This window comes from Gobius niger, assembly GCF_951799975.1.
Source record: "Gobius niger genome assembly, chromosome: 17".
NCBI classification, from domain to species: Eukaryota; Metazoa; Chordata; class Actinopteri; order Gobiiformes; family Gobiidae; genus Gobius; species Gobius niger.
Window position 1 is genome coordinate 26,841,237 of NC_136868.1, and position 71,274 is coordinate 26,912,510.

At 42.6% G+C, this 71,274-nt stretch overlaps 3 protein-coding genes across 3 annotated transcripts in view; 1 reads left to right on the plus strand and 2 right to left on the minus strand.

Annotated features, from left to right (window-relative positions):
* Positions 1-8,052: 8,052 nt before the first annotated feature.
* Positions 8,053-57,499, plus strand: hmcn1 (hemicentin 1). The gene is made up of 107 exons (XM_079575318.1): positions 8,053-8,629; positions 18,892-18,962; positions 19,529-19,687; positions 19,759-19,881; positions 21,026-21,197; positions 21,333-21,439; positions 23,518-23,638; positions 23,779-24,042; positions 24,120-24,264; positions 24,341-24,462; positions 25,567-25,836; positions 27,453-27,594; positions 27,664-27,791; positions 27,903-28,016; positions 28,086-28,244; positions 28,388-28,579; positions 28,654-28,749; positions 29,978-30,105; positions 30,185-30,329; positions 30,603-30,715; positions 31,361-31,520; positions 31,645-31,807; positions 32,574-32,701; positions 32,789-33,040; positions 33,187-33,282; positions 33,490-33,684; positions 33,754-33,884; positions 34,202-34,349; positions 34,782-34,908; positions 34,987-35,141; positions 35,209-35,487; positions 35,564-35,845; positions 36,487-36,595; positions 36,668-36,837; positions 37,029-37,183; positions 37,388-37,511; positions 37,626-37,727; positions 37,855-38,031; positions 38,179-38,330; positions 38,477-38,600; positions 39,369-39,544; positions 39,690-39,786; positions 39,891-40,013; positions 40,094-40,249; positions 40,362-40,643; positions 40,724-40,891; positions 41,019-41,132; positions 41,217-41,303; positions 41,370-41,561; positions 41,638-41,811; positions 41,888-42,001; positions 42,099-42,244; positions 42,320-42,470; positions 42,664-42,849; positions 42,916-43,029; positions 43,149-43,336; positions 43,413-43,509; positions 43,606-43,767; positions 43,843-43,956; positions 44,036-44,238; positions 44,318-44,399; positions 44,485-44,616; positions 44,714-44,863; positions 44,925-45,084; positions 45,192-45,316; positions 45,400-45,583; positions 45,682-45,779; positions 45,923-46,201; positions 46,587-46,783; positions 46,974-47,055; positions 47,125-47,261; positions 47,337-47,478; positions 47,574-47,718; positions 47,799-47,926; positions 48,011-48,167; positions 48,287-48,408; positions 48,480-48,644; positions 48,747-48,854; positions 48,930-49,067; positions 49,171-49,305; positions 49,460-49,729; positions 49,850-50,040; positions 50,130-50,343; positions 50,414-50,548; positions 50,628-50,818; positions 50,893-50,974; positions 51,054-51,323; positions 51,416-51,586; positions 51,667-51,837; positions 51,997-52,167; positions 52,238-52,408; positions 52,480-52,650; positions 52,727-52,897; positions 52,971-53,117; positions 53,187-53,324; positions 53,400-53,521; positions 53,663-53,900; positions 53,979-54,041; positions 54,136-54,255; positions 54,322-54,456; positions 54,532-54,645; positions 54,716-54,841; positions 54,915-55,043; positions 55,726-56,091; positions 56,209-56,328; positions 56,396-56,522; positions 56,588-57,499. Exons 1-107 carry the CDS (start codon positions 8,368-8,370, stop codon positions 56,952-56,954), a joined length of 16,863 nt encoding a protein of 5,620 aa, XP_079431444.1. The 5' UTR covers positions 8,053-8,367; the 3' UTR covers positions 56,955-57,499.
* A 2,194-nt stretch (positions 57,500-59,693) lies between these two features.
* Positions 59,694-61,365, minus strand: LOC306976987 (actin-related protein 2/3 complex subunit 5-like). The gene is made up of 4 exons (XM_079575136.1): positions 61,059-61,365; positions 60,396-60,488; positions 60,139-60,315; positions 59,694-59,905 (listed from the first exon to the last, which is right to left on the minus strand). The coding sequence occupies exons 1-4, from the start codon at positions 61,176-61,178 to the stop codon at positions 59,843-59,845; spliced, it is 453 nt and encodes a 150-aa protein (XP_079431262.1). The 5' UTR covers positions 61,179-61,365; the 3' UTR covers positions 59,694-59,842.
* A 6,599-nt stretch (positions 61,366-67,964) lies between these two features.
* Positions 67,965-71,274, minus strand: part of LOC306977086 (cytosolic phospholipase A2-like) — a 16,344-nt gene continuing 13,034 nt past the window's right edge. The window contains exons 17-19 of the mRNA XM_079575257.1: positions 71,049-71,238; positions 69,528-69,685; positions 67,965-68,650 (exon numbers count right to left, since the gene is read on the minus strand). Coding sequence (XP_079431383.1) covers positions 68,498-68,650; positions 69,528-69,685; positions 71,049-71,238 — 501 coding nt within the window. The 3' untranslated portion in view covers positions 67,965-68,497. The remainder of the gene's footprint in view (positions 68,651-69,527; positions 69,686-71,048; positions 71,239-71,274) is intronic.

Here is a 71,274-nt window from a genome sequence, read left to right on the forward strand (position 1 = left end):
GAGTAACGCTTTATGTCCTTCCCATTCATCAGTCCATCCAGTCACTCTGATCTTAACAGTTCATAAAACCTTTGAAAATGTTGTCTTTAGATCATTCCACACCCAGTCTTGATCAATGCTATACTTTTTTCACTGTTGTTTTCTTTCTTGTGATGATAAATAAGCAAAATGTAAAAGCATATATATGAAATAGAGGCTATGTTGATGATAATGTTACTGTTAGCTATGTTTAAAGTGGGATTAAAAAAATCTTACCCATACACTTCACTGACTAGGATCTGATCTGACATGTCTGTATTTTCCAATGTTGTTCACATTTCACTGAATTATTCAAGAACATGTACAAATGTAACTTTAAAGCCAACCCGGTCACTTACGGCTATAATGTTTGCCTCCAGATAGCAATGTGACGTCATCTAACAAGTAGTCAATATTGTAACATAACATTCCCATCTATCACTTTGTGACTGTCAAGCCACGCTGAGATGTTGGATACATAATACTATACTATTTCATATAAAACCATTGTGTACATGTAACTTATGATAGTCTTAAAATATATATATCTTACATTATTGTTATTGTTATTTCTAACATGAATAAATCAGATCAAATCCCTCTTTTAAGGCCACTGTGAATATTTTTGTTACAGCCCAAAGGTGTAAAGTACAGAGCGGTGTGAGTACGCATGTAAACAGTAACTCTCCTGTGATACGCTTCGTTGTGTCAGACCCATGGCACTTGGACTAACCAAAGCAGTAAAAAGGAGAAGCAGTCAAGGACAAGTCATGTGACTGACCTAAATTCCCCCACAGCTCTGTACAGTAAACGACGTCCTGTACAGAGCATATCATATCTTTAAATAGCACACATATACTGTGGCCTGACCCCAGAGGGGTTTATCTTAAAGCTTTTATGTTTAAATCCACCTTCCGGAAAGAGGAGCGGCTGAAGGACGAGAGACATTATTTTTATTTTCATTATGATATTCTGTGAAAACAGGAAGCTAGCACTGTAATCAGGGCTTACGAGCTATTGCATGGTCAAACAACAATATGGAAGGGTGAAGTTGTATAATATGTATTGCCCTAAGTCAAATGAATACAGCTTACGGAACAGTTAAATGTTCTGGAATACTTTTAATTGGAATTTATTTTACTTATTTTATTGATTAAGCTATGTATTTGAATTGTATTAAAAGCTGCAGCATTTTAAAAGCTGCAGCTTTTATTCAAACTTCATGACACAAGTATTCAAAATATAATTAATGTTTTGACTGGTACAGTATTTGCACATTTGTTGTTTTTCATGGCCCTTATTTGAGTCCAGACCCACCGTTTAGAAACCGCAGCAGTGATGCAAATGTTCCAATGCTATAAATTCTTTAAACAAGAAAGCTGTGAAAAATGCATTGCTGCTTCTAGCTGACAGATGTGAGGGAAAAGTCATGCTAGACCACACTCAGAAACTAAAGTTAGCTCTTGTATTATTCAATAAGTCCTGTATCCAGTCCCTGAGAATAAACATAGTCTGTCTCATCAAACTGAAAAACAACAACATTTCTGCAGTTGCATAATGGTCGCCACGGCAACCTCAGCGCGAGTGAAGAAAGTGAGTGGGAAGGGCATCACGCGGAGAGGCTGCCGCAGCGTGCTTTTGTTTTGATCTGTGCGCTGCGCCGCACTTTGAGGCATGCATGTGCGCTCATGCACGTACACTCACAGTTCTGGTACACTCCAGGAAGAACAGTCAAACAGGCTAAATTATGGGATGGTGGCGGAGGGGAGGAATGTGTTGAGCAACCAGTGTCAGAGGCCCAGGACGGGGGAGAAAGAGACATGCGTCTTACGGTTAGAATTAAAAGCTGATAAACAAGAGAGTCTGCAGTCCTGAAGCGAGTTATTCCTGATGAGACGCTGGAAGGCAGTAATGATAGAAAGGCAGTCCTTTCTCAATAGTGCATAAAGAAGCCTTTTGTTTCCTGCAACTTTGAGCCTTTGATCTCTTCAAATATTACATAGTTGATACCAAACAGAACAGAGCATCATTTAATGAGCTCCACTTCTCACATGTTTTTGAAACCAAAAATGATTACCTAATGCTACTTTAAGAAGGACATATAGGATGAGCTCCAGGTTTGAAAATGGCACTGCATCTACAGCTGAACCTGGCGCTTATGAGGAAACAAGACTGTGGACATGCTCAGAAAAAGCTCAGAACCTCAATTTCACTTTTTAAGTTTGGAAGCTTGTACTAGCACTAATTAAACTAAGGGATATGTTGGAACTTGAATGTGTTAAGGTTTATTGCAAACTGGTTTTAGACCGAATCTGGAGTAACTAAATGTCTCTTGAGAGTCAAATGTAACAAGTGAATTTCTCCATTGGGAGATCAATAAAGGATTGTCTTATCTTATCTTAAGTAAATGAGTAAATGTACTTGTGTATATAATCATTATTCAGTTTGAACATGTTTATTTCACCTTTAACAAACGTGGTATAAATAGTGTAAAACAAGAGCTCACCTTGTTGGCCCATAGTTCAGCAAGTTGCCTTTCGATTCTCCACCAGCATCATCTTTCTGTAGAACAGGCGCCATGCTGACCACTCATATGGCCGCTGGGTCACTACAAGGTCAAATACGCACATGTTCACTTTTTTTTTTTTCACATAAAAAGCTACATGATGCACCTTTACATATAAAAAAAACTCTCCAGTCTCTTTCCCAGGAAGTAGTTCACACATGCACCACATATCTTAAGTGCACACCATGCCATTTTTTACTCCTGTTTTACTTGGAATTATGTAGAGAAAACATCAGCAAAAACTCAGAAGTAAGCTAGTCACTGCAAAGTATGACCGGTGACCTTGGAAAAGAACATTTACCCCCCACCCTCGCGTTGGTTCATTTTCATTTCAAAGTGTCCAGTCACATATCGCATGCTTCTAGCGTCTGAGCGGGAAGGTCACTACAGGGCACGGAGAGAATGGGCATACTTGTACACAAACGCTGGTATTCGCGTGGTTACCCCATGTACAGTGCCCACTGGTTTATGAGCGACACAAAGGGCTGAATAGACATGGATTAGGCCAGGGTAAGTCCGCCTCCAATAGCCAGATGAGCTGTATACTCACCACCACAATAGCCGGAGTTTGCCTAGGTGAGAGAGACAAAATTAAAAGGGATTTTTTTCATCAATGCACCCACCCACTCCACTCCCCTCTGGAAGGGACAAGCGTGTCATGTGCTACTTGTTTGGGACACTGACTGTTTTATGTTGTGTGTTGTCATTCCTGCCTTATCAATGTGCACTCAGCAACTTATTTTGAGCCGTATCAGCGGGGCAAAACAAAGGCAAGGTAAAGCAGGGTCAAGTAGGTAAGAGGCTGCGGGATGAAGGTGTCTCCAAGTTTACAATCATGCGGGACGGACCTTTCCAGAAATGTCTGCAGGAGAGGTGGGGGGGGGGTCGTGTTGTAAGACTGTCCCAATGTCATGAGATCTGTATTGCTCGTTCAAATGACATGGACCTGGAAATATCGAGAATTTTACTTCACATTGAAATCCAGTTTAAAAATGTGTATTGCGCCAACACTGTTTTATTTTAATTTTTTTCGAACACACAAAACTTTGGGGAAGATCCGAGCCCAAAGACATCCCAGTGGACACACACGGGCGACATTCTAGGCAGGTAGCCAGAGCCCATTAGTCGCCAACTGCAAACTCATGGAGAGTAACAACACCCTGCTGCTGCGACTACTGCTATTACAACTCTATTACAATCACTACTACTAGTCTGAAATAACGTTACTTCGACTCGGTATCAAACCTGGACTTGAATCAAACCTTGCACTGTTTTTTGTCTGTTGTTTCATGTGTACTGTACTTTAATGTGTTTCATTGATGTCAGGTGACCTTGAGTAATGTATTCTTAATTTTATTAAGGATCTAAGAGAAACTTACCTGTCACCCAGAGGCACTGAGGATGAATCATTTGTTCACAATCTGTTCACTGAAAAATGTGCTTAATTGCTTTGGTAAAAAATGATGAGCTGTTTTTCAAGTATGTCAAAGTCGTCATTCAACTGTTTTATTCCAGCTATTACATCAGTACTATTTAAACATCCTGGATTTTCACTTCCTTTGTATGGAGCTATACCTAACACACTTGTTTATGTACCTATGGTGGTGTACTGCAGTTCCTGAAATGCTCCTGGACCGACTCCCTCCTCTTGCACCACCACACATTTTACCTATTACATCATCTTTACATACATTTTCAATGAAAGTCTAAAGTTACTCAGTGTTTTCATATAACCAGCTGAGTGTCTAAGCCTGATTTCATTACAAACTACTCAAATATAAACGCAATAACTATTAATGTGTTTCTCAAGCTCTTTCACCCTTGAGGGTCTTGCCCATTGCTGACATATAGGTATGTCTGAAAACCCTGTTTCATAAGTCAAATATGCTCTTCTGTCTAGACCTGTGCGTGTCTATTCAAATTAGTAGCATAGCCTGTCACCATTACAGAAATGACATCTCTGTTTTTTTGTCTAACTTAAATCTGGCACATTTTCCTACCATGGCTGCAATATGGACATCATGTCACCACATACTAACAAAAATAATACATTTACATGTCGTACAGTCACTATCCTCAATCATTTTTGCATCTGTAATGAAATGACTTGGTAATTTGTATTATATCAAGAATCAACCGGTTTTGTCCTTAAGCAACAAGCATAAGATTTTGTCTGTTGCGACAGTGTGAGCCAAGGATGTATCAGAATATGAAACGTGACTTTGAAACGGTTGCAACACCTGTGAAGTGAGTTCCAATGAAATGTCAAACTGTAATTTGAACAGGTAATCACCTTTGTGCAAAGCGAGAGATAACATCATCGACTGATACTGCTGAAGTTGAACCAAGCTCATTACCTAATTTTGGAATTTTGAAGAAAGGCCATGGGTTCTGAAGCTAAAGAAAATGAAAAGTTGTTCATGCTTATCATGCTTGCTGTACTATGTGACTAAGTTATGTCATCGATTGCGGGAATATTACGCCATAGATCTGGTTGAACAAGATAGTGAAATTATGAATGGTGGTGAAGTCACTAAGTATTACTGACATAACCAGATTGGTGCCATGTCAATTTGTTTGCACGTGTACGGAGTAAAGTCCTTTGTAGGAACAGGCACGCACACAAAAATGCTCAACATAATCCTGGGCTTTCAAACTAAAATGTTCACTGGGTTGTTTACTAAATGCTAATACACCACTGAGCTTAACATATATCAAATTACTGCACTAACCTGCCATTGTTTGGGCCCATAGTTGCTTGGCTTGGCTCCAGCCCTGCTTGACTCCTACATTTGAGCAAACAGAAGTAGTCATATTACTTATCTCATTATTTACAATTACAGTTCTTCAGAAAACATCATACAGGACAACATCAGGACAAAAAGACTTGTAATTTGTCAATGCAGTTACATGATGGAATATAGCCTCCAAAAATAGGCAGACAATAATCAAAATAACCTGAGAGTAAAGATAAAAGATTGAAAATGTGCTGAACAAGAGCGATTTTAAATAGACCAGGGAAGTGGGCCACATCTCTTTTGCTTCTTTGAAATCTTCTTTGAGGTGACACTCCTCTTGAAGTCCATACCAATACTGTTCAAAGTGTCAATCACCGTCCTATTTTACAGAACTGGATTTTCTTGAGAATTTCTGTGTGTGTGTGGGAGTAGACTGGCGTTTCAACACATCCTTCCACAAATCACTGTTGGATCAATGAGTCAGCTGCAGTTCATTGGCCCTAAACAGGATTGACAGTTGGTGTATAAACAGCTATTGTGCGTTTTGGCGCGAGGATTAACAGTATTCACTTTTATTTTCTCCTGTATGAGCTTGTTAGGATGTAGCTCGTTGTTTCAGCTACGAGGAGGCCTGGCTCTTCGAGTTGTGTAATCATCAGTGTGCGTGACTGTGCAAAAAAACTTTGTATTGCTGCGATTTGTTTGACATGCAAAATTGGCCTCAAGCTGTCCCATTGGAGTGTGCCTTGGTCACTGAGGTTCGGGCTCTGATTTGAATGTTTCCATTTATTTGCGCACTTGGAAAACCTACAGGCCTACAGAAGTACGTCAGTCAGATTTGCCTTTATTTTTAATACATTACACACGATGTTCTGTCGGCTCAACAAGATCACTTGAGTTAGGTCATTGAGATGCATAGGGTGTACCTCACATCCAAGGCAAAGGTGGAGGCAACCTTGTGTGGAGAACATAAACTGTGGAGGATTAGCTCCCTCTTGTGACACTTAACAGTCATCGCATACAATGACACTTAATTTGAAGTTATATTCGGGTTTAGACGGGGCAATAGGCCAACAACTAAAGTTACAGGCCCAGACAAACACCTATAGATAATTTAGGCATACCACCTACCAGAAATGCCAGTACAATAACAACACATTCACCATCTATGCTGTTTTCTATATAAATTTATCTCAAATACTCATATGCTACATTTAAATGGCAATGGTAAACGAACGGTGTCTTATCTTTTCCACCTATATTAGGCGCTCAGAGCGCTTTATGTCAAGGAACCACGAATTCACGCTCTTATACACCATGCCATGGATATGGAAACTGGAGGGTGGTGGGTAAAGTGTCTTGCTCAAGGACACAATGACAACGTGCACAGGCAGGAACCATGATTCAAACTGTCAACCTTGTGTATATTCCGTCTCATTACTTTATTACTAGCCTGACACATCACTTCACACAGTAATAGCAACTTGATATTCAATATTACTGCGTAAATAATATAGGCAAATCATTATTATTATTATTATTATTATTATTATTATTATTATTATTATTATTATTATTATTATTATTACTATCAAGCAACTTGCAATATCAGTCTATTTCTATGCTTGAAATGTACACTTTGAAGAAAAGTTATATCGTTAGAATGTACCGTAGGCCTTCTGCAGCACGTGCTTAATTAGTCCACGTATCCATTTGATTTAACCATCTCCTGGCTGTAGGATACAAGAGACACATTTCAGGTAACACATCAAAGATGCATAAAGCTTTCAAATATGCAAGGCTATATTCTCAAAAGAAATGAAAGTTGATGCCTTATTAGTTTACCATTTGTCAGTTTGCGAGTTTATGTGTCGTGTTAGCTCATTTTAGCCTACGCAGCAGCAGTGCAGCTGTAGGTCCAATGTAGCTTACTGCTACATATAGCATAGTCTATCAAAATCGACGCATACTTGTATTTCTGTAATACACTCACAAATATTTACATTTTTGACAGATTTTCATGGAGTCCTGAAGGTTCACATGACCTGTGAGTGGAAACGTTAGCGCGCTCCCGTCTTTTTCAAGGTTCCTTAACCTGTCAGTAGGTGGCAATGAAGAGCTTACTTGCAACTTTCCTTAAACATTTATTAAGAGGTTCTACCATATATAGTCTTTCTTTGAGAAGGGCAGTCAATCTTCAAAGAGACGGAGTGCAACAAACTTGCTCAAGTGCATGTGTAAATCTGCATGCACACTGCACTACTTCCTTTCTTCCAAAAAAAGTTGTTATGAAATGTTTTTTTTTTCTTTTGGTCAAAATACAATTTAAAAACCAAGGAGTTGTTATGAAGCCAGCAAGTTGCACATCAGAGAGAGCTGTTAGCTGTTGTCATTCATAAAGTGTTGTACTTTAAACAATAGTTTGGGCTAAATGTATCATCTATTTTTCTTTATAGGAATATAGACTTTTAAATAGGCTAGCTGTCTTGCAGTTCTGTGCCATATAAAATTCCAATTTGCCACATAACTTTTGTGCGTAAAATTGAATGTTCTTTTTTGTAGCCTAGTTTTACTGTGCCAAATTCATGCTTGCCAATAATGAAAGCAAGCAGAAATATCTTGATGGCCAAGCATCGACTCTGCAACTTACGTGACTGCTGAATGCATATCAGAGCGTGCAATTTCTCCCCAAAGCTGCGGTCCAATCAGCGCGCCGCCCTCCACAGAAGGCTGCAGTTTGCTCCTCGGAGGCTGTGCGCGTCCCCAGCTGAGAGGTGGTCTTTGTATGACAGAGCAGCTGAACAAGGCTGCCTGACTCTGCAGAAACTTGCTCACACCGGGACAGGGCTCAGAGTTGCGAAGATCTCCCGACTTGTCCAACCGAGGGGTCACCCGCTGAGACTGATCTGCCCGCTATAGGCGCCCGAAGCGTTCGCGTTCCTTGGTTAGTGCTCATGTTTCGCCAGCATTCATTTCGACTTTCATCTTGAACTTTGAAGTAACCGAGAACTTTGCGCCACTAGGAGAGGAAAGTTGTTAGTTGAAATGGGCACGGCGCTGGTGTGGCTGTGCGCGGCGGTGCTGTCAGTGCCACTCACCACGGGGCAGCAGGACGCAGCAACCGGACCGGCAAAAGAGGACACCCCAGAAGGAGCATCCACGCTGGCCTTTGTGTTTGACGTGACCGGCTCCATGTACGACGACCTGGTCCAAGTCATCGAGGGCGCGTCGAAGATTCTGGAGACGTCCCTGAACAGACCCAAGCGACCCCTGTACAACTTCGCCCTGGTGCCCTTCCACGACCCAGGTAATTACGCATTTACTTCTTCTCTTCCTCACCCTTTTCTTGATTATCCAACGGCCCTTGTTGTTACAAAAGCACACAAAAACGTGAGAAATGTGATAGTTTGCTCACAATCCGCCCTAATGCCCCTCACACCTCCAGGAGCGAGGCAGAGAGGCGCAGTGGAGGGCTGCAGCTCCGCGCACAGATGTTCTGCCTGGACGGTCACTATCATTAGCATTCCGTCAGCGTTACTGTGCTCAGCGCTGAGTCTTTGCAATGAACCATGATAATTATCATCATACACAGAGCCCTCTCTCATTGTGCCCTATGTTTGCATGATGTGTAGGTGAAATATTTCAGAAGAATCTATGGCTTTGTAGGTCAGGTATTGGGATACACTATGGAAAGATGGAAGAGGGAGAAACTAGCTTTTTGGAAAGGAAGAACTACGTCCATGGTCCTCAAGCAAAAAGATGAAAAACAAAATCAATGTCTATCAAAGGGTTATAAAAATGTCATCTTGAGATGCTATATGGTCAAAGTATGGAGTTAATGTGTGTAAGGTTTTGGTTTTGTCCGGTTAGGCCCATTTGAGTCGGCTCGATCATAAATTGGTGACAATAGAGAGATATGCTTAGAGATATGATTATTTATCATTATTTGATTAACTTTAATCTCCATAAGTAGCCTACACCAGTGGTTCTCAACTGGTGGGGCACCCTTAAGTGGGTCATGATATCATTCTCAGCCGGTAATGAGTCTTTCCCATTTCTTTCAATATTTATCTGAAAAGGCCTGAAAACTCAGTCTGTAACAATGGCTGGTGTGGAATTATTTTGATCATGATTTCACTGTTATAGGTTTAAGTAATGCTTAAATCAACTATAATCTGTGAGGAAAATATTATATTTCTCTTTATAGAACACATTTGGAACATTTTTGTGGTGGTATAAATAGTCATAATCAATAATTGGGTGGCAGTTGTCATCCCAGATCGACTGTGGGTCCCGTGGTATAAACGAGCTGAGAACCACTGGCCTGAACAATTTCAAGTTGTCTTCAATTTGCAGGACACTTGAGAACACTTAAAACAACCAAGGTAAGTTATGGTTCATTGTCTCCATTAGGAAATGTTTGCTCTGCTTTTAACCCACCTTTCAATTCCACTGGGGCAACTTGTCAGGAGCAGTGGTACAGCGCCTAAGGAATTGTCCAATCTTGAGTTTTGTATTTTACATTTTTGAAGTTGATGGGGAAACCGGCGCTCCCTGATGAAATCCATCAAGGCACAGTCCGCAAATTGAACCTGGGACCTTCTTGCTCCATGCGCTTTAGACTTGCTAAACTCTCCGTGCCACCATGATGTGCTTTGAAAATTGTACTGTACTTTGATTACTTTGTTGATGAAGTTGAAGCGTTGCAAACTGGACATCTGTTCCTGGAGATCACAGTGAAGACCTTGACCTGGACAGTGCTTTGGGAGGTAACGGGACAGATGCCTATTCCAGATGCTTGTTTTCATCTGCTCCAATCCTGCGAGTCTTACATTCTTTTGCAGTACAACCGAGCACCTCAGCCAAAAGATCTGTGCCTACAATAATAATTAGATTGGCTCAGGAAATATTCTTGTGTAAACTAGTGTAACAGATGATGAAGGAGATCGATGCTTTGGACGCTGTGAAGACTTGGACACGTCCTTTGTTTTTGCCTGTCGCCAGCGAGTGACGTCCGCTTGCTTCTTAAAATGTTTACGAGGATGTCAGAGTGTGTCCTCCCGAGGCCCTGGGGGATGCGCACAGAGGTGGAAGTACTTTAAAATATTGTAAAACTACTCAACGTGATAATTACAAAGTGAACTTGGTTAGAAAGTATTACGTATGTACTGACGTTGCACCAGCTCTAATGTCAGAGCCATTTCTTCATCATCTCATTACTACATCACTACTACTGCCAACCTGCCCTTTCTACCAAATTAGGACTAACAACTGCTAGCCTATAGCGAGTAATATTTATAAGATAGAAGAAGTATCAGATTGCTTCCGACAACTGCAAGCAGATTCAAATTGGACAGTGCGTGACAAGCAGCAGTGAATGAATATAATCCTACCCCATGCCTCTTCCTCCTTGCAAAATCCTGTCATGTTTTGATAAGTTTTTTATTTAGCGTTCCATACTTCCGCTCTTGACTGTCTTCCATCCAACGCAGTGCGATAACCCCGTCCCCCCTGTTTACTTTGGCCGCCTTTAAATCAGAGCTTCCCATTTATTTACACTGCAATCGGGCTCGGTAAACACCAGAGTGTGTGTCTTTGAGTGTGGAGCGAGAGTGTCGGGAGGAGGATGCCTATATGCTCCGGGGTCAAACTTGTGTGGGAAGATCAGTCAGGAAGCCTGAGTCCCCACAAACCCCCTCTGCTGCCCCCTTTCCCCTTCATACTGCGGCGGGACGAGCATGCACTTCACAAGCCGTTTTTACTGAGGCGCTGGGCTTGTCTGTTTAGAGCTCCAGTTAGAAAACACGCAAATAAAACGCTGCCTCCACGCTCATTAACGTTTCAGACAATGGTTACTTTGGTAAATAGTGGAATAGACAGTGGAGCAACACCCTTAACCATCTGCGAGCATCTCTCTTGGGCAGGATTTTGTGATGTGGGAAGATTTAATGGCGGATTCAGCGCCATAAAGTATATTTTACAACACCCTCTGGCTGAAATTGCGGTTGCCGCTCAAGACTTGGATGTCCCTAAACAAAGATTTTCTTTTCAGTTTCCAAAACAGGTTGTATTTGGACATTGCAGATGCTTTATGTCCATACTTAGCTGCAGTCAGGACGTCCCGGCGCTGGTCCTTGTAAAGCGCGCCCCGCTGCGAGAGGAGTGTTTGTGGATGTGTTCTGTACATGTTACGGTGAGTGTTTAATTGGCTGAGGGTGAGATGGGTCAGAGCCCATAGCCTCCGGGCGCCTCTTGGACTGGACTCCCCTGCACTTACAGTCAGCTACGGTCACATTTCCAACATTCAGAAAACACAAGGGATCCGTGTTAGTCCACGTCTTTAAAAGGAAAAAGGTAAGGTATTTGAGTGTGGACAATAAGGGTTTTGAGTTACAAACTGATGTTTTAGAGTCAATAAGAGTGTAGATAATGGCTCCTAGACAATTCAGGAATTGCCCCGATATTTCTTGCTGATGTTTAGTGGGCTGGCAGAAATCTTGGTGCATGGCAAATGTAAGGGCAAGAGTGGATCATTGGGTTCAAGAATCAATACAGCACACATTTCCAGTAGGGATCAGTTTGTTTGGACTTCTACTGTCCAAGCTCTCTTGAACGGGCCTGAGCCGCACTGAGCTAGGTACCCCTCCTGTAGTGAGGTCCCAAGTGATTTGGCTCAAGAACTAGTTTGAAATTCAACTTCTTTATAAATAGTCTTCACATAATGCTACCAACCAATTCATAGGCAATTTAATATTACCACCTGCATCAACTCGGGTGACTGTGTAACACTCCAATGAGCAGTGGGAAAATAATTTTGGGTAAACCTTGGCATTTGTGTTTTGCTTTTTGAACTTCTACTAGCCTTTTGTCCAACACCAAGGTTCACTCTAACAGTAACCAATGCCAGCCCAGACATCTTTGCGCTCTTATTCTCCACTTGTTGCTGGCACTTGCTGTCTTTCACTAGACCAAAAAGGCTTGCGCTGATGGTAGCCGATGACAGCATTGCTCCTATAGCCTATTCCCGTGAGTGATCAAAGACACGGAGCATGCATTTGCCATTTTCCCACTGTCCTCTTTTTCCTGCTCTCTTTGTGTCTAAAGCACTCCGCCTGACTGAGATTACAAGGAGCCCGCTTTTTAGCTGGACACAGTCAATAATGATGCTATTAGACAGGAATGCCAAAGCAAGAGAGGTGGAGCGGGGGAATTAGAGGAAGAGCGTGTGGCAAGGGCTACAATGTACTGTCTGCGCCGTTTTAAGTCCTAATAGTCCCACCCAGGGATATTAAAGTGTCCTGTAATCTGGAGCATTGTACGAGCAACGCCGAAACGTACCCCCGGGCGCTCCTTTGACTTACCTCCATTGTGGCTTTGTAATCATTTCTTTTTGGGTGATCCCTCTGTCATCAACAAATACCTCCAGGACTCTTCACAGTAACTCTGCTTGCAAATTTGTTTGTATTTAGAAGCTTTCGGGATTGGCCCAAAGGATGGAGCAGTAAGTTGACCTCTTATCACTTGAACCATTAAGGAAGGATTTGTCAAATGCTTATCCACTACAATGTGCCCTGAGTGGGAGTTTTCCTGCGGGCTGTGGATGTGTCTTGTGGCTGGTGTTGGATTCATGAGGTCTTCTCTTGACCTTAGGCCTTTTTCTGGCTCACTGTCTCGCACACACTGACCTCAGTGTCTGGACTGAGACAGGAGTAAGTGTTGTGAGCTTTCCTCGAAGTATGATTTACATGCCACAATAAATCAGAAAAATAGACTGAGGTTCTATCCTAACTATATATATATATTATAACTATACTACTTATTTTACATCCACAAGTGTCACTGTACCTGTATGTAATGAGCTAACGATGACAGTATTGATGAATGAATTATGACATCAATTTCCACTGAAGTTGCTCGTTAGAAGAATGTTTTAGTGCATGTCTGGGATGTGTTTTGGCGTCTCAGCCTCCCTGACATGTTTACTTGACCTATCCCTAACTCTTACCATGTGTCCACAACAGCACCAGTGCTCAGTCAGTGCGGTATTTGTGAGAGCGGTGCACCCCAGGCGAGTCAGGTGATTTTCATAATCACTGCCACTGCTCCGATCCGAAATGCTCCTACAGTGCGCGGCTTGTAACAGTGATTTGGGAATAGGATTTGCAAGAAGTCTCCAGTATAATTTTTCAGTAATCGTTGACCTAATTTATGCCTCTACAACATTTGGCAACTAAAGCGAGAATTTAAGTGGGCTCTTTCCAGTCCCACTGCCAACTCCACCAGCTGCAGACCTACAGTGCACACCATAATGTTTATTAGACCAGTCAGCAGGTTAGAGCTTTATTACCTTAAATCACAAACAGCCACCTCAGCAATTTTACTCCCGCCCACTTTACAAGGGCTTTCCTCAAAATGACTTAGTTAGTCAACAATTTCACATTGTTAAGTCTAAACTATTCATGTATTCATTGGCATCATTCTGTTATTATCCAGAGTGGGCAATTATTCTGATGTGAAATTGCTATTTGCTGCAATTAGCAAATCACAAAGACTTCAGTTATTTAAAAGGAACAATAACAATGAGAATGTTAATTTTTGATTTCTATTAAATTGCACACATGCATTTATAAAAGAATGCTCTGCTAGACCTTTTGGTTTGGTATTTTCCTCAAGAGTAGAGGAAGATAGAGTATGTCTTTAGGTAAAAAACTTTACAACAAGTGGAGAGCTTGACAAATTGTACGACCTCTTCCTCTTTACGTGTCTTCATGTTGTTGAAGCAGTTGATGACTTGACTTTGTGTCTCACCTTTGTGATCCATCAGGTCATAGAAGGAGCCATTAGATATGAACATTTCTTGCATCTCAGCGTTTGCACTGTGAAGGTGATTTTGTTGATTTATTACTGCCTGACCACAAGTCCTGTATTCATCACTCTGGAACGATTAGTGTCATCTTTTGGAAATATGCATCATGTAATTCTTTTCTTATGTGCGACTTCTTTACACTGGCATTTTGGAAAGTTTTCAGTCACGGAACATTTTACCTTTCAACACAAACTTGGATCAGTCTTTGTGTTTTCACACTGTAATGATTTATCCTTTTTTAAATCTGTTTCGTTTGTTTTGCTCAAGCTGTCAGTTGTCATACAAATCTAAGTATTATTTAGGAACAAGCACATGTCGGACGATTTAAACATGCTTCTTGTTGATTAAAGTGCTGCAGTAAAACTTTCTAGATCAATCAGTGAAATGCAGACTTGAGAAGAGAATTGTTTGCGTGTCGTGACTTACTTGAGCTCATGTTTCGAATCATGATCTCAGTCCAAAAAGATGACGGGATGCTCATAAGATATGTCTGTGATCACAATTTCTTAACAAAAGCCAGAGAGTATCAAAAGTGTGTTCTGTAATGTTTTCTGGCAGCTTGTTTTAAGATCGGAACCAAAAAGGAAACATTTAAATTCATTCAGAAGTGCGCCGTGATTGCTCACATGAGGTTTTGTTCAAAGGCGCCAGAGGAAGTTTGGAAATAGCCAACTGTGCATTGCTGTAAAAATGGATTAGAACTATCTCAGCTGAAGGTTTTTTCAAGACGACTCTAGACAACTTCTGGGAATGGAGTAGAACTGTGCGGAGGAAAAATGGTCAGATATTCACAATTAATGTTGATTTTATGAAGAAAGAAAGTACTTTCCAAAGTTCTGCAGCCTTTTTGTGGGTAATCATCCTTCTTGTTTGATGGATCACTTGCTTTGCGGACCAGGCCAAACACCAGATGATTTTCTTTCTAACTTTTTTCATATGCATTTCACTATTTTGTGCAGTACTACCATTTGGTGCAAACACATGACAATATTTACAAAGGAATGAGAAGCGATTTGCCATTGGACCCAACAGTTCTCCCCAGAAGTAAATGGAGCGTCGAAAGTATGTGGTAAAAAGCCCAAATCAATCTTTCTGCTTGTATGAGTCCTTGATAATGTTTATGACAACAGCAAAGTGATAATCGGCCACAGATGACAGGCTCTGTGGGTCTGTCCTCACTGCGGTTCACCACAAAAAAAGTATATTTTCAGATTCAGTTAGTCTAAAATGTTGCAGATGTTAAAAGCAGTAAAATGTCATTCTGGCCCCACACTGGTCAACTCTATTGTCAGCAGAAGGATTTATAGATGTCAGAATACAGATTTATAAGATGATAAAACATCCAATACCCAATGTTTTTTTTCATATACTATAACATTATGAAAACATTACCATAATATCCTTGTAATGCAAAGCAATGAAATAACTGCTAACATTGGTTTGAGGGCCGAGCAAAGTTGAAGTTTAGTGTTGTCATATGAATTGTTAAACCGTTCTGTAAGTGCATAGGCCTTTAGAGAATTGCCTATGTTGCTCATCCATTGATGCCCTCTGTTGGTGATCCGGCTTTCAATTTACTCCAGTTGTTTCAATTAGAGTCATGTGTGCGCTACTATTTCATGTGGCAGATACATGGCTGGTATGCAACGCTCTCTTAACCATCTGGGATGTATTAAAACAAGCGCATAGTGTTTGTTTGTCATTGGCTCTGAAGGCCCATTGAACTGTGCGACTCACTAATAGTGATGTGTGGTTTTGAGGTCAGCTTCACCAGCCGGGTGAGACAAAGAACTGAAGGTGGTCCATGCGCCGCTGTGGTAGAGGCCTGTGGTAGAGGCCTGTGGTGGAGGCCTGTGGTGGAGAATTGTGGTGGAGAATTGTGGTGAGGGAATGGAAATTTATTTGTATTGCTTTTTCAGTCACTCCATTTTCATTCACTCCATGCATGGTGGTGGTAAGCAACATGGCCATGTCTGCCCTTGGGGTCGATCAATAGAGATGCCACTGCAGACATTTGCAATAACCAACCACTCACACACATCTCACACAGGCTACCTGTTATTCCTTCACTCACGGTCTCCGATTCCAGGACAGACCAGGCCCATCCAAGCTTAGCGTCCGAGATCTGACATGATTGTGGTCGGGCCACCGCTATGCCACTCATTCAATGGCAGTATACCCAGAATACTATGGACTGCTAAGACACCTCTATTCAAAAGCCTCGACTTTCACAAGTGTGGAACAGAGCTTGACTTTGTCTTTTGACTTTTATGTTGAGAACATTTCTTTATAATTTATAAAAGCAGGGTTTGTCCTGTTTGATCTAAGGACAACATCATGACCCTCGATTGCTTGTTTCTTGTTTGCTTACTGTCAGAACATGTCTGTGTGACGCTTGAGATTAAACAGCCCCAGTCACAGACATAAACTAGACAAACCACTGGAGCGGTTTGAGTTTGGTTAGGCAGGAATTAGTGCCTCACAAAGCTGCACTTGTCTGAAATCTAAGAGATGACTCTACCATGTTATTCACCAAGCAATGGCTTGCCCCAAACAATGAGCTTACATAAAAATGAGTTCTTAGCATAGAATCGATGTTTATATCAGTTAAACTGAAATCATCACAAGATGTTTATGTGTTTTCAGATGATTGACGTCCTACAGTTTACTTTTCATTTACATTCTTGTTTGTAGCTTTGTTACTTCTCATAAAAGCCTAATTACTCAGACTAAACGTATACAAATAAATGATGTAATGTAGGATTGTGAATGTTTTTACTCAAAAAATTAAGAAACTACACTATACTACTATACTATACTTTTCTAAATTTCCTTTAATTACTCTGTTTATAATGGGTGTTTTTGCAAATCTTTAGAAATGATAAATATGCTAAAAAGCATCAGGTTTGATGAGTACATTTTTTAGTTTTTTTTAAATTATTTTTGTCTTGACTGTTCATGGATTGAAGGCTACCTTTCATCCATGGTCCTTACTTACTTACTTACTTACTTACTTACTTACTTACTTACTTACTTACTTACTTATCCTTACACCATTGTACCTAAACTCTGGCAGTGGGTCTTGCCGAAGCTGGGATTGTAGCAAACCTTCACACAGTTACAAAAAAAAACAGAAACATGCCGTAGACATGGTCCATATGGAAGCGTTTGCATGCATTCTCCCAGATCCTTTGTCACAGCGCTGACATGCGCAGCGCTGTTATTAACCTTCATAAACTGTAATTGTAAAGTAGGGGAATGCTCACGTCCGACCGTAGGAATGAAATATGTTGTTGGTCGTAGCTGCGTACAGTCTCCTAATATGAAAAACAGATTTTCTCAGGCTGTCAAAACGAATCATAGCTTTTTAGCAGTTCCAGCATAAAGCAGTTTTGTTTCATGCACCTCTGCTGAAATTTAAATTGATTGAGCCAGAAGACCATATTATGCGTAATCACACACTGTGGGATTTCTTCGGCAGATTTGTGCAAGTTAAATGAATGCGTGAATAATGCCCAGCAAATGACTTTAAGCCTTGGAGTCCGAGGAGGCAAAACGGCGATTGTATTTGGACAGTCGCCAGTTTGCACCCGCCCCATTAGACTCTCGGCGAGCATCTGAACGTGCGCGCGAAGCCCAGACGAATCCACTTTATGGAGCGTATACTGGAGGGACTGAAGCAACTGCTGTGTTTGTTTCTACCCAATTCACTTGTATCAACAACTGCACATTGGGGAAACAGGAGGTTCTTTCTATTGTGATGTGTGTTTGCGGAGGTCTCTTTCCACATTATTGCTTCCTTTCTGTTAAGAGCATTCTTGGAGTCTGAGTTCATTGTCTTGTACTGTATGTCGCCCGCTGGTTTTTGCATCAGTATTGATTGGTGTCGAGAGATTAAAACTGCTCTAGATTGTTGGATATCATTACATTGATCTTTTGGAGATTTGAACACACATTTTCAGCCTCTGGTGTACATTGTGCTTCAGCCTTTCCAGCTAGAGTATATAAATATAAAACTACACATTTAAAACATGCCCAGGAACATTAGGACACATATAATAATAACTGATGTCATTCGTCGTCAGTGCAAAAGCCTGATTAAGTGTTGTTGGAAGTTTAGCTGACACAGATCTGTGGATAAGGCGGCCTGGGGTTGTGCTTTGTAAGTGTAATGGTCTGTGGAGCACTAACAACAGCCATGGGGACTGCTGCTGCGCAACATGTCAGCTTTTCCATCTCTGAAAATCTGGCTCTGCATCTAGTATATTTCATTCCACTCAGAGCAGCCAGATTGGACATTTCTGTTAGTTAAGTGTTTTTGATCTGCACAAATGAGTCTTTTCTCCACAATGAGAGGCACATTAGCTCAAATCTGGGTCACGAGGAAATGGGCAAATGCCTTTTCACCTACTTTTGTGTTTTTAGGCATTGGCTCTGTGGCTGTCCCTAAATAAATGTCTTGAATCCGTGAACTCTGCTATTTGCTGATAAGGCAAGCCATTAATACACCACAATAGGTCAATGGTTTGCAACGTCAAAATGATCTTATCTTGCAATGGCAACAATGAAGCACGACTACAAGAGAGGCCATGGTGTCAAACACTGTCGCTGGTGCAGAGTCATTTCAGTGGACAGCTACTGAGGCTGGCAGCTCAAATTGACTCTGATGTTGCTTGTTTGTTTGTTTGTTTGTTTGCTTGCAGAGATCGGGCCAGTGACCATCACCACAGATCCTAAGAAGTTTCAGTATGAGCTCAGAGAGCTGTACGTTCAGGTGGGTTCACGTATTCACTAATACTTTTTGCAACCTATGGGACAAACAGATAATAAGGGGTAAGGGCTGAGGTTAACAGGGCGGATAAACACGAGCGACAAAGCAGTAATAAATCCATATATTGATATGTCTTTGACCTGCTTTTACAAAACACTGAGGTAATTCTTAATGCTGACTTGTTGCTTCACTCCATGGACATGTTTCCTCCCATCTTCTCTTTGTAGAGGTTTTGGCCAATAGCAATGGAACTACACCTCACAGGGAGAATTGACTTTTGGAATATTGTTATAGTATCAAATAGTTGTCTTGGGGCTGTGAAGGTCATACAGGAGACACACTTTTTAGACAGAAACAACTGGCCAAACTCAGCTTTTTCGCTCTGAGTCAGTCCGGTCCTACTGGTGCTCATACTGGTATGCAGGATATTGGTGTTTAGCTCCAGACAAATGAGTCAGACAGATCAAACCTGCTCCATGTGTTGGATTATGGACCATATTTAGCACTATTTGTTCTTCTTCGCCTTGTCTGAGAAAAGAGCATCTCAGTAACAGGCTTGCTCCGTCCAGGGTGGAGGGGACTGTCCTGAGATGAGCATTGGTGCCATTAAGATCGCACTGGAGATCTCTCTGCCCGGGTCCTTCATCTATGTGTTCACTGACGCTCGCTCCAAAGACTACAGGCTGACCCATGAGGTCCTGCAGCTCATTCAGCAGAAACAGTCACAGGTATCATATTCATTCATATCGTAATCGTTAGAATTTCAAATGCAGGCAGTGTTTGATGGTATTGTGTGTAGGTGGTGTTTGTGCTGACAGGAGACTGTGACGACAGAAGTCACATTGGATACAAAGCCTACGAGGAGATTGCCTCCACCAGCTCAGGGCAGGTCTTCCATCTGGACAAGAAACAGGTCAATGAGGTGAGAGCAACTTTAAAAACTGCACTTTCAAGCTCCATTTTTTTCCCCCATTTCATTTTTTACATCATGAAATAAAAACTTTGTGGCTTGGCATTAGCCACGGTTTTGAATTTTACCTCAACCCTTCATAAATTAACTGGCCTTAGAAGGTTTCACAATTTCTCTAGCCCATGTCCAAGTCTGGTCTCGAGATCAAAAGCACAGGAAAGGTTTAATTGATTGATGCATTGCAACAAATGTGTCCAAAAAATGTAGGTCATTGCTTTTAAATCAAAGCAAGCGTGCAATTCAACATACTGCTGTTTTATAAACTATGAATGTTTGGAAGGGACACAACATTTTTATTACTTGTTTCTTCAGAAATGTCTTACCTTCCTTTTTGCGCAATATTACACATTCCTTGAACTTACAAGTAATTTTTTTTATACATTGTTGCCAAATAAAATACACAAGTTCCTCCCATTGAAAGCAAATACCTAAATCTATCATTATTCTGGTGTGCAACCAATCTAAACAAAACAAGTGTCAAACTGGATTAATAATCCATATTCAAGTGCCCGGACATGATCAATCTATTGTGGAAATTGTTGCTTCCCACAGTGGCTATATATTTGGAATGACCACATCTTTTTTGGTTCCTCTCGTTCCACTTTAAGTACCCCATAGTTAGAAATGCCCAGGTCTCACACAGTAGCAGTGGGGCTCTCCGCCTGGGTCAAGAGGAAACAGGGGTCAGCTCACGTGGGGCATGCTCCCTGATGGAAGCTCTGCATGTGACGAGGAGAAGGCCTTGTGTACGGCAGCTGTGGTTCACTGTTATGTCTACGCCACTCCTGCAGTATGTGTGGGGAACAAGGCAGAGAAATGTCACCACCTTTTTAGAGATTTATTTAGAAAACAGTGGAAATTGAATCAATTTGATTTGTTTGATGTCAACACATTAATTAGTGTCTGTGCCTTTTGTTTGTCTTGTAATTTTGTTTTTTTATATTTGGTGAACCATGTCAGCTCATCCATACTGCTCTCGGATAAAAATGTTATGTATGAAATGTATAATAAATGTTAAAAACCACAAAATAAAGAACTTGCTGTAAATTCAGAGTAATGGAAACTTTTAAAAAATGTAATTCTTTCCTTTTTTTAGGTCTTGAAATGGGTAGAGGAAGCCGTGCAGTCGTCCAAAGTCCACCTGCTCTCCACAGACCACTACGCTGGGGTCAGCAACACATGGCAGATGCCCTTTGACCCCAGCCTCAAGGAAGTCACTGTTGCCCTGAGCGGACCGGCACCAAACATTGAAATAAAAAATCCACAGGGTAAGATCCAGGTTCCTAAATACTCTGCAACCAAAACTTTTACCAGACGTCTAATGTTTTCCCAATCCACTATGAGTGAAGCTGTGAATTGTGAATTGATTGTTAATGAAGTGATTGAATGTCTGTGACCCAAAGGGAGTGTAATCGGGCAGAAAGACGGCCTGAAGGAGCTCCTGAACATCCCCAACTCGGCTAAAGTGGTGAACATCAAGGACCCTCAGCCCGGAATGTGGTCTATCAAGGTGAACAATTCATTCCTTACCTGGAAGTGTGCGTGAAATTACTGGCTTCTCCCTAACAATCTCCAGAGCCGGCTTGTCTTTTAAAATGACTTACGGCGTGGTGTCCACAGTAACCTTGAAATGAGGTCACACCCCAGGAGGCAGCTGAGGCCCAAGGGAAGCCCAGGTTACTGCGGCAGTAAATTAGCGTAGATACAGTGATGTGTGATCAGTTGAACATGTGTTAAGGGAATGACTACAAAACTAGGCTTGTTCTGATCAACTAGATTAAAGAAATGCCTCGTCGGTGGAGAGATTTTTGACTGTGGAGCTTATGAATCAAAGTGAACTTTATTTTTTCTTTACTTAACTCTTAGTCATCACATCGAGATACTTTTGTCATTTCCTCTGGCTCTGAGTTCCTTCAGACATTCTGGTTCTTGTGGTCAGACCCAGCGTGCTTTTATTGTTGTTTGTCAAATGGATTTACTCTACTGAACTAAACTGTTCCTATCATGCTGCGTTGCTCTTAACCCACAGGTTCATTCATGCCAAGCACCGTCTTCTGTTTCCTCCGTAGACGTTTACAGCTCGCAAATGTAGCAAATGCAGTTTTCTTTGGAAGATTTATTGATTTAATTTAGCCACACAGCACAGCACTTGAGGCCCAATGTTGCATGAAAGGTTTGTCCAAGTGTGATGCTTCTGTGCACCCTTTATGAGTTTACATTATGGCTCCGTGCCTTCATTCAGAGCTACATTTTCAGACTGAAGCCATTGTGATTAATTTGACAAAAGTTGTTGAACAGACAAGTAAAACAAACTTTATCCTCCTATATCAAATAATTTACGTTACATGAAATATTGCTGGACGGCTTCACTGGTTGTTTTTCCCATTAGCAGCCGGTCCCACACAACCTGACTGACAAAAATATCCAGTGCTCATGTGTTGCCAGCGTCCCGGGACATTGGAAGAAATGTGGAGAAAAGCTTTAGTGATTTCTTCCTGCCATACTGCTTTTTTAGAAAGGATAGTATTAGTATCTGTGCTACCACAGGCCCTTTAATTACTTTTTTTTAGCTTCTATTTAACAAATAAGCTATGTTTTACACTCACATAGCAATTTTACGAAATACATAATAATTCCACTGTTTCCCTGTGGGGATGTTGGACCCTGTGAAGTTTTTAGCGCTTTTTTTACTCCCTGCAGCACTCTGCGTGCTTGAAATTGATTTCCTTTAATTCTGTAAAGTGTATTTATTTAATTGAAGTACCTAATAAATGTGACATTAACATTAGCATAATTTCTTGCTCCTGTGTTATGTTACTGGATGATGTTTACTGAAGGTTTATGTTTTCTAAACCTATAAGACTTCCAAAAGCTGGAAAAGGTCTGTCATAGATCAGTCAACCAGTGTGTACAATAGGATTGCTGTGAAATTAGCTAATTTTAATGAGAGGGACACTTGTTAGAGTGACCTTTGTTGGACCTACTTCTAATTAACCCTCATATACCACCAGCGGAAGCCTGGGAGCAGTTACAGGCTGCAGTTGGACGAAAGCTTCATAACATGAGCTTGTTTTGTTGGGGTTGTATGTTTCATGTAGCATTAGCACTTAGCCTGAGATCCTATTGTTATTGCATTGCTTTGTTGTTTTGGGTTGAACCTCCTTTAGGTTTTGCTTTGTCAAGACTCAAAGTCTTGGTGCGTTTCTTTCCAAATAGAGCTTTTTGAGACAAATGTCTCAATCTATGACACATCTAAACTGCTTTGTACTCTGAAGAGAGGAGTTTCCACTTCTTCACTAACCTGTGTTTGAGTGTAATTACTCTGTCTCTGTGTCTGTGACTCTTCAAAAGATAAAGAAGACAACTTGAGCTGTTAGCAGTTCTCTCATTACACCCTTGTTTGTTTAATTTAGATGTTAAAGCTAGACAGAGGGGTACTTTTTAAATGATAGCATGTGACCGTCTTGAACTTAAATGGGTAACAGTCAGACAAAGTGGATTTTGTTTGATAAAATGTTTTTGTTGTTTTACTCATGTTCACTGCAGTTTATAAGTAACAGGATTCTAAATGATGTGTCTTTCTTGCAGACATCCAGCGAGGGCAGACATTCAGTTCGCATCTCGGGCCTCAGCACCATCGACTTCAGAGCCGGGTTTTCCAGAAAGCCCACTCTGGACTTTAAAAAAACAGTCAGCCGACCCGTTCAAGGTCAGTTGGGTCGCAGCAGTAAAAACTTGTTTCAGAATGTGCCATGCCACACAGCTGTTGTGCATTTTCACCTTCACCTGTTGTCTTCACTTGCATCTCCAGGGAAACACTGTACACTGTATGTTTTGTCCATCTTCCAGGTATTCCCGCGCACATCCTCCTCAACACCACGGGCCTCTCTCCTCCCGCTCGGGCGGACAGGCTGGAGCTGCTGTCCATCACCGGGAGCGTCATCAAGACTGTCCCCATCCGCTACTTTCCTCATCGGGAACCGTACGGCCTCTACAACGTCACAGAGTTCATCCCTCCGAATGAAGCCTTTTTCCTCAGAGTGACCGGATACGACAAAGATGGATTTATATTTCAGAGAGTGTCAAGCGTTTCCTTTTCTAATATTGTGCCTGGTAAGTTTGTTCAGATTCAACACTCACTTAAGTCGACATTGGATCAACTACAAATACATATTGCGTTGTTTTCTTAGATGCTCCGAAAGTGTTTATGCCCACCACTACCCCGGGATACTACCTCCAAAACGGAGCCATCATCTGCGACGTCCAAAGTCTCCTCCCCTTTACAGTGCGTTTCAGTAGAGATGGGAGAAGACTTGGAGTAGACCAGCTCTACAGGTGAACAAGCCAGAAAATATGTTATGTGCAAATGCTATGAGAAGGTACTGTATTTTTGGCTTTTGTTTTATCTTAGCGAGTCCGTCAATGCGTCTTGGGAAATTGGCCAGGTTACGTTAAAAGATGAAGGATACTATGAGTGTGTTGCAGTCAGCAAGGCTGGAACAGGAAGAGCTCGCACCTTTTTAGACGTCTCCGGTAAGGTCCTTTTTATTGTTTTGATAAGTCAACAGAAAGGTTTCCCCTGAGCCTACTCAAAGCATGACCCAGACAGGTGATAACAGTGCGCTCTATTACTGTACTTAAGGTAGTTATGTTAATTAACACTATCCCGTGAGCCACCCTGCACGAGTCCGCGCTGTGAGGCAACGCAGTGAGTCAGGAATGCATGATGCAGGAGTTGGTGGTAAGCATTAATCTGTCAACAAGTGCAATTATGCTGTGATGGATCTACCTGAGAGCAGCAGGCATTTTAAACTAGCAAAGTCCTGAAAGTGCTACATATGTCTACTTATTCACAATACAGTGTAAAATGAGGTAAGACTAAAGTACAGTAGTGTTTAAAGGGCTAAAACTACATGCTCGAATGGAGTCCTGCTGCTAACCCCATGTAGCGACTCTGTTATATGATTTTTAATTGAACCTAATGAAAATCTGGCCCTGTGTCTTGCCATGAAGTCATGTAGACTCTTCTATGGTTGCTGTTCTCGATTGGCAATGCAACTGACCTTGTTCATGATGCAAGATGAGAGGAGAAACTTTGAATGTTGATGTAGATCAGTCAGGTCAGGTTATTTACCAAAATCTTTAATGCACTAAGCCTCCATTAATGTGAAAGAGGTTGTTCTTTTATTGAGAGAGTGAAAGATGAAAGACACCACTGTATGAAACAAGAGTGGTAGAAGCCAGACAGTGATCTGCTCTTGAGTTACATATGTTACTGTGTTCTCTGTCCAAAGGTGCAGTGGTGGTTTTGTCTGTTCAGCCACTACATATTTATTCTATTGAGCGAAACAAATCCTCCTCGCTCTCAGCGCCAGCCTTTATTACTGTGGGACAGTAATAAAGGTCAACTGCATTTTCCAGTTATACACACAAAGAGACACTCATAATACATGGTACACCGGCCAAAATTGTATTCCATTAATCCAAGTGAGCCCAGTTGGATTCCCCAGTATCCCCTGATATCTGAGCCAACCTTTAATAGCCTCCTCCCTCCTCCCTCCCCCCACAACCCACAGACTTTATTTAACTGGATTTTGGACACATTGACAACCTCTTTTCCATGTAACCCTTTTGCAGAGCCACCTCCAGCCATCACAGCGGAGGCTAACCTCACAGCGGCTCCTGGATCCCGGGCCGTCCTCACCTGTCATGTGGTCAGTACAGTGAGCTTTAACCTGACCTGGCTCAGAGGGGGTCAGGATTCCCGCCTGGACCCCCGAGCACATGTCCTGTCCAACCTGTCGCTGCAAGTGGACAGTGTGACTCCGGACCACACAGGCTTCTATGAATGCATCGCTGTCAATGAGGGAGGGCGAGCTGCAGAGAGAGTCTACCTCACAGTCCAAGGTGATTGAAGTAGGCGCATTCATTTTATTAGGGTATTAGAGTATAATAACTTGAATCATGTCTTCATTAATTATTCACTGTGGTCAAAATCAACCAAAATAGTAGCATGATACCTGTATATGTGCACATTTCCAAAGTATAAAAAGAGTAAAATGTAAGTAGCTGCAGGATGTTCTAATTGATTCTTGTTTAAATATTCTCACAAAATGCCCATGACATGTTTTGTTCCTTTTTTGTTACTTTTACGATGCCTGCATTATCCTGTGTGATTTACACCTCCAACTGCGGAAGCAATCTTGGCAAAAAGAGTGTTTCTGACACATCATTTTTGCCTCAGCAGCTCATCCTTCCTTCCCTGCTTCACATAATCCCCTGCAGTAATTTCGTGGAAGTGTGAAAATTATTTACGCTTCACTGTGAGGCAGATTAAAGCTCGTATCTAACGTCTCGCTCAAACTGGCTGCTGTGCCAAAGGGAAGTGTCAGTCGCCGAATATTTATACAATTTACAGTCCACAATTTCGACTGATCCCTTCCATCAGACTGTAGAGATCTTTTTATGACATGTTTTATTTCTTCAACAAAATAGAACCCCCTGTTTTGGCTTTAAATTGAAGAAACAAAACACATGACATCCATTCATTGTCATTTCTGTCTTTATTTCTCCTATCTTTGTTTTGGTTTGGCCGTGGCCCGTGGCTCTCTTCTTTCAAACAGCTGTCAGTGTGACCCGAGGGTTTCCTAATTACCCCCTGGTCAGTCCAGTCCTAGTTATTAGCCCCACTTTGAAGTGAGCCCGATCTGCTGACACTTCACCGTATTTACTAAACACTGAACCTGAACATGTGTCTGCCAAAGTCTCCCAAAGTAAGACGGGATCCTCTTAGCGTGTGTTGCCAAGTTCAGTGGGTCCTCACAAAATATTCTCACCAATACTTCTTTACACGTACAACTAAACCAAGGGAAAAAAATAAATCTTGCGTTTTAAAGTATTACTTAAAAAAAGTTATAAGGAAATAGTCAATAATCAAATTGACCATTGACAAACCATTTCTTGCATTGATACCTTAATTTTAAATATTGGATGACAAGACAGGTGATTAGACATGTCTAAGGGACAGCTTCTCAGTGTCATCTTCAGTGCAGAAGTCCCAGCCTGAACTCTATTTTCTCCCTTCATTCACGCATCCTCTTTAGACCATTCTTGAGCTCACCATACAAGTAATTTCAAATTGTGTAAAAAATGTATATCAGAGCCCACTCTACCTGCTCCCAGAGTCCTGCATCTGTTCGTACATCTGGAGTTTGCACGATATACTGTAGTACATTCTGAAATGCAGATGAATGTAGAAAATGTACATTCCTTCACATTTCATATACTGTAGCTGTCTGCTCGCCCTTTGAATCTGGCCTTGGCTCACCTCACTCTATACGAGACCCACAGGCTCTGACATATAGCAGCGCAGTATGTGAGGAATGGGCCAATCCAACATGTGTCGTAGATAAATTTGTCTGATGATTAAGTTTCGCCTTGATTCAAAGTGTTGAATCCAATCCTGTAAGTCTGGTGCTTGTTTTTCAAGCTAATGCTATGATGTTTTCTTTTTGTTCTTGCAGAGGAGCCCCAAGTTTGGGTCCATCCAAGAAACCAGACTTTTCAAACGGGAGATGAGGTCAGGATCCGGTGTTCGGCCACTGGACACCCCCCTCCTCGACTGCACTGGACCCACAACGACATGTTTATCACGGCTTCCAGCAGGTACCGCTGTTATTCTTTTCTTTAAACAATGCATCTGAAAAAAGAAAAAAACATTCTATTTTATTTCAGACACAGAATGACAACTGATGGGGTACTGGTTATACGAAACCTGCAGAAGAAGGATGGAGGAGCTTACGGCTGCATCGCAAGTAATCAGGCTGGGACAGACACTATGGTCGCTGCCGTCACCTACATAGGTTAGTGGCAGTGCTTCTACATTTTAAACTAGTGTGTGTCTTATAATCTACACTAATCTTGCACAAACTCTTGCTAATGTATTTGTAATGATGTTGAATGTTTGCCGGCAGAGACTCCTGTGGTGACCGTGGCACTGAGTGAAATTCTCATCGGCATTGGAGAAACCACGGTCATGGCCTGCTCAGCCTCTGGTGTCCCACAACCTGACATCTGGTGGTACAAAGGTAAACATTGAAGTCAACATTTACTATTGGGGATCTTGAGCGTGACAATTTTTTGAACCGCGTCGGCAGGTGACGTCCAGCTGCAGCCGTCCTCCACCTACGACATAAACCGAGTGGAGGGGACTCTGGTGATCAAGGAGACTTTGGACATCGACTCAGGAGAGTACACGTGTGTGGCTGTCAATGCGGCCGGGACTTCTTCAGGGAAAGTGCTGCTGGATGTCGGAGGTGAGGACATTTTTATTTATATTTATGTTTTCTGCTTGATGTCGAATACTTTTTGAGAACGACATTTTGTATATACCACTATCCTTAATTTAATTTGAACATTCCCATAACCATGCTCACATGTTTTATATGGTTTTCCCCAGCTGCCCCCACTTTTCTTCGCGAACCTTCAGACACTATGTCAGACATCAGCTCCAATGTGACCCTCCAGTGCCACGTTCAGGGATATCCCCAGCCACAGGTCACCTGGAGGAGACAGGATGGCCTGCCACTGTTCAACAAGCCCCGGGAACAAGGCTCTGTCACACTGAGGAATGGAGATCTGCATTTTACCAGTGAGTAGTATAGCATATTGTAAACTTTCACAAATTTACCAACTAACTCATCTCACTATTGTCACATTATTTAGACCTTTGGGTGGACGATGATGCTGTCTATGTCTGCGAAGCTCACAATAGTTTTGGCATCATTCAGGCTGAAGCAAGAGTTACAGTCACAGGGCTGGGTAAGTCCATATACTGTAGATATATGTGAACGGGCTGTTAATATTTCCATAAAGCATAGAGATTTCTTCTTGGGTCCATGATATTCGATTTGTGAGTAAGTTATCGCCTCACTCTACACTTAAGTATTCTATTGGCATAGTAAGTGAGATGTAAATATCACCCATGGAGGTGGAATTGCTCCCTGTTTCTTTTCTTTGTTGTTGTTTTGACCTAATGTAATCCAATGGACACAAAAAGCTACTACGTATACTCTACTTTCCCGCTTGTGCCCGCAATTTAGCACCTGTCGAATGATAAATGATCCCCAAAATCTTGGAAAAAGTGTAAGGAAAAATGATTTCTCTTCAGGCCTTTTGTGTGTTTCCATTGGGAGTTATCGTTTGGTGTAGGTGTGAGTTCATTAGCACATAATGCTGTGGCGTTTGAACACATGTTAGTCGTTTCTGCTGTTCCTCTACAGTGGAAGCACAGCTAGCTCTTATTGGGTCAGAGGTTAGGAAGTACAGGCCCACCCCTACGCTTACCTAGTGCTCTACTGACACACGTCCAAGCAGTAGCACATGTTGGCTTCGCTTGGATTGTTGAGATGATAGATTTGCAACTGTGCTGTCTTCAACAAGTCTTTAATAACCATTTCTTATGCACAAAAAGACAAATCTCTAGGCGCATCAGCGTGTCATCACGTTGCTTTGCCAAACATGAGGTCAGGTTGTGTGTTGTGCATACGTTGTGTAAACTGTGTAAACTGTGCTTATCTGAGAGAGCTGAGGAGATGTCTTCAACAGCTGTGCTCCGGTCCTACTATGGAAATTGTATTATAATGTGTTAACTGCATCCAGCTGTCTCGCATTCATCCCAACCTACAAACAAACACATGTTAGCAATCCTATGGCATACATACCATTGACATTAGCCATATCATTGTGCTTTGGGCTTAACCTCTTAGCCGTTACATGCTTGGCTCTCCCATAAGAGGTAAGTGGGCCATTTGTCAGAGGAAAAAACATCAAATCTTGCTAATGGCCTATGATTAGAATAAGATCATGTACAGTATGTTCCAACTTGCTAATAATCTGTGTCCGCACTGCTGTTTGTTTTTTGTTGCTAATTCATTATCGGCAGCTATGAATTATTACGAGATGCCACCAGAAAAACCGCTGTTTTCAAACCAAGCCCTCAGTGGTGTCTTACTGGTGTTTATGGCTTGGTTTGTTTCCTTTCCTGCAGTATTACCTGTCATTGCGCTGAGCCCAACAGTGGTCAGTGTAGTCGAGGACCAGCCGGTGACACTGCCCTGCGTGTTTTTGGCTGGGAATCCGCTGCCAGAGAGAAGATGGCTGCACAACTACGGCCTGGTGAGATGAAACATTCACTACACCGGTAAGAGAAATAACGTGTAGAAAGTTTTATTCTAATGCAGTATTCATGTTCCAGTTGGCCTCGGACCAGTACTTGACCGTGAGGAGAGATGGCAGTTTGCACATTGAGCGGGTTCAGCTGGACGATGCTGGAGACTACACCTGTTTAGCTGAGAACGCCGTCGGGGCCACAAACCACACCACGACGGTCAATGTCCATGGTACAGCACATACATATGCCTTTTTAAATGGCCACTAATTGTCCAACTGATTATAAGAGCAAGTCTAAGGGTGCGATTATAAACGGCTGTGTCTGAAAAACGAAGTCTGTTTTAGATTTCCGTGAGAGAGAGTTGCACGTCAAACGTTACTAAAAACTACAGACTAATGTTTGGGCATCTGTGTGATCTTTGTGCGTGAATGTGAATAATCTCTAGTGGTATTCAGTACAAAGCAGAACAATTAACAGCTTTTTTATCTGTTTTGTTTTGCAGTGATTCCCACAATACAACACGGCCCCCAGGTTTTCAGTACAGTAGAGGGAACGCCCATCTCTCTCCCGTGTCGCGCGAACGGAATCCCAGATCCAGATATTACGTGGACCAAAGTGAGTATCAGCTTCATGATTATTATGCATCAATATAAAAGCAATCTCTGCACAATTCTGAGGCGACATTTTTGTTATGAAATAATTCTTAAATTATTTTATTGTAAATTAAGTGGAAGGTTGTGTTGAGCTCCATACCGATGTCTCAACTTAACATATGGTTTATCTCAAATATTATACATATATTATTCAGAAAGATCCTATTTACATGTGTGTGCCATATGTTCTACTGTATGAAATCGATACCAAACGTCTTTGAAGCTTGTTTCTCTGCGATGCATACTTCAAATTCCCCCTGTGTCTGACTGAATAAAACATATTTTACCTGATTTTACTAAGATAAAATATACTAGCCGCCAGGACTGGCTCTAGCTCTACATCTGACATTTGCTGACCCTATTTGTAACTGTTCCGTACCTCCTCCTTCGTCTCCTAATTAGCTGGCTCTTTCTATAAGACCTGCAATAATCTAGCATTTATCTTATTACTTATTCCCACCAAACTGATTTACCCATCAGCCTAAGATCAATAAACACTGGCACACTTAGTAGGTCAGACATTCATTTATATTTGAGGATTTGTTTTGGCGTCTTGGACACGTGTAAATAAACCTCATGTAATGGAAGCGTCTCATTTGTTTGATAGGGCGGGAAGCTGCTAAACTTGGGTGGTCCCAACTTCTCCTTACACACGGATGGGACTCTATTCATTGAGTCTCCAACGGGAAACGAGTCCGGAGAGTTTATCTGCACCGCTATCAATGCTGCTGGGTTTGCCACAAGGAAGGTCCAGCTCACTGTCTACGGTAAAGTCAAGACGACCTTGGAGTCTGAGAAATGTGGTCTTTTACAAGTCTATGGAACAACATTTAACTACATTTGTTCCAATCTTTACCCACTGAATAAACTATAGTGTGTCTTTATGTCCAGTGCGTCCAAGATCCAGCTCAGGTCTAGATGGGCGCACAGTCCCACTGACGATGTCTGTTGTTGAAGGAGAGGATGTTGTTTTACCCTGTGAGGTTCAAAGTGTGCCCCCTCCAACCATCAGCTGGGCCAAGGAGAGGCAGCTCATTTCTCCCTTTTCCATCAGGTATTCTACACACACTTGTAAATGATTTACTGTGACGGTTTCAAAATGAAAAGAGATTTGTTTCCTCATCCTGTTTAGACATAGTAATTTGAGTAAACCACTAACATATGCATCACCTTTAATAACATCTGGATACAAATAAACATTTGAAATATTATATTATTAAATTCAGTTTGTGTTTTGTTAGATTGAAAGAAACTTTCATTTGTTTTGACTGCAGACCCGGTTTTAACCTCAGGCTATAGTTAGTGGTTTTATAAGATGACTGAGTACTCTCACCCCTCTGTGATCTGTTGTACCCACTGTGAGTCTGCGGCAGCAGCTATAATTGTGGTCGGTGTTGGATTAGTAAGGATCAGTGTGTAAGGTCTGTTTACAGTGAAAAGTGAGGAGAGGAAAATAACTGTTTTCATTCGAAAACTTTGTATTGGTATGTAATAATATAACATTTCAGCCATGAAATAGCATTTATTTTGTAATGTTCTTTTTTTTTTCCCTCTGCGATAAAACTTCTTCAGCTTTAGTTTAATAATCATTGTGACTTTGATTTGAAGGTATGTTTTGTGTGTCTCTTTGAGGATGGACTAAACTTGACTAGAAAGCTTAAGTTTACAAAGTAGAGGAGGAGATGACGTGAAGTGTTAAAGTTGAAATACATGAGTGAGATAGTATGAGATTATAAAGTTAAGCATTGCAATGTTTGATAGGAAAAAGAAGAAGAAGAAGAAAGTTATACTTTTTTATTACTTTAATTGTACATCTCCAGACACTCACAGCTTCAACCTGGCTCACTCAAAATCCTGGAGACCAGAGTGTCCGACAGCGGGCTGTACGTGTGTGTGGCCTCCAACATCGCTGGAAACTTTACTCAAACAGTTGAACTCAGCGTTTTGGGTAAAATCAACTCACACCAAAACATAATTTTAAAATATATTACAGAATTATAAGGCTTACAATTTTTTATTTTCCTTTTATTTTCAGTGCCGGCCAACATTCAGGCTGGTCCCAGGGTGATGAAGGTGCTGATGGGTCACCCTGTGGAGCTGCCCTGTGTGGCTCATGGTATCCCCGTGCCCACACTTGCCTGGACCAGGGGTGGTCGAACGTATCCAGTCTCCCATGATGGAAGCCTGGTTTTCAGAAAGGTGTCACTGGACAATGAGGGCACTTACACTTGCACAGCCACAAACACCGCAGGGAAAGATGAGGCTGGAGTTCAGCTGCTGGTGCAAGGTCAGGAAGAGTTCAAAAATAATGCAAACCTGTGTTATAGACATCTTTATACACATCTTTCATGATTCTATTCTGTTTTATTATATATAGGTCATATCTATAAATAATGCTTAGTATGACTCACAAAAACTTTATTTTTTTTGTAGTTCCCCCAGTGGTAGAGGTCCTGGAGCCACCATTCAACAGTCCACTGCAGGAACGGGTGGCAAACCAGAAAATAGCGTTTCCCTGCCCTGCTAAAGGTACACCTCACATTATTACTTTAGGCACAACAATTTGATTCAGACCAATATCAGGCAAATAACAGAGATCTTAATACTTGTTGTGTAGACAGGAGATAAAAATAAAATATTCATCCCATATTCATTTCCCATCTTTCGACCTATCTACCTGTGCTTTGCGTGCTGTTTTTGTGATGATGGAAAAACCATCACTGCTGCATATTATAGGTTTCCCGAAGCCTGTGATTCGATGGTTGCGCAATGGTCAAGAACTCACTGGCAATGAGCCTGGCATCTCCATTCTGGAGGATGGCACTTTGCTGATTCTGTCCTCTATTTCTCCTCTGGACAATGGCGAGTACACATGTGCTGCAGTCAACGACGCCGGGTCCACAGAGAAGAAGTACCAGCTCAAAGTAAATGGTAAATGCTTCAATATTCTGCTTTCAAATAATAAAAAGACAAATGGATGATATTTGTGCCGTTTTACAGTCCCCCCAGATTTCTCCAATCGTGAATTACCAGGCAATGTCTCTGTTGTTCTCAACCAACCCACCACCATTGTGTGTGATGTGACAGGAAGCCCACCTCCCGTTATCACCTGGTACAAGGATGGCATTCCTGTACGTTATAGTGAAAACCTTCTACTCACGTTTAGTAATAGATGCATAGAAATTTGAATGCGTGTAGTCTTCATGTAAGATATTTTTACATTTAAGTAGTATGATGATGAAGCTGTGAGCAAAGGGAAGCAAAATACTTGAATCTTTGCCTGCTTTTGCAATTAAACTTAATGACTGATTTTCCTCAGTGGGATTTCACTTTCATATAAAACTAACAGGAAACGCCGTCTCATAATCATAATCATTGTCAGGAAACATTACGCAAGCTGTTTCTTTTGTTTTGTTCAGTGCCTCAATGTGTTTGTTGTGACTGGCAGGTAGTTTCTAGCAACACTATCCAAATAATGGATTCAGGAAAAAGTCTGAAACTACTGCAGGCTTCCAGATCAGATTCAGGAAGCTACAGCTGTAAAGCCATCAACATCGCTGGCAGCACTGAGCGAGACTTCTTCTTAGATGTGCTTGGTGAGTAAACCAACAGCTCCTGCTGTAAGCATGTGGCAACTCAGCAAGTACCTAGCCCTTTATTTCTAAACTAAAAAGAATTACTGGAAAACAAAAAGAAATTGCTCGGTTTGTTTGTTTATTTGTTTATTTATTATGGAATCCCCATTAGCTTCCACCATGGTGGTTGCTAGTCTTCCTAGGGTTCCGATTAAAAAAGAAAATTGCCAGTGAGACATTACAATGGATAAATATACAGTGTTTTCACAGCAATTTTAGCAGAATATAAAAATGTACAATCACTAAGACAAAAGTTAATCAATAAAATTATAAAGTGATTGTGTCAATTATGCCATTAAAAACAACAAATACAATTAGAAATGCAGTAAACATTCAAGAACATATTGAAAATGCATTATTTCATTAAGTATTTTACTTTTCTGTCTCTTCCAGTCCCGCCAACCATAATAGGATCTGCTTCTCCGCGAGATGTCACAGCTATTCTCAAACAGGAGATCTTTCTGGAGTGCAAAGTACAGGGGATGCCGTTTCCAACAATACAGTGGTACAAAGACAGGAAGTGAGTGTCTTGATCAGCAAAAACAACGTTGTAATTATATACTTTGTAGACTAAACTTGGTTTTGTGCTTCATTCAAGGCTTGTTTTCCTGGGTGATCCCAATATAGAGGTGAAAAATAAGGGTCAAGTTTTGAAAATTAAAAGTGCCCGTTTGGGAGACCAAGCGCGCTATCAGTGTAGTGTCGCAAACACAGCTGGTAAACAGTCAAAAGATTTCAACCTCAGCGTGTTCGGTAAGCTCACATCCTACAAGTCACTGAAGAGACCAAAACTCACTATATTTTCTTCGTCCCACTGTAGTGCCACCCTCCATAAAAGCCGGAAACATAACCTCAGAAGTGACAGCTCTCCTGGACACTGCAGTGACCTTGGAGTGTGAGCCGCGAGGAGTTCCATTACCCACTATCACCTGGTACCGCAATGAAGAGGCCATTCTGTCGCACCGCCAGGCTCAGTACATAGAGAAAGGACATTACCTGAAAATCCCACGAGTGCAGGCGTCTGATGCTGGACTCTACATCTGTAGAGTGACCAGTGTGGCTGGCAGAGCTGAAAAGACTTACAAACTGGATGTTTACTGTGAGTCGTTTTGAAAAGTGTAAATGATTTCAATTAAGCATTGATTGAAGCATTAATAGAAGTGCATCTTCTGCAGTGCCCCCGACCATTGACGGAGTAGATGACGGTCCATCAGAGAGGAAAGTAGTGCTGAGTAAGCCTCTGGTGCTCGAGTGCGAGGCGGGGGGTCATCCTCCCCCTTCGCTGACCTGGCTGAAGGACGGGGTGCCTGTACAGGACAGTGACAGCCTGCGGGTTCTTGAACATGGGAAGAAAATTGAGATAAGCTCTGCAACAGTGTCAGACTCTGGACGCTATGTCTGTGTGGCTACAAGCATCGCGGGAGAAAAGGAGATCAAATATGATGTCAAAGTGTTAGGTAAGGTCTCTTTGTATTCAGCAACTGAAGCCTTGAGGCAAACATTAGCCATTTATTTCCTCCTTTTGAACCATATTTTCTAATTGCATGCAGGTGTTGTCTGTCACGACAAAGGACTGCATGTTAACAGCAGACTCACTGACTCTCACGTTAAGCCCTTTAAGCTCTATAATCACTCTGACAAATAGCCTGTGCCCTGTTTAGTGTTCGCTAAATGGTTGGTGACAGCAGGAAAAAAGTGTGCCGTTGTCGGCAGGATTCGAACCTGCGCGGGGAAACCCCAATGGATTTCTAGTCCATCGCCTTAACCACTCGGCCACGACAACCTGTGAAACATGACCCCAGTGTTTCGGTTTGCTGTCCAAAGCTGTGCACATTCTATGGGAACAAGACACCTGTCCGCAGCAGGCCCATGACAAACTGAAATCTAAAAAAGAGATGGCTGAGGCCAGTTTATACTTTGTGCTCAGGGTTGAGTGATGGATTTGTTTAGATACATTTTCATCTTTTCTTTCCCCATAGTTTGAATATAGGATTTATTTCTAATAGACCAAAGTTTGATTGACTTTCATGACACAAACATTTATTACTCAAAATAAATTTGTGTGAAACCTTACACTTTACCTTTTTTTTTTTTCCAGTTCCTCCTTTTATCGAGAGTGGAGATGGTGGAACAGACAGCACAGTCATCATCAACAGTCCACTAGAGCTGGAGTGTCATGCCACTGGGACTCCTGCTCCTACAATAACGTAAGAGATCCTCTTTAACATTATATCACAACATACTGTGTCAGTGTTCTTCACCACTAACATGTTTACCAGGTGGTACAAAGATGGGAAGCCGGTGAGACAGGGCGAGGGCTTACGCGTGGCTGCCAGTGGTCGACGGCTGGTGGTCTCTCGTGCCCAGGTCTCAGACACAGCTCGCTTTCAATGTGTGGCAACTAATGAAGCAGGCGACCACGAGAGAGACTTCAATGTAGTTGTGCATGGTAATGTTTGAACCATCTTCCATTACCGTACACACCTTAACCCCTGTCTTTTCTAACTGTACAATATGTGCTTTAAATGCAAACAATAGGAATCTGCACTTTTGGGTAATTGTGATTACCTTCCTGCTTGAGATTCTTTGCTGATAAATTTGCATTTGAACTTTGGCTGATGCTTTTCAATGCGCTTGTAGTTCCTCCATCCATCCGTACGACTGGGCCTGGTGAGCGGTCAGTGGTTCTTCATAAGTCCATTAGCCTTGAATGTATCTCCAGTGGGACTCCCCCGCCCAGCGTCACCTGGCTCAAAGACGGCCGACCTGTGGACACAACAAAGGAGCACCTGAAGGTTAAAATGAATTCTCTGTTTGTGTGTCCTTCCGTCTGCTGTTCATTTACACATGGTAAATGAATCCAGCTGTATTAATGAAAAGAGGCATATGCATGAGTTTTTCCCCATGTCAGAGCTTCATAAATCCTGCATGCTTTATGTCCTTCCGTTTATGTGACGTGCCATGAGCTGTTTTATCTCCTCCGTGTGTCTGTATTGCAGCTGGACTCGGCCGGCAGGTTGTTGAAGATTGCCGAGGCCAGACTAGAGGATTCTGGGAGGTACACCTGTTTGGCCACGAATGCAGCCGGGGAAGCGCAGCAGCACACACGTCTCAGTGTCCACGGTAACCACCACAAACACAAAGACACAAGCGTATTTCTCTCTACACTTTGTTATCGAGGGAATGGGTGGAGATCATTAAGTGTCATCTGATCATCATGTTCAATGTGTTTCCCAGAGCCTCCCAATGTCTCTAACGCAGGCGAGATGCTAAACCAGACCGTCCTGTCAGGCTATTCCACTGAGCTCCAGTGCAAGGTCACAGGAAGCCCTTTACCCGGTAGGAAAGAGCTAATCATCTACCCAAATCACATCAACGTGCACACAGTGGGAAATTTATATCACTCGCCCTTAAAGCTTCTACTATTTCTTATTTTCACATCCGTGGTACCTCTCTCTTCTTTCAGCGATCACTTGGTACAAAGATGGCCGACCTCTCATGAGCGCAGCTGGGCTGACTATGCTGAAACGCGGGCAGATTCTGGAGATTGAACGTGCTCAGCTGTCCGACGCTGGAGTGTACAGATGTGTGGCCATGAACCTGGCTGGAGTGGCTGAGACTTTTCACAGCCTCCAGGTGTTTGGTGAGTAGATACAATATGATTCGACTGCTGAATTTTGGGATTGTCCAATGGAAAAAAAACAACTTTTAAATGACCAATGAGTGGGTCAAATATTGAGCATATATTGAGCCCATATTTAATTTTGTGTTTTGTTTCAACCTAATGCAGTACCTCCTGCCATTTCAAGTCGAGGTGCGACTGTTACTGTGGTGGTGAATGAAGCTTCCAGACTTGAGTGTGAGGCCACAGGAGTCCCATTGCCCAGTCTGACTTGGCTTAAGGACGGCAGCCCTGTGGCCAGTGTGTCCCATGGAATACAGGTGACAATATGTACAATCATGTTAAAGACAACTGGCTCATGTTTGTTGCAACATGTTCTGCTGCACCAGTGCGGTATATATTGTTTGTAGTTAAACGTAGACAGCAAAACACTTGCTGAGATACTGTTCTACGGTGATCATCTCAGGTGCTGTCTGGCGGCAGAGTACTGTCTCTGAACAGTGCACAGGTCAGCGACACAGGCAGGTACACCTGTGTGGCTGTCAACGCTGGAGGAGAACAACAAAGAGACTATGACCTCAGGGTGTACGGTGAGTAAAGACGCCATTTATTACCCTTGCAATGCTTCCTGTGTGAGTAATGAAATTAGAAGTGCTGGCATACTGTAGACAAACCACTGTGTGCATTTTTCTTCCACTAGGTCACTGATAATAATCTTTTTAAGAGTTACTCCTAACCGCACCAGATACACCAAAAGTCATATAAAATAAATTTGCCAAAGGCCTGAAGAAGAACATATGTTTCACCAGGTTTAGTCTTAATAAACCTCGTCAGTTTGTGATGCAGAGCTGAGCTGAAGGCAAAGGAACATGTTATACAAGACCAATCAAAGTAAATGTGACTGAGGGTATCGGAGACACACAGGTCAATGAATGAGTGTGTGTGTGCGTGGCTATGCAAAACACATCCACATGACGTGCCTTTCCTCAGGAAGATCGAAAAGAGCTTGTCCAGGGGAATAGGGGCAGATTTGTTGAGGTAATTGTTACCATTCAGCAGCAGCTTCCTGTCTCTGGCCAAAGCTCAGCTCTGCTTCTGCAACTTTCCTTGTGACTCGTGTTTTGTCAGTCATTGACCCAGAAGTGTTGAATAATGAGGCATGCAGTCATTTTATCTAACTAATACAAGACAAGAACTCAATGGTATTCAATGAAATCTTTGCTCTCACTCTTATGTTTGTGTACATCAGTGCCATCTATCGATCAGATATACAATGTTTCATTTGCATATCTCCTCACAATTCTATTCACATTTTGCAGTGTTCTTCTTGAATTTTCCTTTCCGTGTTGTTGTGACAGTGCCACCGGACATAAAGGGCGAAGAGGTCAATGCCACGGTGATGCTTGGTGAGCCTGTGGAGCTGCACTGCCAGAGTGACGCCATCCCTCCACCAACTCTCTCTTGGCGCAAAGATGGCCGCCCTCTCTTCAGGAAGCCTGGACTTACTGTTTCTGATGATGGAAGTCTGCTAAAGGTACAGCAATATCCGGCGATAAAAACACAAACAATATGAAGTCAAGATAATTGTAGTCTTTCGATAACCAAATGTGCTTTCAGTTGCATGTTAATATAAACAATTTAATTTGTTTGGTTGTTCTGCTCTGTGTCTGTGTTCCAAGGTTGACAAAGCACAAATGCAGGACTCAGGTCGCTACACGTGTGAAGCTACAAATGTCGCTGGAAAGACTGAGAAGAACTATAACCTCAATGTCTGGGGTGAGTGCTTTTAGAGATTTGAATGAATTGTTTAAACTAAAGAGAGGATGACTTCTAACGGTGATATGGTGGCGCCGCCCTTTGGTGTTTTGTTCACACTGCAGTTGCCCCAAGTATTAGAGGGTCTGATGAGGTCTCTGCACTAACTGTAACCGAAGGAGGTCTCATCACTTTAGTTTGTGAATCAAGCGGCATACCACCTCCAAGCCTCAACTGGAAGAAAAACGGTGAGCATCTGAAAGAATCACAAGATTACAGTATTCCAAGTGTCAAAACATAGAGAAATAAAATGTGATGAATGTTGTAGGCAAAAATTGGAAGTCAGGTCAGAGGGTCAGGGTTCTGTCCGGTGGACGTCAGCTTCAAATCTCGAGTGCAAACAGAACAGACACAGCCTCCTACACCTGCACTGCCTCCAGTGTGTCAGGCAGCAGTACCAAGGAATACAGCCTGCAAGTTTATGGTAAAGTCACAACATGGTCTCTGAGCATAATCTACTATATTATACACACAAACACACATATAGTATATACACTGTTTCCTAATCCTGAATTGTTTTTCTTTTCATTCTTCAGTGCGTCCTTACATCAAACCAAGCGAGGGCGGCTCGGAGGACATCACTGTGGTCAAAGGAGGGGACATTACTCTCCAATGTGCAGCTGAGGGCGTGCCTCGACCCGCGGTCACATGGTTAAAAGACGGCCGTCCAATTACAGGGCAGTATGGAGCAAAGGTCCTGAACGAAGGCCGGCTACTTCAGATCAAAGACGCCAAAGTGTCTGACACAGGGCGCTACTCCTGCATCGCTGTCAATGTGGCAGGACAGGTGGACAGCAGACACGACATCACTGTACATGGTACCAATGGCCGACTGTGTAATCTAGGATCAGTTGTGTTTCTGTACTTGTGGATCATCACATGTTTTCTGCTCGTGCAGTCCCGCCCACTATACTTGGAGAGGTGCAGTTTCCAGAAAATATCAGTGTTGTTGTAAAGAATCCTGTAGCTTTAAGCTGTGAGGCCCATGGTATTCCACTCCCTGCTATTACATGGCTCAAAGATGGACAGCCAATCACAACAACGAGCTCAGTACGCGTCCTCTCGGGTGAGAATATGATACTTCTTATACACACTGGAATTTCAAATAAAACACTTATGTCATACAATATTTTATCAAATATTTTCTCTGCCTTTGTATCTTTTCATTTAACAATCCATCTTAATGTAACAAGGAGGGCGAAGTTTGCGGCTCCTGCACACTGCTGTGGAGGATGCTGGGAGATACACCTGTATCGTATCAAACTCTGCTGGAGAGGAGAGAAAGAACTTTGATCTTGACATCCTGGGTCAGAAAAAATGGTTTCTTGAATAATGACTGTGCACATGAATCCTATAGCGTGTTTTGACCATATCTTTATTTTCTTATACAGTTCCGCCCAGCATTGTGGATGGAGGAAGTGTTCATGACACTAAAGTGAAGGAGAAACACAACATCACTCTGACCTGTGAAGCTACTGGTGAGTCTTCATCATTGCCTCATTGTCACACATCATGAACCATTAATTATACACATCGATGTTCAGGTAACCCTGTCCCAGAAATTAAATGGCAGAAAGATGGGCATCAGCTGGTGCCTGACGTGACCCACCAGATTCTGTCACACGGTCGCTTCCTTCACATCACTGGTGCTCAGGTGGGGGACACTGGTCGGTACAGCTGCCAGGCTTCCAACAGCGCTGGTGATCGAAGTCGCCACTTTAATCTCAATGTCTTAGGTGAGAACATAGTACTTGTCTCATATACAGTAATCAAAATCAGCATGAGATTTGATTTGTTTTCTTTTTTCATCAGTGGCTCCAACAATTGCTCAGTCCGGTCCCGAGGGCTCTGCAGAGGAAGTGACAGTGACCCTGAGCAGCCCAACATCCCTGGTCTGTGAAGCGCAATCCTACCCTCCAGCTTTGATCACATGGCTTAAAGATGGCACTGCTTTTGAATCTACTCGCAATGTCAGAGTCCTCCCAGGTAAAGTTTTCAAACAAGATGTAGATCAGACAGAGAGGAGTATTTCATGTTCAAGTTATTTGTCATATCAATACAGGTGGACGCACACTACAGATTCTCAATGCTAAAGAGGAAGATGCCGGGAGGTACACCTGTGTGGCCACTAATGAGGCGGGAGAGACACTGAAGCACTATGAAGTCAAAGTCTATGGTAGGACTTTCAGTTGTTATCATTGATGCAAACTGTGTTAAGTTAATTTAGTAAGTATGAAGCTGCTAACCCTCCTTAAACACATATTTGACCCCAGTTCCCCCACAGATCAATAAGAATGACATTCCCGGGGAGGGGCTCTCTCCAAAAGAGGTCAAGATCAAGGTCAACAGCACACTGACTTTGGAGTGCGCGGCTCAAGCTTTTCCATCTCCATCGCTGCAGTGGCACAAAGACGGACAGGTGGTTTGCATGTTCTTTGACATTCACAATATTTGTCTATAGCTCCATACATAATAACTCATTTGTACCTTTTAGCCTCTGTTGGCAGATGAGCACGTGTCTATTACAGCCAATGGCCGCATCGTGCAGATCAAACACGCCCAGGTTTCGGACACTGGCCGCTACACGTGCGTGGCTACAAACATTGCGGGAGAGGATGAGAAGGACTTTGATGTAAATATACAAGGTGAACTGGGTTGACATGGAATGAAAGGACTTGAAAATTTACACAGGACTAAAAATTTTAAAATAAAATAAAAAACAGAATCATTATCATCATAAATGGTGTAATGTAGCATCTTTTAGTAAATTACTGTATGTATGTGTGTAATATTTTTTGTACCAAGATATACTTACATTTTCCACATCTCTTCTTTCAGTTCCACCTAATTTCAACAATGGAGACACAGCCTCTCTTCCTGGTATTGACGGCGATGTGCGGGATGTGGTCCTGAACAATCCCATATCATTATACTGTGAAACCAACGCAGTGCCCCCTCCCACACTGACCTGGTACAAAGATGGGCGTGCCCTGCACTCCAATAGCAAAGTCTTGATCTTGCCAGGTAAGAACTGATGTCATACACTTTAAAACGGAATTAAGGTACAACAATGTTACGTCACACTCCCAGGGGGCCGAGTGCTGCAGATTCCCAGAGCCCACCTTGAGGATTCAGGCCGATACACGTGTGTGGCTGTCAACGAAGCAGGAGAAGACTCGCTTCAGTACGACATCAGAGTTTTATGTGAGTGTATGGACAAATAATATGAGGTTATATTCCTGATAGTAATGTTTTCTAAAATAGTCATCCAAACTGAGTGATCAGCAACAGTCACGTGTGGGGTTTTTTGTTTTTATTATTAGTGCCTCCAACAATTCGAGGGTCAGACTTCGACACGCCTGAGGAGGTCACTGTATTGGCAAACAAAACAACACAACTCAAATGTCAAGCTGACGGAAACCCAGGCCCGAAGATCGCTTGGTTCAAGGACGGACAACCCATCAGCGCTGAGGGCACACTTCGCATCCTGGCAAATGGACGCACACTTCAGGTGTGCATAAAGAGATGTAACATTTGCTCTGAAACGCGGACGTATTTTTCATATAAACATAATGCCTTTATTGTAGGTGTTGACTGCCCAAGTTGCTGATACGGGTCGCTATGTGTGTGTGGCTGAAAATGTCGCTGGCAGTGCAGAAAAGTCTTTCAACCTCAATGTTCACGGTATGTCATTCATAGATGTCGACCGCTGCGTCGAACAACTGTGTCTCGTACGAAACGTTAGATCTTATTGAAGGTTGTTTATTGTCTTCCTTTTAGTGCCGCCTTCCATTATTGGGTTGAATCCAGAGAGTCTTACAGTCGTGGTCAACAACTTTGTGTCTCTGTCTTGTGAAGCGATCGGCATCCCTCCACCAACACTGAGCTGGTTAAATGAAAAGGGCCCCGTTCAGGCCAATGGCAATGCTCTTATTATGCCTGGTAATAGATTTTAGCTCAATATTTAGAGATTTCACCTAAATATGTGAACAATAAATTGTCCTTGTTTTCCTATAGGTGGACGTACTTTACAGATTCTCAAAGCAAAAATGTCTGATGGTGGGAAATATAAATGCGTTGCCATGAATGCAGCAGGGGAAGCTCAAAAAGTCATCCACCTGACAGTCTTTGGTCAGTAAAAGCCTGATGGATTATGTTGCATTTACAAAACTTCTCTTCTGTGTATTTACTACTTTATTCATTATTGCAGTCCCGCCCAGTATCCGGGACAGCAGTGGCGGATCCCCTGCTGTGGTGAATGTGCTCATGGGTGAATCGGTGACTCTGGAGTGTGAGTCCAATGCTGTGCCTCCTCCCGTCATCACATGGTACAAGAACGGCAGAGTGGTCACCGAGTCGACCAACTTACAGATCCTTTCGCAGGGACAGATGCTGAAGATCAGAGGCTCAGAGGTGAATAGTTTGAGATGGTGGTAATTTTCTAAAACATGTGTAACGTAAACTATGTTAATGTTAACTCTTACTCACTTAGGTCTCTGATACAGGGCAATATGTGTGCAAGGCCACCAATGTTGCAGGCCAAGTGGACAAAAACTTTCACTTGAATATTTATGGTACAGCAGCATTATTCATTTACACAAATGACTTACATTTACCTCATTTTGAATGTTAGTCAACTGACTGTCTTTGTTCTTTCAGTTCCTCCAAGTATCGATGGTCAATCAGAGGAGACGTTAGTTGAAACCATCAGTAACCCGGTCACTTTTGCCTGTGACGCAACTGGGATCCCTCCACCCCGTCTCACCTGGTTCAAGAACGGTCATCCTATAGGTGAGTACTTAAGCTTTTGTTTGAGGATTACTGTTTTCCTATACTGGGGAAATGTCTTAATTTTTATAAAGTATTGTACTTATGAATGCTTGGTTAGAAAACTCAGAGTCTTTGGAGATGCACATCTTCTCTGGAGGCAGCAAGCTTCAAATAGCTCGATCCCAAGTGTCTGACAGTGGCACTTACACGTGTGTGGCATCAAACGTGGAAGGCAAGGCTCGCAAAAGCTACCACCTCACCATACAAGGTACATGCACTGTCACGGTACAGTTTCAACTATGGTGATTTTAACATGGCTGTCTTTTCAGTTCCTCCTGGTATCTCTGGATCAGAAATGCCTACTGAAATGGGAGTGCTGTTCAATGAAAGCATCCAGCTGGAGTGTCAAGTGCAAGGAAACCCATCGCCGACGATTCAGTGGCTGAAGGACGGACAAGTCATTGACAGTTCCACAAACTTTTCAATCAGGTGAGGTTGAAATATTGTCTCGTCATAATATTTCAACAGTGGCTCATCTCCTCCTCAGAGCTCATATTTTTTTCGATTTCTAAAAACTCCTTTGTTGTTGTCTCCAGTATCAGCTCAGACCGCAGGACTCTGACGGTGGACGCTGCCGACATCTCAGACAGCGGAAAATACACATGTGTGGCCACCAACTCAGCCGGAGAAGAGGACAAGATCTTTAACCTCAATGTGTATGGTCAGTTTTAAAGAGCTTTTCCTCAGATGATCTGCTAGCTTGTTCAGGCATGTAATAGGTTGTTTTTTTTATCTATCCCTCAGTGCCTCCCACGATCGATGGCAACAGAGAGGGAGCAGAGGAGGTGGTCACAGTGTTGGACAGTTCAGTGAACATTGAGTGCGTTGCCACTGGGTCGCCCCCTCCACAGCTGAACTGGCTCAGAAATGGCCTTCCTCTGCCGGTCTCCTCCCACATCAGGCTGCTCTCTGCCGGACAGGTGCTTCGGTAGGTCGGTGGACAGGGATCACTGATTTGTTAGGAAGAAATATGTGTTTTACAGCAATGTAGTTGTTGATTAAATGTTATTATAAAATACTTTTCAGAATAACACGCACTCAAGTATCAGACGGTGGCACCTACACTTGTGTTGCATCAAACAGAGCAGGAGTGGACAACAAATATTACAACGTACAGGTGCTGGGTAAGTAAGAAAAAGAAAAAAAAGAATTGGTTTGTATTTTGTATGTTATTCAGCTCTAATATTCATTGTGTGGTTAGAATCATTATGAATGTAGACACTGCAGACAGCAAGGCTTAATTTTTGTTTCCGTGTTTTTGACCCAGTCCCCCCAGGTCTCGATGGCGCAGGAAGCATAGAAGACCTCACTGTTGTCAGAGGAAACACTGCTGCTCTGGTGTGTGTCGCTGATGGGACACCAGCTCCTGTGATGACCTGGTTCAAAGATGGGAAGGTCCTTCAGCCCGAGGGCCCTGTGCTTCTCCTGAACTTCAACACTACAGTTCACTTCCCTAAAGCCACTGTCAATGACACAGGGCGCTACACATGTGTGGCTAACAACACAGCAGGACAAGCCAGTCGCCATTTCAACCTCAAAGTTCTGGGTAGGTTTAACTTTAGAAAACAAATGTCGTTCCCAACACACTGCACACCATTTTCTGTATTAGCACCCAATTCATAAAGCTATGCACTTTTGGGCAAACACGCATTTTGTTGTTAAAACTTTAACTTTGTCGTCAAAACCTACTCACTCAGAGCTGATACAACACACTGCAGCAAAGCACTAAAATGAACATAAATTGTATTTTAAATAGTCTTTTGTGCTGTGTAAAGAGAGTAAGAGTTTTGGGAACTGCGTGCAAACCATGCACGCAGTTCCCAATGGTTCACGGTGTTCAATCAGTTGGTGGCTCGGGGCAGTCAATGCTCTTTAGGGTCCTAATCATTGGGAAAAACAGTAATGATATTCACATGGTGGGTCTCCAACAGATCCTCCGCGCATCGAGGGTTCTGGCGTCCAAGACAAAGTGTCTGTGGTGGTCAATAATGTTTTGGAGCTGCACTGCAATGCCTCTGGAATCCCGACCCCATCACTGACCTGGCTCAAAGATGGCCGTCCGCTGCCCCAGACAGAGAGTGTGCGCCTCTTGAGTGGAGGAGAGGTGCTGCGTGTGGCTGCGGCACAGGTTTGGAACAGTTTACTAAAAAAAACTTTCCCTGATTTTGCATGAGAGGATTTACTGTGTTTCATTTCATTTCATTTATTAATTTATTTGAATCGCAGTCCAATAAAAAACAAGACAAGAACATACAAAATATAAAACATATAAGCCACAACACACAGCAGTGTCATTTTCACATTCTGTATTTTCTTAGCTGGAGGACACGGGCCGCTACAGCTGCTTGGCCAACAGTCCCGCTGGAGATGACGACAAGGAGTTTCTGGTTCGCGTGAATGGTAAGACACATGATAAAACTAAACTACAAGCGTAATAACATTAACATTGACCGATTTTTTTCTATACAGTCCCTCCTAACATCATTGGGGAGAGTGTACCCCAGGATATATCAGTTCTACTGAACAGGCAGGTAACTCTGGAGTGCAAATCTGATGCAGTCCCACCTCCGACTCTTACCTGGCTCAAAGATGGAGAACCACTGCAGGTGAGAGTCTGTGCAGATGGACAGCTATCATACTAATGCCTGATTAGAATGACGACCTCAACAATCTTTTTATAGGCCTCCCCTCGTGTTCGTATTCTGTCCGGTGGCCGTTACCTCCAGGTCAACATGGCTGAGCTGAGCGACAAAGCTCACTATACCTGTGTGGCTAGTAATGTCGCCGGCAAAACTACAAGGAACTTCAACCTCACTGTCAATGGTATATATATTATATAGTATTTATATACTGTATTTATATATCATAGTATCTAACATCAGATACATGAACAAAATTATTTTTGACTGTTCCTTTAGTGGCTCCAACTATCAAAGAGAGCCCATCAGCCGTGTCAGTGCACATAAATCAGCCCACGGTGCTCGAGTGTGTTGTGGACGGTGTGCCTCCACCTCGCATAACCTGGAGGAAACATGGAGCCGTCTTATCAGGGAACAACCCAAGGTGACTTAGGATAGCTAATAACTGATGGAATTATATATATTTTTTAATCTTTTGATATTATTAACAAGTGTTTTTTGCAGATACACGTTTGCACAGGATGGTTCGTTGCATATTTTTTCTGCTCAGGTCACAGACACAGGCCGCTATTTGTGCATGGCCACAAATCCGGCCGGGACACAGCGGAAGAGAGTGGACCTTCAAGTACATGGTATATCCTTCACAACAGCAGCAGTTTGTTTACTGTAGTCCTACAGTGGTTTATATGAAACTAACAGGCCTTTTTATTGTTCAGTGCTTCCTTCTATTTCTGAGGGTCGCACCAATGTGACAGTCACAGTGAACGTCCAGACCACCTTGTCTTGTGAGGCCACAGGGATTCCCAAACCCACTGTCAGCTGGAGGAAGAATGGGCGGCCCATTAACACAGACCAGAACCAGAATATGTACAGGTTGAACCAGGTTTTTTCACCCTCTCTTCTCTTTTCCAGTGTTTGCCTTGAGTGAGTTTATTCAATAAATATAGTAGAAGCCCCTGTCTCAGACCTCTGTTGCCCCTTGTCATTGTCAGATTGCTGTCATCTGGATCGCTGGTTGTCATAGCACCGACAGTTGAGGACTCAGCTTTGTACGAGTGTGTGGTCTCTAATGAAGCAGGGGAAGACTCCAGATTGATCAACTTCACAGTTCATGGTTAGTGTAGAAGCTTTCAGCACCAAAGAAAATGACATATATATATATATTAATCATTATTTTTTCTCAAGTTCCTCCATCCATTGCTGATGAGCCAACTGAACTTCTTGTGACAAGACTGTCCCCAGTGGTCATAGCTTGTACTGCATCTGGAGTCCCAGAGCCTACAATCCATTGGAGCAAAGACGGTACAAAGCTTTCCCTTCAGGGACAAGGGTACAGCATCCTGCCCACAGGTCAGACCCTTCACAGTCAACTGGTTATACACGTATTACTTACATAAAGAACTATGTATAAACCTTTTGATCACTTGTAATCCATGTGTTTATTGTGTTTAGGCCCAATTGAGATTGACTCAGTTGAGCTCAGTCATGCCGGACGCTACACATGCACCGCCAGAAATGCTGCCGGCTCCACTGTTAGACATGTGCGCCTCACAGTTCAGGGTAAGAAAATAGATAAATACATATATATTGAGGTTTCTATGCAGCATGTACCCTTTACATTCTGTCAATCTCCAGAGCTCCCTGTTATCCTGAACCACCCCGCTGATCTGGATGTGATTTTAAAGAACCCTGTCACATTGCCCTGCAGAGCTACAGGCTCACCCACACCGACCATCACCTGGCAGAAAGAGGGCATTAATATTCCCACTTCAGGTGATCCTTGATTGGATTTACTTCTTATTACTTTCATTTTGTTATTAATAAGGGTTGACCATCATGGTGGCTTTTGTTTTTTTATCTTTTGGGGACATAAAAGGTGGTGTTTACACAGTGCTGCCAAATGGAAGTCTGCAGATCTCTAAGTCCTCTGTGTTGGACTCTGGTACATACATATGTGTGGCTCAGAACTCTGCAGGCACAGCTCTGGGCAAGACCAAACTGAGAGTACAAGGTAAATGCGTATATATATATATATATATATATATATATATATATATATATATATATTTTTTTTTTTTTTAAATACAGCTTTAAATTGTACATGTTGCATTATTTTGGTAAAATTGTGATTCTTTTCCAAAATAAAACATGATACATAATTGCAGTGCCCCCTGTGATCAGCTCGGACACTCAGGGCTATGTCGCTCGGGTGGACTCCTCTGTGACGCTGCAGTGTTTGGCTGACGGTTCTCCCACCCCGAGTGTCACATGGCGTAGAGATGGTCAGCTGCTCACTGAGTCTGTCGGACTGAGAGTGCTCAGCTCAGGCTCTCTGCAGATCGCTTTCATTCAGCCCAGCCACGCAGGACGCTACACATGTACTGTAGCTAATGCTGCGGGAACTGCCAGCCTGGAGATGAGCCTCACTGTACAGAGTAGGTCCTGCATATCAAGCACATTATATAGATTTATGATCGTATATTCTGCCATATATAAGAATCATTGTGGTTTATGCACTCATATATCTAAGTGTTTTTCAACACTCTAATCTGCAGTACCACCATCCATTGGCAGTGGAGAGCAGGAAGTGTCAGTGGTGGAGAACAGTCAGGCCCAATTGGTCTGTGTGGCTGAGGGGGTGCCACAGCCCTCTCTGTCCTGGGAGAAGGACGGGGAGCCTATAAGCGACAGCACAGGGGTTTATACTATCCTGCCATCAGGCGAGCTGGTTATTGACATTGCCCAGGTAGAAAATAACTGGACAATTAAGGTCCAATTAGGTTTCCAATCCATATTTATATTCATGATTATTGGTGTTTTCATGTTTTCCATCAGCCTGAAGATGCAGGCTCTTACACCTGTGTGGCCACAAATGACGTGGGTCAGGACAGTCACACTGTCTCTGTGTCTGTCCACACACATCCTGTTTTCACTGAACTGCTCGGAGATGTGTCACTCAACAAAGGAGAGCGCCTCCTTCTGACCTGCAGCGTCAGCGGCATCCCTGCTCCGCGGATCTCATGGGCCTTCAACAACAACATACTCCCAGGTAGTTCTCACATCATATTTTTATAAACGACCAAATGGGAATTGAAGTTCAGCATCTTTCTTGGTTGTAGTTCATTATGATCATATGAACGGCCACAGTGAGCTGGTCATAGAGAGAGTGAACAAAGACGACTCGGGCACTTACACATGCATCGGACAGAACAGTGTGGGAACTGTCAAGTCTGTGGGATTTGTTTCTGTTAAAGGTAAACAACTGAACTACAATTTATTAAATATCTAAACTATGAACGTACAAACTGTAGAAAAAAAATGTTTTGCTAACAGAGCCCCCGATCATTGATGGAGACCTGCACTTAAACAGGATTGAACCTCTTGGTGGTAACACCATTTTGAATTGTGAGGTCAGAGGAGACCCTCTGCCCACCATCCAGTGGATCAAAAATGGTAGAAACATCAACATTAATAATCGCATCCGCCAGCTGGACAACGGATCTCTGGCCATTTATGGGACAGTGGTAAGCATTGTCATGATTGGGTCTTATACTATACGGTTTACAATGTTTTATGCCTGTCCTTTATATCGTTATAGACTGAAGATGCTGGTAATTACATGTGCGTAGCCACTAACGATGCTGGTGTAGTAGAGAGAAGTGTCACACTGACTCTGCAAAGTAAGTACTTTTGTGGAGTTTGAAAGCTTGTGTAAAATGATCATTTATCTGTACAAATAACCGGCGTGGCTTCTGTCAGGTGCACCAAGCATTGTTGTGGAGCCCGTGGATACAATAGTTGATGCTGGTACTTCAGTGGTACTGAACTGTCAGGCCGAGGGGGAGCCCTCTCCCATGATAGAGTGGTCCCGCGAGGGGCGCCCCCTGTGGGGAAACGAGCGCTTCTCTACACTGACCAATGGCTCACTGCGGGTCAGCAGTGCTCAGAAGGAGGACACGGCTGGGTATGAGTGCGTGGCCAGAAACCTGCTGGGATCTGTGCTGGTCAGGATCACGCTCACTGTACGAGGTGAGCAGAACATGGTTGATCAAGTTCAACTCAAGCACTATCATGAGAATGAAATGAGTAGAATATGAAATACACACTGTGATTTCCTTCAGTGCATGGCGGGTACTCGGAGTGGGCTGAGTGGGGTCCATGTAGTGTGTCCTGTGGAGTTGGAGGTCAGAAGAGAGTGAGGCAGTGCAACAACCCGCTCCCGGCCAATGGAGGACAGCACTGTATTGGACCTGCATCAGAGACACGCAGTTGTCATGGAAAACCTTGTCCAGGTGGGAGCTGCTTGAACTGAAGACTCTAGACTTTGCATTAGCACTAGTGCTAACAGTGCATGTGTGTTAACTGTGTGCAGTGGATGGTAACTGGTCTGAGTGGTCTGTTTGGGAGGAATGTTCACGCACCTGTGGACAGGGCAACAGGACCAGGGTTCGAACCTGCAGTGACCCTCCCGCTCAAAATGGAGGCCGGCCGTGTGAGGGCAAGGCAGTGGAGGTCATCATGTGCAGCGTTAGGCCTTGTCCAGGTAAGGGTCATCTAAAAGCATGAGCCAAAATAACTCCTCCTCTATAGTTAACTATCACATTTAAAATAGTTTTGTGTGCATTCTGGGGACATGGATAATTAATTAACACCTGACCTATAGCTTTAAACCACTTGGTGATCTAACTGTCTCTCTCTCCAGTGGCAGGTAACTGGGGGGCCTGGCTTCCATGGAGCCCCTGCAGCGAGACCTGTGGTAAAGGCATGCAGTCCAGAATCAAACTGTGTAACAACCCCCCTCCAGCGTTTGACGGGCCGCAGTGTGAGGGCAGCGACACACAGACACAAGTGTGCAAGGAGAGGCCCTGTCCCGGTGAGTGCTCACTCATCACGCGCTAACGTTTTTATGGGATAACTAATAGAATAATAAACGACTGCTCTAGTGGATGGGAAATGGTCTTCGTGGATGAATTGGGCCGCATGCAGTGCATCATGTGGAGGCGGGACCAGACAAAGGACACGCCTCTGTGCAAGCCCCGCCCCTGTGCATGGCGGCAGGCAATGTGAGGGCAGTGACATCCAAATCGACTTTTGCAACAGTGACCTATGCCCAGGTGAGGAATCATTTTGCACCATTCTGAATATGCTTCCAACCTCATACTCCAACTTTGTGACTGTGTGGCAGTGAATGGTAACTGGAGCCCCTGGAGCTCCTGGGGCAGCTGCAGCAAGACATGTAACGGTGGCCAGATGAGGCGCTACAGGATGTGTGACAACCCCAGACCCACTAGTGGAGGACGAGCGTGTGCAGGGACCGACTCTCAGATACAGAAGTGCAACACGGCTGACTGCCCTGGTGACTGCTTCTTTAATACTAGAAACCAAGAGACTTTTTCTCGTTGAAGCCTAACCTGAATGTGTGCACTTTGCAGTTGATGGAAGCTGGGGCTCGTGGCAGTCCTGGAGTGAGTGTTCAGTGTCGTGTGGAGGCGGTGAGAGGACAAGATTGCGGATGTGTAACAGCCCATCTCCCAGGAACAGCGGCCGCCCGTGTCCCGGAGACGCCTCCCAGGTGTCCCGCTGCAGCGCCCAAGCCTGCCCAGGTAACGCTTTAGTTAAATCAATGCTACATGAGAATGTGGAAGGTCTTAAGTAAATATTATTTGTCTTTATCAGGGGGTCCTCAAAAGGCTCGCGGCAGCATCATCGGCAACATCAATGATATTGAATTTGGAATAGCAATTCTTAACGCCTCAATCTCTGAGGATAATTCTGAAGGAAGAGTGATTGATGCAACTATCTCTAATATACCAAGGACATTAGGTGGGTCAAAATTCACCACAAAAAACGTCTTTAATGAAGTAACATGACTGATCTTATTTTAAATGAAAGGCCCTGCAATGCGGAAACTTATCTCCATCCTCAACCCCATCTACTGGACCACAGCTCGTGAAATCGGAGAAGCCGTTAATGGTTTCACGCTAACGGGAGGTGTCTTCAGGAGAGAGACACAAGTAGAATTTGCCACAGGTAAACTACAGGACGCAGCTTTGTCTTCACACACCGTAAATGAAACAGAAATACAGACGTCTTTTCTGGTTTCAGGAGAGATCCTGAGAATAACGCACGTTGCCAGAGGGATGGATTCAGACGGGGCTTTGCTATTGGACATTGTCGTAAACGGACACATCCTTCAGCTGCCGTCCAACGCGGACATTAGCATCAAGGTACACAAACTAAAAAATAAGTTTGAAAAGTAGCAAAAAAAATACTCAACTTTTTTTTTGCTTTGTGGCATTTCTTCTCAGTTATATTTATACTTAATGGAAAAAAGATCACATAAACTAGATCAAGAGTCTTTTTTGTAGGATTACACAGAGGACTACATTCAGACGGGCCCGGGACAGCTGTACGCTCAGTCCACACGAATGTTCAGCATCGACAAAGAGAGTGTGCCCTACTCCTGGAACCACACCATCTCATACGACGCTTCCAAAGGAAAGATGCCGTATCTGGTGGAAACCCTGCACGCGGCGGCCATCAGCGCCCTCTACCATCCACTGGAGGAACTGCTGGTGTTCAGGATTCAAGCTACGATCGCGAAAGGTGATGCAAAACTAACGGCAACAATATTTATTTAAATTGATATGGGGATTTATGGTGATTGTTGTTGTCCAAATGTAGGGGAGCGCAGTAACCAGTGTCCGCAGGGCTTCTCTTTGGTGTCTGCTGGTCCCTACTGCGCAGGTGACCGTAATTCATAGAATAAGAGTTATGTTTTCTAGTGATTTATGATTTATCTGTGTAATACTTAATCTTGAACACTGTTGAACGGTTCTAGATGAGAATGAGTGTGAGGTTGGCAGCCCATGTTCTCACACCTGTCACAATGCAATGGGCACATACTACTGCTCCTGTCCCCGGGGACTGACCATATCTGCTGATGGAAGGACTTGCCAGGGTACGTTTATCTGGACTATTTTTATATTTAGGGAAAAACCAAGTGACAAACGTGTGTCTGTTTTAGACATAGATGAGTGTTCGTTGGAGGGACACGTGTGCCATGATGGACAGGACTGTGAAAACACCATTGGCTCGTATCGATGTGTCATGAGGTGTGGGCGGGGCTTCAAGAGAACAGCTGATGGCCTTAGTTGTACTGGTACAGTTTGTTTTTGAGCTTATTAGGACATTTTATGCAGTTGAGGTAACTTTACCAAAGTACTTTGCTCCTCAGATATTAACGAGTGCCAGGACTCCCATCCCTGTCACCAGCACTGTCTGAACACTGTAGGTAGCTACCGCTGTGCCTGTGAGCCTGGATACCAGCTGAAAAACAGACGCTGCATAGGTACATCCACAGCCTGCATGATATTATAGTTATATCGCTGTAACTGATGCACATATTATTTGATACACAGACATAAACGAATGCCGACAGAGAGTATGTCGGTCGGATCAGCAGTGTAAAAACACTCGAGGCGGTTACACCTGCATAGACCTGTGTCCTAGTGGTATGACCAAAGGGGGCAATGGCACATGTGTAGGTGAGTTCATGGACAGAGCTAACATATTAAACTCATGAAAACATTTGGTCAAACATGTTATTCTTATCTGCAGACATTAATGAGTGCAGAGATGGCACTCATCAGTGCAGATACAACCAGATCTGTGAGAACACCAGAGGCAGCTACCACTGCACCTGCCCACGTGGCTACAGGTCCCAGGGGGTGGGACGCCCGTGTGTCGGTATGTATCCAGCCGTCACCTGTCGTCACCTAGCAACAATGTTTAGTAGTAAATGTGTGTAATCTCCTAAATCAGTGGACTTAACACCTTCTTAAAACTTGTTTCTTTTCTTTAAATGAGAATCAGTGATTTCTGTTTAAAAGTAATATTGTCAGTGTAGTTTGGCTTTGCTTTTCTAATGGCAAACTGACTAACTCTCCTGATGAACTGGGAAGAACTTGGTTTTCTGCATGGCATAAACCAGCACCATCTCTGTTACTGACTCTTATATAATTGTCCTGTTTTTTTCTTTTTTTGACTTGCAAACACTTCATTATTTTCCCACTGGCATCTTTCTCATTAACTGAATGTTAACACTTTATTCATCTCTTACCTTCTCTTTGCCCTGGAGTTAATATGTTTTGTGTGTAAAAAAACACAATCATTTAATATGATTTTTGAAGAGAAGTGCTCATTAGTGCAATACATTTCTGTCTTAGGGACATGAGAATGTATTGTTGAAGAGTGGGGTCATTGACGTTTCCCCTTTTTGTCCCTTTTTACTCTCTTCCCTTTTACTTGGCCTCTGTATTTTCACTTTCACCTCTCCACCTCAAACATCTTACGCTCTGCTGTTTCATATTGTGTTGCTGTCTCTTGCACTGTGTTTCTGGGTGCTGGCCTTTCTTTGTGCTGAGGGCAGACATAAATGAGTGTGAGAGGCCTCCTTCGCCCTGTGCACACCAGTGCATCAACACTCAGGGCAGCTTCAAGTGCTCGTGCCCACCAGGCCAACACCTGCTGGGGGATGGCAAGTCCTGCGTGGGGCTGGAGCGTCTGCAGCCCAGCTATGAGAGCTATTCTTATGGCTACCGCTCGTCTCAAAGCTCCCCCCACCACAGCCCCCACCAGCAGCTCTACCACAGCATGGCCTCCCAGAGCTACCACTCCTATGGAGCTACCAACAGGGGGCGCTACAGAGGCCGCACACAGAGGAGTGTGCCAGCCTCACTGCAGGGCTCACTGTCTTGTCAACCAGGGTTTGTGCTCAGAAGGGCTCATTGTGTAGGTAATTATGCCAGAAAAGAAGAGGGTGAATCAGACCAAAATGACGCTATACAGTTCTGTTTCACTGGATTCTACAGCTCTGGTGAATGTTTGTGTGTGTCTGTTTAAACCTCCACAGACATTAACGAGTGTGAGGTGAGGGACACGTGTCAACATGAGTGCATCAACACACCGGGCAGCCACCGGTGTCTCTGTCCCACCGGGTACCGCCTCATGACAAACGGGAAGTCATGCCAAGGTAAGGACCACTGTGAACAGCTTATCATCACTTACTACTACTACATGGACATTGGGTCTGTTTACAGATATAGACGAGTGCCTGGAGCAGAATATCCAGTGTGGAGCCAACCGCATGTGCTTCAACATGAGAGGAAGTTACCAGTGCATTGACACTCCCTGCCCACCAAACTACCTGCGTGATACAGCCACAGGGTAAGGCCTGAAGCAATTGTTCACTTGTTCATAAAGGTTTGTGTTAATAATGTTAAATGCTGCAGGTTCTGTCTGAAAAACTGCCCTCCAAACGACCTGGAGTGTGCGCTGAGCCCCTATGCTCTGGAGTACAAGCTGCTGTCTCTGCCATTTGGCATCGCGGCCAACCAGGACCTGATCCGCCTCGTGGCCTACACCCAGGACGGCGTCATGCACCCCAGGACCACCTTCTTAGTGGTGGATGAGGATGCGACTTTACCCTTTGCCCTACGGGATGAGAACATGAAGGGCGTGCTGTTCACCACGCAGCCGCTCCGAGAGCCGCACACATATCGAATGAAGGTACGAGCTCTATCCTACAGTGAAGACGGAGGCATCGAGTATCAGACTACCTTCATCGTTTACATCGCGGTGTCTGCCTACCCCTACTGAGAGCACTTTAAACCACAACAGGCAAACCAGGCAGAGAAAGCGTAACACTATGAGGAAATGAACAATGTGGAGTCTAATGGTGTGAGTGCCAGCAGAGCAGACTGTGGTGAATATGGACTTAATGCAGGCTGCTGAAATTCAAGAGGATGGACAAACCAGGCTCTGACTCCTGAAACCTCAGTGCGGCCTGTTGGGACCTCAAAATTGTTGTTTTTGTCTTGTCATTAAAGTTTATTTATAAAAAAAAAATCGAATTATTCGAGAACGCCTTCTTATGAAAACCACAAAGTTATTATCTGACATTGTATTTACATCTACCTATTTTAACTTATTGGGACGTGCTTGAAGAACAAGAAGTGCTTAACTTGGTTAAAACTTGACTTTGACATGGTCCAAGGACAGCAGCCTACAATCCTCATTTTGTATTGAAACGTTCGCCAAAACACTATTGCCCATCAAGATGTATTTTAATTTTATGAATGTACAGAGCTATTGTTATCTTAATGTATAAGGATGTTGTATTATTGTATTCATTTTGTAATAAAAGGAAAGAACAATACAATGCATTACATTCTACAATATCCTTTTCAGGGTGCTGACAGATGGAAAATCCAGTCTCATGACTTGAGTCGGACTTAAACAAACAGTAAAATAGTCCCACCATATCAACTACTCTTTATGGAACACATCTGTCTGGACATTCATTTACAATTTCATTTTATTTTTATATTTATGTTAATATGTGAACAGGAAGTCGTTACTGTAGAATGGCTTCCTATTGGCCAATATGATAAAAAACTACAGGATACAGGGTACAGGATCTCAATGATACAAACGTGTTGCTCTCTATGTCGGTGATATGACGATATCCTACAGAGAACTAACAGATATCTTAACTAACACTAACAGACTGACGCAATTCAGAATAGACACATCTGAAGGAAATATCTCAGCACATTTGAGTTTCCGGCGGACGCTGCCCCCAAAAAGAATGATCTGGCTGACAGCAGCTTCAGACACTGCATGAGCGGAAACACCAGTGGCATTTCACACCTAAGAACATCTAGGAAAGATCAAGGACCACATTTACAAAAGAAATGCCTGCATGACACTGGGAAACCATATTTGAAAGTAATGAAGCTGCTAATGGCATACAAACTGACCTGTTTTGTTGTTTTTTAGAGAAAGAAAAGTTTCAGTGAAATATTCTACATACAATTGACTCTGTGCATGACTTCAAATCATAACAACTGCGAACAAGAATTGACTTCCTGTTTTGATCCAGCACACCAAAATCAAAGCACCATCTTATTCATGTGTTCAGCAGTTCATTAGTTAAACTTTCTTTCTGCCTAACTATTAACAGACAAAACACTTCAAATGTGTGTATTTAAGTATATTCTTGTAATGTTGCAAGTACCTGCTGAACTAAACAATGAGACGAGCTGTGTGCTTTTATTTTGGCGCGCTACATTGAAACAGGAAGTCACTTCTTCCTGAGTCAATTGTGTGTTATACAATCATGAGTCACCACAGAACCATTGAAGTCCATGGGGGGAAATGAATGGGAAGTGGACGTCTGTAACCAGAGCATGTATCAAGGTGCAAGGGACACTCAGGCATACAATGATCAGTATTTTATTTCAGTCAAAAAGCTAAACATTAAAAAATAACAAAAAAAACATGTTCATAAGGCAGTTGTCCATCAGTTGTGGATATTTCACATTTCCTTTTCACATCAAGCAAAAACAGCGTCTCTGACTAGAAATGAATTATTAACCTCGTCATCACTGCAACTGAAAAACACATCCAATAAGATCTTAACCCTTCATGATTAAAGATTATTTAAACATGTGTCAAACGCATGTTCAAACAGTCAGAGATAAAACGACAAAGTAGATGCTCGATAATCGGAGCTAAAGAAGCAAAACCAAAACGAGCAACATATTACAGAATTATTTTAAGCTAACACTAATCAACACATCATTCCAATCTCAAATGAAATTATTATTATTATTTGGCAACATACATTTGTACATGAGGCAGACATTGCGTTTCAGATTTCATCCTCCCAGAGCTGTGCACGTGTGGTTGCAAATGTTGATACGATGACACATAGAGAGATGCCCTTAATGCAACAAAACCCATTAGTGTGCTCGAATTAAAAAGTAGAGATGTGACATAGCTGTTTGGGACGATCGATTTTGCCACAGAATTAAAAAAAAAGGCAGAGAGGGATTAGACTAATGGTGATGGCAGTGTGGGTAATAATAATCCTGAACTGAGTAAACACCCTCTTCCTCCGTGTGTGTGTGTGTGTGTGTGTGTGTGTGTGTGTGTGTGTGTGTGTGTGTGTGCGTGTGTGTGCGTGTGTGTGTGTGTGTGTGAGTTCAGAGCCTTTTAGGGCAATGACCAGAGGAGGTTGTGCTTTTGTCACATCAGCAAGTGCATATTATGTAGGATTTTTGCATCCTTTTTTCAGTCATTTCAACATCTGCAATACAAAGGTTTTTGAAATCATTTGAAAAGTTACATTATTCAACCCTGTAAACGTTACTGAAGTAGTTACAAAACCGTAAACTGCAAGTTCTTATTGTCATTTTGAGAACAGTCACTCGTGTTACATCATAGCAACAATAAACAGCACGACCGACATTGCAGTGAGTGTGAGTGATAGTTATTGATAGTTATCGAGAGCACCCTGTTTAAAAAAAAAACATACTGAAATCCCCCCCCCCTCCCAGTGCGACCCGGATTTCACTTCCTCTCTTCAGCCTTTCATTGGGTTAAAAGGCAGCTTCAGCCCCCCCCCCATCTGCTGGATTAAAATGCTCAGGCCGCTGCTCTCATGCCTGTCTCTGGGCTGTGCGATGTTAAGTGCTCCAGGTTTAGACGGTCTTCCTGGCGGTTAGAACCCGGACGATGCTGCCCACTCCTCCAGCTGCCAGAGCCTGGGGGGGGGGAGAAAACAAACACACGAGAGATATTACGCAGATGTAGATCCAGTGGAGACAAAGCACTGACCTGTGATGCAAAACAAGAAGCAGATTTACAATTGGTTCTATTTCAAGGGGGCTGTTTTTATATGTTGCTGCAATAATACTTAGTTACTTACTTACTTCCAGATCCTCTCCGCACTTTGGATCTAGCGTAAGACTAAGAAAACAACAACATAGACAATCACCTTTTCGTGCCACTGAAGGAGCACGGCGCTGCTGTTTTCGGACGGTCTCTCGAAGCCTTTGTAAATGTACTTCATGAGCAGGTCCACGCCGTTGCTGTCCAGAGACTGCACTCCTTTCTCTAGGTCGCCGCTTTTAAACGCCGTGAGCACCTTCAGGACCAGCCCTTCCGCTCGATCCTGCGGAGCACACAGACGTCCCACATCAAAATCACGCGCTGGTAAAACATGCATGAGCGCGGAAATCCACACACACTCACCTTCACATTTTGGTTCTTCGTGTTGATGGGTGGATTCTTCAGGACCACATGCAAAGCCTCTATAAGGTTTCCCGTGGAGAGACAGTTAAGGATCTAGTCATCACACTCTTGGTAACCTTTTTGCATGACTTGGTGCATGATGTTGCGAGTATTAGAGGATGGCACAGCATTTAGCCCCTTTTGCCTCACAACAGGACAGCCTACACCTAAAACATGTACAATAGGTTCCCCTCTGGAGCCAGGATTTCCTTTGATAATGAGATTTTAAACCTCAGTGGGAACTTCAGGTGATAAATAAAGGACACATTGGAGCAGAATAGTCTGTATGAAGTGCATTTGTCATTATATGCTAATAAGAAGCTATTTACTCCTTTAAAATGCTTAACATTTGAGTAAGTAAGAGCATGTATTAAGGGCTCAGAGGGTAAGGAAGTAAACCATAACACCCGGATCATCACATGCACTGCAGGTTTAAGACACCATTAACATTTATGAGCAGATATCTGAGGAACAGCTAGGCCAGTGGCTGCAGTGGAAGAAGCTCATTCATTCAGTGTTCATGACATTATTAGCCGCTCCAGTGCTAACATTAAATAAATAAAACCGAGCAAACAAACAGGATCATGCTCGTGTTCAAGGATATTGTCTGATGAGAGAATCCACCTCCATCTCGTCGGGACCCAGCTGGTTTTCCGCTCCGTCCTCCTCGTCCACAAATTTGTTTTCATCGTACTCGTCCACGTCCACTCTCCGGAAGCGCGCAGACGTGGGCAGTTTCGACATTTTTTTTTTCTTTCCTTTTTTCAACCAAACGATCTGCACGTATTTGATCCTTACGGAGAAGGTGAAGAGTTCAAGCTCAAGTCCAGCCTTTCAACCCCCGGGTGCTGCGGTGCTTTTCTTTGATACGGTGACGTTGTTGGCCGCCTGTCACTGGAGCAGCTCCTTCCTCCGCTCTGAGCTCTGAGCTCTGCTGCTGCGGGACTTCCGCGTCAGGCGCCGCACAGTGGACACAGCAGGAACTGCAGCGTCGTTTCATCTGTGACCGCAAGAGGGCGCGCTAACACAACGAGAGGACAAAAAACATTTATGTGTGTAAAAACTACATAGGGACTTCACTTGACATTATTTACACATTATTTAGGGGTTATATAACGAACATTACAAATAAGAAAAATGCATTTGCTATTTATCGGTTAATATTACATATTTTTTTTATAAACTGTTCTTTATTATTATTATTATTATTATTAGTAGTAGTAGTAGTAGTAGTAGCAGTAGCAGTAGTAGTAGTAGTAGTAGTAGTAGTAGTAGTAGTAGTAGTATCATTATAAACCCATCAGAACCTTAAATGTTTTTTTTTATTTATTTATTCATTCTTTCATTCATGTATTGTTTGGTTTTCTTGATGAGTTGATTCTGCAGCTCTGGTCTGAGCAGCCTGGAGTAGTTACCTTTAGTAACTGCTCATTAGTTCTCTGAACATATGATTTCAAAACATATTTCCTCAATGGTAAGACAATTATTCAGGTTTCAGTTGTTTATGAATCTGTGTTTCTCAAACTGTGGGCCGCAGGACAAAAAAACCCTGATTGCAATTTTCTGACAAATATTGCGATTCCATCTGCGATTGCTATATTTGATGTATTTAAATGTGTACTGCTACAATGATGAGTGAAGGAAGTCGAGTTACTTTTAGAGTTACAGTATTCTTGCTGAAACTGCCCCACATTAGAAGAACACACAATAATCTACTTTCCAAAATATTAGATGTAATGTGGACAGCGACATTTCCCCGACATTCACAAAGTACTTCTTGGGGACAGTGATTTAAAGTAAGGGTCCGCACAGCAGTGAACGCTCCCAATTATTGAATAGTTTCTTAGCATTAAAAGTGACGTTTGGGGCTACGCGCCCTTCATCATTGTCTGATGCGGCTCTGTAGGCCTATGTGGGAAGTACCAGCCGCAGAGCACAAAGCGTTGTTCAGCCCTTTTATTGGGAGAGCTAGAAACGAGTATGGGCACAACTAAAAATGTCACAGATTGAACAGGAAAAATGTAGGAAAAAAATGGATATTACTTTTTTTTTAAGATTTTGTATGACATAGAGTACAAACAAACAGAACAATATTTGTTGTGTTGCTCAAAGACAATGTTTTATGGTAACAGGTACTTTTTTTTAAATCAATTCTTATGTTTATTGTATGTCATAGAAATGCATCATTTTTGCAAGAATTTGTCTTCAAAAAAGTCTTTAAATGTTCATAATTCATAGTCCATATAAAAAAAAAACATAATCTAAGACAAATGACCTTTGGTTTAGTCAATTATTATTATCCCCAAAAAAATCTGCCTAAATTTTTCACTGTTTAACAACTCAAATTAAAGTAAATTCATAATTTCCTATGTATTGCTCGTTAGTGCACAACATTGCCAATGGCAACGACATAGTGTTGTGGAATGAGGGGTCTAAAAAAAAGAAAAAGATTTGAATCAATAAAACACCTTAAAATGATTTTTAAAAATTGTGAGTGATTCATTAATATTAAATACTATTATCTTTTGTGCAGCTGTAAATTGCTCTTAAGTTGGATTGTACAACTTTTATGTAATGGACCATGTTATTACATTTTTCCGCAAATAAAAACGTGTCAAGTTCATTTTGTAATAACTGTCTCAAAAGACAGTTATTACAAAATGCTGCAAAATGTATTACATAATGCATTGGGGAGGTTTATTACAAAATGCTGCAGTTTATTTCATAATGCGGCTTTATTACAAATGAAGGGACAATTTTATTACATTTTGGACGTTTATTACATAATGCGGCTGTACAGCCAACTGTGAAATGTGTTTTAAGAATTGAGATGCTAAAACTGTGCTAGGAAACTTAAGAATTTAGAGTTTAGACCACAATTGACAATTTCATTTACTCACTCCCTCTTTCAGTGTTTGTAACAAAAGATTGAGGGAATTTAATGTACTTTCTTATGTTGAGTAAATGTGTAAATGAGTTATTTAAAAAGTCTATCAAAGTAAAATGGCAAGGCTTGTGACGTTCTTCAAGTCAGTGTGAACATAACTGAACTGCTTGACATTTTTTGCAGCTACAGCTATTTTTAGACCAATATTCACCGCATTTACAACTTCTATGAATAGCCTTAACCTATCTCTGTATCAGACTAAACAAAGCGTGCTTTCTCTGAATGGAAATTCTGTTATTAGTCGGCTGCATCCCTTGCATCACTGTACAGGCATCCAGATGTTACTATACTGCTGTAATCCCGTCTCTATCTTCCTCTGTATCAGCAGCCTGTTTCCTGACTCACTGCTTGTACCACAGCCCATGGTTTTCAGCCCTGTCGGTAAAGCATGTGTATGAGTGGGTGGTCGGCTTTATGCACGTTTTCCCCCAGACTCTTGTGTGACGTGTGGGCCAGACTGCGTCACGTTTTTTTTAAAGCTCTCTTTTCGCATCACAGGAAGCACCAGCAATCTTTCCAGGCTGCTTTTCTCCCACTAAATATACCTTATTCTACTTGACAGGGGGAACGCGTGCCCAAAAGCTGAGTCAGGAGCTCAGTGTATTTTCCCAATTATAGAATGGATGGAATTTTTTAAAGTGACCTAAGTTTACTGTATCCAGCGTCAGAATCCTTTTGCTGGGAAGCGTGCATCAAAACGTGGCACAAAATCACTTCATAATTTTTTTGTTGCAACTGGAATGTTTAATTTCCGGTTTTCTGTGCTTTGATTTCTGCTCTGTTGCTCTGGGGAGGGGAGGGATAACACTGGATCCCTCATTGTGGCCTCCTGATCCTCCTACACATACCTATACTGTACGCAGACATACCATACTATTCCCCTTCTGTTATACGTTATGAGCCAAACATCAAATGCACAAATTACGGGATGCTAAAGATGAGTTAAAGCAGACTTTTACTGTAAGTTTTGTCAGTGCATTGCATAGTGGTGGCTCAAGACAGCCTATTTTGGGGTAATATCTCTCATGAAAGACCCACTTCCATACCATGACAAATATGACTCTCAAAAGCAGTTACAAACCTTTTGACAATAGTTTGGAAATGGCTAAACTAATTTGTTAAGAGAGAGTGATGTGTCCTTTGTATAAGGATCATGCATTTCTTGTCGTAACACTTCTTTCACAGCAAGGAATAACTACAAAAAAACCTACAGGAAAAAAAGAGAAACTTCCGGGAGAACCACAGCGGTCCGTTGCAAATAAGGCTGAAGTCTGTGGGGCTAACGTCCAGTCCTTGCTGGAGCGCCGGGGCAGCGGGCTGGAGGGTCTGGGGTTGGTCAGTCATCATGGAGGGAGGGTCAATGGTGCAGCGGTTGGTTTAACTTTGTGAAGAGATTCCCTGCCATTACATTGCACACTGTGTAAGAAAAAGGATGATTTGCATTTATAAATCTGGCGTGAATTGGTCAGGAATGGTGGGGTGCCCCGGCCTGTCACTGCAATGAGGATGAGTCAGCACCAGAGAGCAGGGAGCATGCATTTGCAAGACATGTAACAACCCAGTGTAAGGGAGAGAAATTACTGAGAATATCCCCTGGGTCATATTCACACCGCAGGGAGACTGATTCCCCTGATTTAAGGGCCTGATTTAGCGCCGTAAACCATTTAGTAAGTTAATTAAACAATACAATGGAAATGATTCATCACAACTCAACTCACTGTGCCATTGGAAACGACTCAAGTTTGACAGGCTTTACACCACATTATAGACAAATATTGCAATATAGGGGTGCTGTGCCAGGTGCCTCCGTGCCAGAGAGAAGACCTGACATCTCCATTAAGTATCCCCTAAATGCACACTTACCGATGTGGTGCTGCGGCTCTTCCTGCTGCTCACTGATCTGATTGGGGAATGTAATACATGGCTGGGTTGGAGCAGGTCTCAGTCAGTCAGGCGGGACGGTGCGTGGGCGGTGAGTGAGTGACTGCGTCTCCTCCTGGGACACTTTTAGAAACTTGTATCCTGGAGCAGAAAAGGTTTGCATATTTGAGGTTCATCTACTGAGTGTGCGGAAGATTTGATCTGTTTCATCCCATTGCAGGCACGTATCTGGAGGTCTGTGCAGAATAAGAGAGAGAGAAATGTATAGATTTTCATTTTTAATGTTTGTAGGTTTAACACATAAAGGGAAAACTCTCTTTGACAAAACAGATTGTCATTGTACAGATCAGGCATTGCGTCAGGAACAAATTGACACATCATAAATGACATATTTGAGGAATGAGGTCCTGATGTCTCCCTGTGACCTCCTGACGCTCTTGCTCCGCTGTCTTGCTTGGAAGGACCTTTGCCATGAGCTGGAGTTGGCTCCAGTACATTTCCACTGAGAGTGGCGTGAGCGAGTGGTGCGGCGCTGGAGGGGCTCTGTCAGATTCCGATGTGGAGGAGGCAGCTGCAGGTGGAGGTGGAGAGTGAGAAATTCCACCTACAAACGCAAACTACCACAGTCTGTATGTACAGTCTATAACCACTGAGGGAGAGACTGCTCGCATCAAAGTGTAAGTGGCTACTGAAATGTACAGGCTTTGAGCTTTACAATGATGCTGTGCTGCAAACCTTGTGGTCCAATCGCACCATTATTTTAGCTTTAGAAAACTATAGGTTTATGTACTTTGGCTTTGAACTTGAATCTACACAATGCCCAATGGGTTTGGAAGTTCATTTATGATTCTAACCCAACCTAAAGTGAATTTGATATAGTCAGAAAGTCCATTCATTCATTTGTTCATATATTCATTTTGACAACAATATGTCGCATACACATTTGTTAAACCCTTTATAAACAGTTATACCCATAATATTCAAGAACAATGCTTTGTACAAATTGTAATATTATTCCTGACCCGGACCAAACTGGGTGGTCTTGTGGTCTTCCTCATAATTTTTTCATGGTAATTGACTATTTAATCTAGTAGGTGTTAGATCTATGTTTTGATCAATCCTATTCCTAAAACCCTTTGAGGGCCAGAGGAGCTATGCTGGGCCGGATCTGGCCCACAGGCCTGATGTTTTTTAACCCTGCGATAAAATTCTATCCATCAAATATGATAAATTTAACATTATGGCTAAAATCTGCCACACTGTTCGTTGTGAGCAGCAATTCCATTGGTTTATTATTATGGAACTTGCCATTAATACCCGAATGCCCAGCAATTCTGATGATACAATCCCAAGTACAGCTTCTTTGAAAACAGGCAGGCGTGTGATTGGCTTTTCCATAAAAGCTTTAATGAAGGCTCATGTCTAATGCCTTAACTGCCCTTAACCACTGAGTACAATTACTGTGGCTTTGAAGAGCAAACAACACAAGGGTCCACATTACAGCCTGAAGTAACACCTTCAAGAACCAGCCTATGTCCTCATGCAGATGTGGAGAGAGTCCGTCTCCATGACAACCGCTGTTGTTTTCCAAAATGGTGGCTTTAATGAGGGAGGGCCACACCTCTGCTGTAGGTGGGTAAACATGGCTGGGATGTTTGAAATATCCACAGGGGATGCACTTGGCGTGTGTAGGAGCTCACAGCTAATCACTTCGTGACTCCCTTTCCGTGTTGTTTGAAGTGGATTTCATGTTTGGACCAGTCAATCGGAAGAGGAAAAAACAGGTTGTTTTTTTTAATGGGCAGCCGCTTGTTACAGGGAACGTTATGTGCCATGGAGTCATAAAAACAGATGAACGCGAGTGAAGAATAAACTGACCATTTTTTCTGAATAACAAAATAGTAATAATAAAATTGCACAGACTCAAATAGTGCAAGGGGACATCACGAGAAAATTAATGATTGCGTTATTTCGCAATGCTTTGCAATAAAAAATAGTTTCGTGGAAAAAAACAACAAAACACAACAATTATTGTGAAATAAAGAAATAGTATTGCAAAATAACACAATAGCATTGCAAAATAACACAATAGCATTGCAAAATAATACTATAGTATTGCAAAATAATACTATAGTATTGCGATAAAATGTAATAATTATTGCGAATTATTGTGTTATTTCGCAATAGTTATTGCGTTTTATTGCGCTTTATTATAATTAATTGTCTCACGATGTCCCCTGGCAGACTCGTACTCACATGATCATCACTGATCATTTGAACAGAATAAATGTACATAGTATTTCAGAATAAGGTCCCTGTTCCACCAAATCAAAGCACCTTGAGACACTGTAGACCTGGTCAGACAAATGATAACGGTAAATAATCTAAAAGATGAGTCAAGAAGACCCTATCAAGCTAATTCCATGCATGAAAAATCAAAAAACATCATCAACATATAACAACATAATACAGTTTATTTGATATAAAGTTATGTAAAAATATATCCAATGTAAAACGGTGAACTCAAAGTGGACATATCATGCATAACTTGATATTTTACATGTAGAAATTTTAAATAATGTCTATGTAAAGACTCTAAGAAGTGAGATATGGGGCTGGTTAGGATTTTTGAATTGTGTCCTGTGCCGTGGGAAACATGACAGAACAGATAATACAAGCTTTTGTTTTCAGCTAACGGCATGCTTGCAAATCCGTTGCACAGTGAAGAACACACTTCAAGCACAGAACTGCTCAGAACGGATCCGGTCATGGGCTATGGGCTTTAAAAAAGTGGAGGACAGTTTTGTTTTATCTTGGAATATTATCTTGGAAATACAGATCGGAGTGCTTCAGCAGGAGACGAAGAAACTACCAAAGTGAACAGGATTAGTCAAAACTGTGTGAATGAAGCAAATGCTACTCAAGGTATGTTTTTGACAATGAAACAACATTATAACATGGTTAAATTAATGAAAAAGGTGATTTAGCATGATATGTCACCTTAAAGATGTATAAACCTAACCCCCCCCCCCCGTATCTGCTGATGTTAATGCCAAAAATCCAGCTCACAGTGGTTCCGTTAATCTCCAGTCAGAAACGTGTCTATCAAGTCAAGCTTTTTGTCACGTTTGTACAAATACAGCCGCGCGCAGATAAAGTTTCTCAGTTCAATAGAAAGTCGAGTCTTATTGCAAAAAGCAGCACTAAGTCCAGTTCCCCAAAGCCAAACGTCCAACTACTTGTTTCCAAAGTGATTCCACGGCTTGTTCTGTGAGGCCTGTTTGACGAACTTCTTTTTGGGGATGGGACTGAGACAGAACGGGAGAGAGCCACACGAGGCTCCCTCTTTCCGGGCCACAATGCAGTCTTTGATGGCCTCTTTGATCACCTGAAACCAAAAGTAATGCATCAAGGCATGGTCGGGTAGTGTGAGCAAAGAAAACACAAAGTAAGGACCAGAGTAGGAACAAATATCCACGTGTGTTGGCGATTAGATGTGCGTGTTATGAGTTGCCCTTCACTTTACAGCACAGTGACAGCATGATGGTGGAAATAGCATTGGGACTGCCCTGTTTCCAAATTATAACCATGAGAACGATCAGTCATTTCACTGTAAAATAAATTAGGAGTGTGTGTCCTGTTTCCATGTAATTACCATCATTACCACATTAATACACTTGTAGGTACTGTGCCATTTTGTTATGCTATTACTGCGCTGTAGAGCTGCACGATAGGAGAAGAAAATAGAGATATTTGATAACTTTTTTGAATATTGCAATGACATCATTATAATATTTTACCCTTTCTGCGCTAACTAAAGGTGAACCTTGGCACACTCTCAAGTAATCTTGCGTTTTTGGTTTAGGTTGTGTTAGGAAAGAATGTGTAGAGCTACAAAGTTCACGGCAGCCATATTTGATGCTTTCCTACATTCTAATATTATCATGTATATTCCACAAAATACCCGGACTGTTTATTACTAATTGGATCATTTATTATTACTCAACAAAGAAGTTCTGAATGTGATGAGTTCATTCCAGATGACACACTCTGCATCACCTAACTCAGGAAGCTCAAGTGACTCAGAAAGTCAGATTGACCGTTCACACACAACCAGGCACAACCAGACACACCTTCACCTCACCAGACCTGCACTGGCCAGCCAACATGAATTAAAAAAAAAGTTTCTACTGTTGCACAATCGCCCTCCTCAGCATAGCTTACTGATAACACATGGGCAGCGCTGGTTACTGTCGACTGGTTACCTCCAGGTTGTTGAGCGTGTTGAACTCCATGAGGTCGTGCAGCTGGGTGTAGGCCTTGTTGGTGTACTGGAAGTTAAAAGTGGAGTAAGGCGTCTCGGGGTCGTCGAAGATGTCGAAATCAGCCGCTTCCTTCTCCTGCTCTGTCTCTCGGGGAACACCTAAATGATCACAGGCATGGTCACAAAAATGACTTCACAAGGGACAATTATTCATTGGTGGAGCCACAGCTGGCCTGGGGTAGACTGACACATGCCGCTTCTTTTCCTTACCATATTATAAAAATCTGTTCCTGAGTGTGGACCATTTTCTCTCGTTTGTCTGCTAGCATAAACGTATAAATTCACACTGCACAAGTTAAGCTGAGTCCCGTGACCGTTTTAGCCCACAAACATTTGATCAAACTAGGTCATTATACAAAGAAAGTGGAAAAGTCATCCATGTGGAAAAATGCCGGCCTCCAATTACAAACAGGAACTCCATACTTGGCCCTATTCCGGCGCAGCTTGCTTATGTAACGCCGCATGTGCGCTTGGGGATGACCTGGTCAATGTATAGCTGAAAAGACGCAGAGATTCTCAGTTCTGACCAGTGATGCATGGTCTGTTTACGCAGCCCACTCCCCTACAACATCAACACTGTCCCAGCTGGCCTAGACTCTCCTAAAGGGGCCATAATTCAGCTCCATAAAACGCTGCTAACCTCGGAGGTATGCTATAGCTCATTTCTGCCAGCCACAGAACAGCTCAGGCGTGTTATATAGGGGTCACATATCCGAGGGGCCCACCGTTTAGAAACTCAAAACCCCAATATGGCCAATGCAATTTCCAGGAAGTAGTGCGTCACTGCGCCATGCCGGTAAAGAGGAATTAGGAATTAGTAGCAAAGCTCCTCATTCATGGCAATGTTGTCTTATGATTAATCATGACTTCTTTTGAGGAAAGTTGCTTACAAATTTTAAGAAGTTGCAGCCCTTTGATCATGTCCACCCGCAGCACCATGTGGATATGACTGAAAATGATCGCTCCTCCATATGTGACTTGGTGTCAATGTGCTCTATGCAGCTTTAGCCTCTTGAGCTACGTAGCCCAGAGGATACAGTCCAGGTTTTGTAACTAAAAGGTGTTTTTTATTTATTTCGTTGTGTCTGTGTGCTTTTATTAAAGTGCTTTTTAACTCTTTTTATTCAATATTTATCTTTGTTACTCTTCCTGTTTGCTGTATTTTCCTGGTTAGCACCAGTATAAGTGTGAAAGATCGGAAATCTACATCAGATAATAAATATCAGATTATGCTGTTTACGTGCCACTTCAACTCCAGAAACAAATGATTATTGGCATGTAAACGTAGCCTTGTGACTGGACTTGAGGTTCAGACCAGAGGACTTGGAATTGTGAATCAAGGATCAGTTCAGTTTAAGGCTTTGAAAACAACGCTTCCCGCTCCATCCCGCTCCATCCCGCTCCATCCCACCCCATAACGCCTATAGTTCCTCTGATGCATAGGACACATGAGCACACCCACCAGGCGCCTTGAACTTCCTGAAGTTGATGTTGACCAGGACAAAGTGGATGACAGTGGGGCAGTTCTTCTCTCCTTTGCGCGGTTTGAAGACGTAGCATTCTTTAAGTCCCTCCCGGTCGAACACTTTGGGGTCAATCTTAGGAAAGGGGAGCTTGTTCATGCGAGCCCACTTTTCAGCTAGCAGTAGCTCCTGGAAAATAGACCAATACACAATGTGGAAAGAATT

Coding starts and splice junctions, on each gene's coding strand:
- hmcn1 (XM_079575318.1), top strand. CDS start 8,368: ATGGGCACGGCGCTGGTGTGGCTGTGCGCGGCGGTGCTGTCAGTGCCA. Junction 18,963..19,528: donor TCAGAGAGCTGTACGTTCAG/GTGGGTTCACGT, acceptor TGCTCCGTCCAG/GGTGGAGGGGACTGTCCTGA. Junction 19,688..19,758: donor TTCAGCAGAAACAGTCACAG/GTATCATATTCA, acceptor TATTGTGTGTAG/GTGGTGTTTGTGCTGACAGG.
- LOC306976987 (XM_079575136.1), bottom strand. CDS start 61,178: ATGTCGAAACTGCCCACGTCTGCGCGCTTCCGGAGAGTGGACGTGGAC. Junction 60,316..60,395: donor CGAAGAACCAAAATGTGAAG/GTGAGTGTGTGT, acceptor TGTGCTCCGCAG/GATCGAGCGGAAGGGCTGGT. Junction 59,906..60,138: donor TCCTTCAGTGGCACGAAAAG/GTGATTGTCTAT, acceptor CCCCCCCCCCAG/GCTCTGGCAGCTGGAGGAGT.